Raw genomic sequence first — 72,089 nt, forward strand, 5'->3', positions numbered from 1 at the left:
GTAACTCAGGCTAACAGAATAACTGTCAAGCATGAGAACTACCGTTGCCATTGTAGGTCGGTTGGCTGGGTTTTCTTGAACACACAATAACCCAATATTGATGCATCTAATGACTTCATTTCTTGAATGGGAACCTCTTATAGTTGGATCCAGCAATTCAATGGGTGTCCCATTTTTCCATTGTTTCCAAGTCTGCAAAGATAATATTCAAAATCATTACAATTTTCTATTTACTGGACCCTGGCCAGCCAGAACCACCACAATTATTTTCTCTTGAGCACTTGGAACTGATAATATTGGCATTCATAAAGTTTAACACAAAATTGAGATAATTTGATCCACACTCACATAGCTTAAGAGGTCCTCATCGTGTTCTGACTAATAGAAACAACTGTTCTTCTTGCCACTTATAATCTCTAGAATTAGGACGCCAAAACTAAACACGTCAGACTTTACTAAGAATCATCATTGCATTGCATACTCTGGAAACATGTAACCAATGCCAACAAATACCATCAATACGACAATATCAAAAAGTAAGATTTTGGAAACCAATTATAGTAGCATAATTGTAAAGTCGTTTGTTTTTCAAGCTATCAATCACCTTAAAAAGTACAAATCTTTCCTTTTTCAATAATTCTAACATACTACAAAAGAAAATAAGTGATTTTGTAGATTTAGATTAAGTAAGGTCGAATAAAGCAATTAAAAACTTACCATGTTCCAACGATTCTACTTGTATTTCCTTGAGCTTGATCCACTACAAATATTCTTGCCATGCCAAAATCTAAAATATTTGGATTCATATTGGCATCTAACTAAACATTGCTAGCTTTAAGATCACGATGTATAATTCTAAGCCGCGAATCTTCATGAAGATAGAGAATCCCTCGAGCGATCCCTCCTATAATCTTGTAACAACTTGACCAATCTAGTTGCCCTTGCCTCTCTGAGTCTGTTAATTTTTTTTTTTTTTAAATTAAATATTCAACTTAGAAATGAATGAGACTCAAAATGATGATAAAATTAATTGATTCAATTCAAAAGATCAACTTTATATATTCTCATTATTTTGTAAATTTTCAGCTTGTGGAAAGTTCATGACAAGCAGATCATTGAAACATTTGTGCATCAAGATGTCAAGCGATTTTAAAAATAAATCAAGAACGAGTTCACACTGGCCAAACCGAATAAAAAGTAATCAAGGCTTCTGTTAGGCACGTATTCATAAATATGTATATTTTCTTCTTCTTCAAAGCAAAATCCCAAGAGTCTCACTAGATTCCTGTGTTGAAGCTTGGCGACCAACCCAATCTCATTCTTAAATTCTATTGCACCCTACACAGAGCTTTGGGATAGTCTCTTCACTGCTATTTCTTGTCCATTGGGAAAAGTACCTTGGGAATATATAGGGTTAGGAGTAACTTACACTTTGTGTAACTTTAAGCACTATAATGCCATCTAATTAAAAACTATTTATTGAAATACATATGTATGTATGTATAACTGTATGTATAACTATATTCCTACCTTGTAAACCGTACCAAAACCACCTTTACCAGTCTTATTATCATTCGAGAACTTGTTCGTGGCAGTTTCAATTGTAACTAAGTCATATTGCAAGGACTCTATGGCTGTTATTTCAATTCCAACTACACAACCAAACATTAAATATATTGAATTCTCAAAATGACAAAAATTTTACAGATAGATGTTTAAGGATAATGACATATATATGATGATCAAACAACTATTTTTTACCATTTGGTTCCAGAAATTTATTGTATTTCTTGCTTGTTCTATGCAGGAAGCAAACTCCAATGGCAAAAAGCACCATAGCAACAGAAATTGGGACAGCAATGGCGATAATTGTTGCAGATGACTTACTTTTTCTTGTAAAAACAATTAACCATATAATTGACTTGGCAAAAACTTTGATGGTCCATTATGGGAATTAAAGGTCCACATAATTCTACTTCTTACTCATCCAGGAGACAAGATTATTAACCACATAAAAACAACCCCCCAAAGTACTCTTTCTATCATCAGCATTCCCAGCCCAGTCTGCATCAGAATACCTAGCTGAGACATCATTGGTGTCCCTGCTATACCATACTCCGAAATTGGCAGTGGATTTGACATATTTTATGATTATTTTTAAAGCAATCATATAAGACTCTTTGGGGTTAGCTTGATATTTAGCACACACTCCTATACTGTAACTAATGTCAAGTCTACTAGCAGTAAGGTAAAGGAGACCACCTATCATGTAACAACCCAAGGAAAAACGCTAGCCACATCTGTGCTATACCTCAAAAGGACTAGTCACAATTGAGGCTCCTTGTAATTGTTAATAAAGCCCATATCTACCTAGTAAATACCCGATGTGGGACTCATCACACACCCACACACATCACACAATCAATCAAATTAGGGTATCATAATCTCCCTCACTTAAATCCCTAACATCCTCGTTAGGGCCCACTTTGTGGGATAGTGTCTCTGAGCCCACACGGGGTTACCCAGGCCGGCTCTGATACCATATGTAACGACCCAAGAAAAAGTGCTAGCCACATCTGCGCTATATCTCAAAAGGACTAGTCATAATTGAGGCTAATTTAATTGATTGATTGTGTGATGTGTGTGGCTGTGTGATGAGTCCCACATCGGGTATTTACTAGGTAGATCTGGGTTTTATTAACAATTACAAGGAGCCTTAATTGTGATTAGTCCTTTTAAGGTATAGCACAGATGTAGCTAGCGCTTTTCCTTGGGTCGTTACATTTGGTATCAGAGCCGGCCTGGTAACCCCATGTGGGTTTGGAGACACTACCCCACAAAGTGAGCCCTAACGAGGATGTTAGGGATTTAAGTGGGGGAGATTGTGATGCCCCAATTTGATTGATTGTGTGATGTGTGTGGGTGTGTTATGAGTCCTACATCGGGTATTTACTGGGTAGATCTGGGCTTTATTAACAACTATAAGGAGTTTCAATTATGACTAGTCCTTTTAAGGTATAGCGCAGATGTGGCTAGTGCTTTTCCTTGGGTCGTTACGTATCATGCTTCTATATAAAGAAGAATAAACATTTTTGCCTAACAAATCAACAATGAGTTTAACATTTGGGCTCATGGGGGTTCTAATAAGAGTAGCAGATTCCAATCCAAACTTTTTCATAAGATTTTCAGCACATTTAGATTGAGATATGAATATACATGACTCTTGCTGACAAATCTACAATCCAAGGAATTGATTCAACTCTCTAATCATGCTTATCTCAAACTCGGCCTACATAAGTTTTGAAAAGTTTTGAGCAAGTTCATCCTTTGTAGACCTGAAGATGATATCATCAACATAGACTTGAGCTACTATCAACTCATCATTCTCCTTTTTGATAAAAAGAGTTTGGTCTGTTGTCCTATTGTGAAGCCAAGTGAGACCAGGTATTCTGTAAGCCGGTCATACCAAGCTCTGGGTGCTTGCTTTAATCCATAAAGAGCCTTCTTGAGGTATAACATATGATTCGGAAAGTGTGGATCAATGAATCCTTTTGGTTGAGTAACATAGACATCTTCTTTAAGAAACCCATGCAAGAATGTAGTCTTCACATCCATTTGGTAAAGCTTGAACTTCAAGTGACAAGCCAGGGTTAGGAGAACCCTAATGGATTCCATGCGAGCTACAGGAGCAAATGATTCATCAAAATCCACTACTTCCACTTGAGAGTATCCTTAGGCCACCAGACGAGCCTTGTTATAGGTCACATTTCCCTCCTTATTAGTTTTATTGTGGAATATCCACTTTGTGCCAATGATGTGCTCTCCTTCTGGTCTAGGTACTAGGATCCAGACATCATTCCTTTGAAACTAGAGCAGTTCATCATGCATGGCCTTAACCCAGCTTTCATCCTCAAGAGCATCCTCAACCTTGATGGGTTTAACCTGTGACAAATAGCAAGAATAAGACACAAAGTTAGCAACACATTTATCAACTGTACACTATCTTAGTGTAAGTTCATTCATATTTCCCACAATAACTTCAAGAGTGTGATTCAGCTTGATCCTTGAGGAAGGTCCTTTCTCTTCATGAGATTCAGACTCAGGTGATGTAGGAATATCTACTGAGACTTCTACAACACTTGGAGTACTTGGAGAAACAGGCTCTTGATTAACTTTTTCTTGAACAACCTTAGGCTCTGAAGGAAGAATTTCCATAGGTATGTCCTCACTGCTTTTCTCAGAACCAAAGTCTGAAGCTTCATCAATAACAATATTGACAGTTTCCATCACCTTCTTGGTTCTTTTGTTGTACACCCGATAAGCTTTGCTTGTGGAGGAGTATCTCAAAAATATTCCTTCATTGCTTCGGGAGTCAAACTTTTCCACATTCTCTCTATCCTTGAGAATGAAACAAGTACTTCCAAAGATTCTAAAATACTTCACATTCGGATTTCTTCCCTTCCACAATTCATAGGGAGTCTTCTTTGTACCGAGTCTAAAATATACCCTATTAACCGTATGACATGCGGTGTTGACTACTTCTCCCTATAAATTTCTGGCCACATCTTTATTGTGTAACATGGCTTTAGCCATCTCCTTAATGACTCTGTTCTTTCTTTCTACTACACCATTTTGCTGAGGAGTAATAGGAGCAAATAATTCTTGAGATATACCAGATCTAGTGCAAAAAGATTGCATGTATGAGTTCTCGAATTCTTTACCATGATCACTGTGAATTCGGTCAATCTTTATGTTCTTCTCATTTTGCTGTCTCGTACACAAAGCTTCAATGTGCTCAGGAGCATTTGAGTTGAATCTTAGAAGAATGACTTAAGTATACCTGGTGAAATCATCTACTATAACCATCATGTATCTCTTTCCTCCAAGAGATTCAGTTCTAGTTGGACCCATGAGATCTAGATGTAGTAGCTGATGTCCAAGTGCTTGGATGTTTTGCTTTCGTTTGTTTCCCAAGCTGACACAATCCACACATAATATTGCTAACCCTACTGAGCTTTGGTATTCCCAACACTGATTCATGCTTAGATACAATTGACAGATGTTTGTACACAATATCAACATCAAGTTCCAATCCATAGCAATTATCCAGGGTGCGGACTCCGCTTATGAGTTTCTTCCTAGACTCATTCAACACAAGGTATTTTCCTTTTGAGAATAGGACCATGAAGTCTTGATCACATATCTGACTTATGCTCAACAAGTTCACTCTCAGACCCTCTACATACAACACATTTGTAATGTCTAGCAGTCCAGGTAGAGAGATGGTTCCCTTCCCCTTTATTTGTGATTTGATCCCATCATCGAAAGTGACATTTCCACCTTTCTTAAACTCGAAAACCTTGAAGAGAGAACGGTCTTTAGTCATGTGTCTTGAGCACCCACTGTTAAGGTACCACAAACATGTGTCCATTACCTTTATGTAGACTTCATCATAAAGCACACTTCATGCTTGCTTAACAAATCAGTAGGAATGGTTTTCTCTCTCATTTGGCATTTATGTACAAAATCTCGATTTTTCACCCTTCTCAAACGTACTCCTTTGCACATTTTCATTTTAAGGCAATCTAGTTTCTTCCTTGTCACACTAAGACCTTTTTCAACAATCATCGATATAGCTTTCAAATAACTTTTAGACATACATTTTCTAAAACACTCAATCAAATAGAGATTAGAAAAAGCAAGATGTATTTGAAATAAAAGATCTTTTCATACCACTTGTAGCCATGACAACAGAGATTAAACTTAATCAGAGTGTGCTCGCTTTGATACCACTTGATAGGCTAAGAATGTATTAACCCCTTTGGTAAAATAATTAATTAATTATCCAAGTTAATTGATTAAGTCAATTTAATCATGCAATAGCGTGGTAGCACAAACAAATCACCGACTAAACTAAATGTAGCGGAAAGTAAATTTGACATGGGTGATTTGTTTACGAATGAGGAAAACCACAGAGGCAAAACCCTACTGGGTGAATCTAAGGACACCACTCCTGAGAATCCACTATTATCAAAACAAGCAGTTACAAGTAAAAGGAATCCCAATACCAAATACCAACCTATAGTTGAACCCTTACCCCAATACCCAATTGGACTTGTATTGTAGCGGCAATCTCTCCGTTCAATGCATGAATCCCAGTACATGACTAAACAATGATGCACGGATCCTAGTACGTGACTAACACACCAGCTTGAGGAAGCTGTTGGCTGCAAAGTTCTTTAGTTCATTCAACAATGAAGATCAGGAAGCTCTTTGGTCACAAAATCCTTGGCATAAAGACGCAGTAGCTTCTAGAGAGAATATGATGAACTAGAGAAAATTCTGTCTCTGGTCACAATATGCATGGGTTATTCTTTTGCTACGCCTTGTATCCTTTTTTATGGCTCTTAAAATAATCCTATTAGCCAATTACATCACATATGTCCCTAACAAGAATTACCATAGCCATAGTAGGCCTGTCGGTTGGATTGTCCTATATACAGTGTAATTCTATATGGAGACTTCTGATGACTTCATTTTTCCTGTAAGAGTCTCCTAAAGTTGGATCCAACAATTCCAAGGGTGTTTCATCCCTCCAATGTTTCGAAGCCTGCACCAATTGGTCAAGTAATGTTGCAATGTCACTATCTTTTTGCACCAACACTGATGTGATGATGTTGGCATTCATATAGGAAGACAAAATCTGAATGTTTGGTTTATACTTACATAGCTTAAAAGGTATTCAGAACTATTTGCTTGACAAGAAGAACTGTTAATATCAATAACACTTAAAAACGTTTACAAACTTAGGGGCCTATTTAATAGTTTCGTAAAACTTGACAAAACAAGAAATATATTCTAAAATAACTCCTAATTAATACCTAACCATAACAAGAACCAAATTGACCTAAAAAACATTAAAAGGCACCTAAAAGTAAGGAAATAATAACTGTAAACCTAAAATAATGAAAATTACAAATTAAATACCAAAATTAATAAAGTACAATAATTAATTGTATCCTACATCAACAAAGGTGGGGTCAACTTTGCTGCCCACTCCAGAAGGTGTTAGCTAGGCTGCTATAGTAGAAGTGGGAGTCTTTCCTTTTCTTTCTTCAACGGAGTATATTTTTAAGCGTTTGCAATTTTAACTGAAAGTTCATTTGATTGCTAGGAGAGTCTTGAATTAAGTAATTGTGTGTGTGTGTGTGTTTATTTTATTATTTTTTTTCAATTTTTTGGTACTTTAATTTTGGGATATTTCAACTAGCAACTAGTGGAACTTGGAGTCCGTTTGGATACCGCTTATTTTGCTGAAAACTGAAAATTGAAAACACTGTAGCAAAATAATTTTTAAATGTGTGAATAGTGCTATAGAACCCATTTTTAATGAAATTTTTGTTGAAAAAAGAGATTTGTGGGTCCTGTGAACAATGCACAGGACCCACTGACAAACACAAATTTTGTTGGTCAAAGAGGTAGTGGGTTATGTGCACAGTGCACGGGACCCATTGACAGACAAACTCCCATGTGAAATCGCTTCTCAATTTAAATTATAAAAAAAATAAAAAAATAAAAAAAAAGGAAAACGCAAACACAAACGCACAAACCAAAAATGCGAATCCAAACGCATACTTGGTATCTGATTTTGGGCTTTTTTTTCTTCAATTTGTTGGTGCCATTTGTATTTGATGTTATTTTACAAATTAAAAGGAAAAAAAGAGAAAAGTTCTAGCTTCCCAAATCCCACTTAATCTCATCAAGCCTTACCCCCTTTCATGAACAAAACTTTAAATGAAACTCAAGATTTGATCAAAAATGCCCAAACCAGTCATGGCACTCTTAGCGAAATAGGAGACATATTCTCAGTTCATCATAAAATTTTGTGTATAGTATAACTTGCCCCACCCTCCCTTAAAAGATACCATGGCTTTTGAGTGGAGTTGTGGTGTGCCTTTGTGTTAGAACCATAGTTGTCAATATCGTACGATATGCGATACATATTGTACGATACGCGATACATATTGTACGATACATATCGTATCATGTGTAAAAAGTTTTGTATTGTATCGACGTATTGTAAGTGCTCATGAATCGTACGATACAGTGTGTGTATCATACGAATCATATCGTATCGTAAAATTGTACGTATCGTACGATACAAAGACAAATGCTTGAAAATGAGAAATTTGTACTTTTATTTGAATCTAACAAGTTGTTAGGTTTGTTTTTAACACAAAATTATTAGGTTACTTAATTTGGCCTTATAAAATAACATCTTCATAAGTTTTTTTCCTCTCTCTTTCTCTTATAAAATTTGGACTACACTAGTACACACTTACACTTTACTTTAATATTTGCAAATTTATTTTTTATACTATGAATAAGATATGAATTGACAATATAATTATTTTTAATTTTTGTCATTATTGTTATAAGTCCAAGAAACTAGAATGCCAAGAAGAATTTTTTTTTTAAATTATTAAAATAAAAAGAACAAGAAGAGATAGCAAATGTTAATGACGATGAAGAAACTTTTAATGAAGAAACAAGTTTGCAAAATGATAAACATGATAATAGCATTGAGTTAGATTGGGTTTATTAGGCAATATGATGAAAATAAATTATTATTTTTGGGTTATTTGTAATATATTATCACTTTTGAATTTAAATAATTTGAATGTGTATGTTATAAACACATGCTAGTTTGATTTATTTAGTTAATTTGTTAAATATTATTACATAAGTGATGAATAAATTAGTCATTAGTTGAATATATTTAAAATTTATAATAAATATACCATTTATATATGTATATCTATAATTTTTTATAAATTTTATTAAGTGTTTGTGTATCTTACGATACATGATACGGAAAAATAAAAAATCGATTCACGATACGATTCACGTTTTGACAACTATGATTAGAACCTCTTTCCCTCTCCCTTGTGTGTGTGTGTGTGTTTGTTTCTTAAAAAAAAAAAAAATAAATTAAAAAAAAAAATGAGTACCACTTAAATATATTTTAGAAATTTAGGGATTATACCAATATGAATAATATCTAATCAAATCCCTTGAAACTCTCAACATTAAAGTCAAATTAAAAAAAAAAAAAATACATTAAGAAATAAAATATTAGATGATTCTAATGCTCCCTGCATCATCGTGAAGTCTAAGAGCTTTAAACAATGGTCTTATGTAACTCATCGTTCAAGTTTCCGTTACTGATGAACAGATACTAATTCTAGTGAAGCCCTTTATCGAGGGTATACTTCAGTAATGGATGCCTTATTGACAGACAACGGAATCAATTCGCTTTTTGATTTATCTGACTCCAATTCCACCGAAGGCATGTTTCGCTCTGTTCGGAAATATGCTGGATTTTTAGGTGATGCCAGAGTAATAGAGTAACTGTTTAGCATGAGGACTATTGAAGCCATTGTGGGCCTGTCAACTGGATTTTCTTGTACACATAATAAGCTAATTTGAAGACATCTAGTCACTTCATTTCTCGAGTAAGAATCTCCCAAAGTGGGATCCAAAAATTCCAGTAGTGTTCCGTCCTTCCAATGTTTCCAAGCCTACACCAATTGGTAAGGTCATGTTAGAAAGTTACACTCTTTACTCTCAATTGATGTGATGAAATTTGCAAAAACATAAGATCTATTCATACTCACAAAGCTCAAAAGGTCAGCTGGACCATCTGATTGATAAAAAGAAGTGTTTTTCTTGCCACTTAAAATCTCTAAAATTAATACACCAAAGCTATACACATTAGATTTCACTGAGAATTGTCTATGTGTAACATATTCTGGAGATATATAACCACTGCAAAACAACACATTGATACCACATTAATATTGATAATAAGAAAGTAATAACATATGCTAATGCGATTACATAAACAATGCTATGCATGTACTACATCTTATACCATTACTCCACGCGTACATTCAAGCTGTAGCGATAGAAGATTGGAGTAACTATGCATCTCCAAATTATTTGATTTTCCCCCCCTAACTTCTTTGCCTTAGAAGTAGTTTAATTGTAAGATGACCAAATGAATTTAGAACTTACAATGTACCGACAACCCTACTAGTGTTTCCTTGCATTTGGTCAACTCCAAAAATCTTAGCCATTCCAAAATCTGAAATCTTTGGATTCATGTCCTCATCTAATAAAACGTTACTAGCTTTAAGATCACGATGAATAATTCTAAGCCGTGAATCTTCATGAAGATAAAGTGTTCCTTGAGCAATCCCTCCAATAATCTTATAACGTCTCGACCAATCTAGTTGTCCATGACTTTCTGGTTCTACACAGCCATCAAAATTCCATATCCTAGGCAAAATAATCAACTAAATTTACATATATATATTCAACCAATTCAATTAATTTTGGAAAAACAAATTTTAAATATAATATATATATATATATATATATAGAGAGAGAGAGAGAGACAGAGACAGAGACAGAGAAACAGTCTAATTATGTTAAAACTATGGTTAAATAATTAAATTCACAACTTCTTACCTTAAGCTTATAAAAAAATCAGTAATTTATCAAAAATTCATTCATCTCTTGTAAGTTACAGAGGACCATGATGAATTTCTAAATATTTAAGAAAATTGCAAACTATGCCCTTATTTTCCCTTTGAAGTTAATATTTAATCTCACATTTCTGCAGACACAAGAAAAGCGAACATATGATTGCAAGGAACAGACCAAATAGAGAGTAGTCATGGCTTTTATTGGGAACAAATTCGTAGACAAGTATATTTTCATCTCCTTCCAAACAAAATCCAAAAATCCATACAAGATTTCTGTGTTGAAGCTTGGCTGCCAATACAATTTCACTTTTAAATTCTCTTGCACCTTGTCCACAACTTCGTGATAATCTCTTTACAGCTATTTCTTGTCCATTGGGAAGTATGCCCTGAAAATATTATTCAACTTAGAATAATTTGCCCCTTACTATTTGAATAATATCAACATCCATGGCTTCAGCATTATCAGATTTTTGCTTGCTCTGAATTAGCTATACATAAACAAGTAGATGATCGTACAGCCAAAGAATAAGCAAATAATGAATTTTTATCACGTACCTTGTAAACTTGACCAAATCCACATTCACCTAGTTTGTTATCATCTGAGAACTTATTGGTGGCAGCTTCAATTGTAGCAAAATCAAATTGCAATGACTCTACAGTCGATATTTCATTAGTAGCTGCACAAGAAACAGTAAATGTAAGTCACTACTAGTAAAGCATTAGGAAATATAAGAATTTATAAAGTTAAACAATTTATTCTTTACCATTTTCTTCCTGTACAGCATTGTACTTTTTTCTTGCTTTCCATCTCATAAGGAAGCAGAAGCCCATAAACAATAGGACCACAGAGATAGAAATGGGAACAACAATGGCAACAATAGTCTGCGATGAGATATGACTTTTTCCTGCATAAAAATTACTTTGGTCCACTGCTAAGCTACAAAGAAAGAGTAATGCCATAGGTACAAACTATTTTACAATATTTTTACAAATCATTGATGTGGCAAATTCTTATTAGTTTTAATTTGAGCCATCATTAATATCACATTTTTATTTACCAATAATTATTTGGTAAATGCTAAGCCACATCAGCAGTTTGTAAAAATGTTATAAAATAGTTTGTGTTTGTAGTATTACTCTAAAAGAAAATGCTAAATATACTATAAATTTTTTTACAAATTGACATAATAATAAATGTGATTAGTGTCACTTCAAGAACTAATAAATATGTAAATTAACTTTTTATAATTTGTAACACATTAGTTTGTAAGTTTTATATATAAAAAAAATTGTAATATCAATCATAACATCACGCAATTTATAGTTAGAGGTGCTTTGCAAATAATATATATATATATATATATATATATATATATATATATAAAACTATTGAAAATGTTTAAAAAAAAAACAAATTCATACCTTTGATATGTGTATTAAAAGCGTGAAGAAAATGCAATTTAACGGTTAGATTTTCAAAATATGTAATAATGTTTACTTTTGTAAGGTTGAATTTTATCAACCATCTTGTTGGTTTTATTCCGTTCAAAATTTGCTTGTATTTTAGCAATTAGTAACTCTATATTTATATTTATGTGGGAATCATGTAAGGATAGTGAGTGAAAAAGTGTGAAGAAATGTTCAAGATTGTGCAAGGATGCAGAGACTCGCGGGTGACTCGCGACTGGCAAGCCGCCAAAGTTGGCACACGTGTGAAGCATGCAAGGGAGCTGAAGAATCATGCCAACTGTTGCACTACAGGACAAAAGTCCCAGGTTGGCCAAGCCGTTAGCTCGCGGCTTGAGCTCGCGACTCAGCCCTGTCGCGAGGCCAAGTCGCTAGACCACCCTGTTTAGGAAAAACTGACTTTTCGCATTCCTTTTCACCCTAATATATATAGATCCTTATACCCACAATATTTAGAGAGCTTCTAGAGAGAATTTTGAGAGAGAAACCCTAAAGAAAAACAAGATTGATTCATCCACAATCTTCACATAGAGACTCTTCAAATTCCTCTACTTTCTTCCTCTCCATTGTTACATCCTTGAGAGGTACATTACCAAAACCTTTTCTCACCATACCCATATCTGTGAGAAGGCCATTTAGTGTTTGGGAAGCAGTTAAGAAAGGACCAATTTCATATTAGTTGATGCTATGGTCAAGTAGCAGAATCCGGTAAGCTAAAACAGAAATAGGTTCGGCGTAACCTCGTTGGAGTAGGAGCTTGGAGGGCTTAGGTATATTGGGTAGATTAGGCTTGGAGGGTCTTCTGCTATTCATGTATCCCAACTACATTCTTTAGTGGATTGTTTATCGCTTGGAGGGCGGCGGAGAGGTTTTATGCTGAGGGCTTCGGTTTCCTCTTCGATAACACAACGTGTGTTGTCCTTGTGTTAGCATCTCTCTTCCCTTAATCTTTTCCATTTAATTTCTGCTGTGGATGTGATTTTATTTGGTTTAAATTGTTTATCAATTCTGTATTAAGCTTATGTTCGTATTTCGCACATTAATTGTTTGACATTAAGCTTGAATTGATAATTTGTAAATTGGGGGTCTAAAGGTTCATAGTGTTTTATACACTAATTAAATTTTCAACTTTATTGCGTAAGATTGTAGAGCCTTATGCTACAATCAATTTTGTAGCTAAATTTTTTCATTTTAAAACTTCTAGAAATTTTGCAATTATAGAAGATGTAGGAAGAAAGTGTAATCTAATGGTAGATTTGTCAAAATTTACATCCAATAAAAATATATCAAGTGAAGCTGTAGTCTTAAGTTACAACCAAGTTTATTGGAAAACTTTGTCCATAGATTTATTTTGTTATTAAAATTACATATTATATTTGAAATAGATTAAATTCAAGATTCATATTAAGTATCTGTTTGGCATGATTAATTTTGCTAACTTATTTTACTATTTAGCTTATTTTTGCTACTATTCATGGGTCTATTCAGCCAACTTTTACCTTTATCTACAGTACTTTCAGTAAAAAAAAAAAAAATTCAGTTTTAGCAAAATAAGCAAATCCCAAACAGATTCTAAGCGTCCGTTTGGCAAAAATTAATTTTGCCAACTTATTTTACTATTCAGCTTATTTTTGCTACTATTTATGAGTCTCATTGTATTATTTCAACTAACTTTTACCTTTGTCTATAGTATTTTCAACAAAAAGTTTTCAGTTTCAGCAAAATAAGCAAATCCTAAACAGACCCTAAATATTATAAATTCTTTTCTCAAAAAAATATTTAAATATTATAAATCTAAAATCTATCCATTAATATTATATAAAAAATTCTATTTGGTAGCATTTTATGGTCCACTAACTTATTTATAGGTCACTCGTAACATCCTGTCACACGCGTATTCATTTTATTTATTTACATATAATAATAACTAATTTTCTTTTTAAATAAAATAAAATAAACACATAGCTTATTGCAAGTAAAATGATCTTTTGGTAAAAGTAAAAAAAAGTGAGAAAGTAGCTGTTGTGAAATATTAAGTTTTGACAATGTAAGGTTGAATTTATTCAATCATGTGTTGGATTTATTTCGTGCCAAATTTGCTTGTATTTTAGCAATTAGATACCTTGTATTTAGGTGAAAATGATGTAAAGGTTGTGTGTGTGAGAGTGTGAAGAAAACTCAAGAAGTGTGCAAATCAAAGGAGTCTCGTGACTGGATCTTGCGATTGACTCGCAACTGGCAAGTTGCCAAAGTGGCACACGTGTGAAGCATGCAGGGAACTAAAGGGTCACGACAGTTGGAGCACTATAGGACAAAAATATACAGTCTGACCAGGTAGTTAGCTCGCGACTCAAACTCGCAACTCGTTCCATTCGTGAGGCTGAGTCGCCAGAATGCCCTATTTGGATGAAACCTGACTTTTCACATTCCTCACATACACTACTATAAATACCTTATACCCACGAAATGTAGAGAGTTTCTAGAGATAATTTTTGAGAGAGAAACCCTAGAGAAAAACAAGATTGACTCATCGACAGTCTTCATCATTTGATTTTCCGAATTCCTCTACTCTTACCCTCTCCATTGACATATCCTTAAGATGTACATTTTGTTAAATCCTTATCTCATCATACCCATATCAGTGAGGAGGTATTTTGGTGCTTGGGAAGCAGTTCGGAGATGACCAATTTACTTGGTTAAGGCAATGGGCTTATTGCGGGATCCAGGAAACTAAAGAAGACAAAGTTAGGCGTAACCCTGTTGAAGCAAGAAGCTTGAAGGGCTTAGGTGCACTGGGTATATTAGGCTTGGAGGGTCTTCTACTATTCATGTATTCCAATTTTATTCTCTAGTGGATCATTTGATCGCTTGAAGGGAGGTAGAGAGGTTTTTCGCTGAGTTCTTCAGTTTCTTCTTCGATAACACATGCCGGTGTTATCTTTGTATTTGCATCTCTCTTCCCTTACTTTTTACCTTTTAATTGCTGCTGTGTTTGTGATTAATTTGGTTATAGCTTATATACATCATTCTACACATATATTGTTTGTGTATAAGTTTATGTTGGTATTGTTAAAATTGAGGGTCTAAACATTCATTAGTGTTTTACACACTAATTGAAATTTCAATTTTTATCAGAACAGGTGCACTTGCTATGGTTTCATTACCTAAATGCGATCCTAGACCGTTGTTGAGAAGGATAGATCTCAATCACTTAAGGCTCCATCATATTTTGATGGGAGAAACTATGCATTTTGGAAAGTCCGTATGAGGGCATTTCTATGCTCCATTGATGAATGTTTGGGATGCTGCAGAGATAGGATGGACTAGGTTGGAGGCCACCAAATCCACATGGGATAAGGCAGCCCTTGCAGCAGCTAACACTAATAGCAAGGCTTTAAATTTTATTTTCTGTGGTGTTTCTCCTGATGAGTTTCACAGGATTTCTCGTGTTACAATTGCCAAGGAGACATGGCAAATCTTGGAGACGACCTATGAAGGCACCAAAAAGGTGAAGGACACCAAATTGCAAATGCTAACCACACGCTTCGAGGAGTTGAAGATGAGTGAAGATGAGTCATTCGACTCATTTTATGGGAAACTAAATGAAGTGGTGATTGGGAAATTCAACTTAGGAGAAAAGACGGACGACTCCAAGATTGTGAGGAAGATCCTACGATCATTGTCGGAGAGCTTCCATGCAAAGGTTACTACCATCGAAGAGAGAAAAGACCTTGATGAGATTAAAATTCAAGAACTCATCGGCTCTCTTCAAACGTATAAGTTATCTCTACCATCAAAAAGGAAGAGCAAATCTCTTGCTCTAAAGACAATCAATGAGAGAGTGGAAGCTCAAGACTCCTTGAATGAGGATGAGGTTGAAAAGGAAGTGGTGTACCTTGCTAAGAACTTCCACAAGTTCTTGAAGTTCAAGAGAGATGGGAAGTCCTTTGAGAAGAGAAAATTCTCAAATTTTAAGAAGGACAAGAAAGACTTAAGAAGAAGGATTCAAAAGGCTTCCCCCCATCTTAAATGGTCTCGTGCTTTGAGTGCAAAGGGCATGGACATGTAAAGAAAGAATGCCCCACTTATTTGAAGGCAAAGGGTAAAATATTTGCCACTACCCTTAGTGACTCAGATAGTTCAAATTCAGATTCGGAAGAAAGTTATGATGGAGAAGGAAACTACTCTGCATTTATGACCATTGCACCCGTGGATTCTTCAAAGATTTGAATGCACTAGTGGAAGAGCTCGGTGAGCACACTGAAGTGGAGTCAATAGGAGTTGGGGAGGAATCCGATGATGAAGGTGAAGAATGTGTCTATGAAGGAACAAAGGGATTGCAAGAAATTTATAATTCTCTTCTAGAGAAGACCGGAGGGTATGCAAGAGTGGCTAAGACAGCCATAAGAAAAATGAAGAGAGTAGAGCAAGATTACAAAAGTCTTCTAGTGCCATACAAGGAGACTAAATGTGAAGTTGAGACATTAAACAGAGAACTTACTGAAGCCTATTCCAAGATGAAGTTTCTTGATTTTGAAGTGATTCAAGCTAATGCTATAGTGGAGCAGGTTTCCTCCAAAAAGCTTGATGAAGTACTTGCACATCAAAAGCCCCTTTCTGATAAAAGTGGCTTGGGATACACCGAAGAGAGTAGTTCAAGCGCCAATGTGTCTAAGGGGATGAAGTTTGTTAAAACAAAGGAACCAATGGTAGCAACTCCAACTACAGAGAAAGGGAAGTTAGAGAAGAAACCAAAGGTGGTTGCTCAACGGGTTTTAACAAAGTCTCCAAACCTAGTTGTGGCTAAATTCGAAGTGAAAGGAAAATCTCTTCTAAAGTCACAAAGAGGACCACAAACTCAACACTTTTGCCATCATTGTGGAATCCGAGGACACACTAGACCTAATTGCCACAAGCTTCAGGCATTAAAGAATGGCAGCTCTCAAAGGCCAAGAGGACAAAGAAATGGCAAAGGGAATCTCAAGCAATCGAAAGGGGGAGAAGCTGAGTCTAATATTGGTGATGTGATAAAGATGATAGACACCATCACTTCTTGTTTGGCAAACTTCACCCTAAGGTTTGAGAATCATAACTCAAGTACCCAATTCTCTTAGAATATCACTCCAAATGCACGTGCCGTATGGGTGAAGAAGGGTACACATGCATAAGCATTAGAACATGCCCATGCATCAATTCTTTCTATAAGTTGTGTCTTGGCTTGGCTATTTTCCTAGTAATCATTCTAGCATATTTTGACAAATTTTTGTTTGTTTTTAAGTGCTTTGAATGTTTTCTTTTTTATCAGTATTTACTTTCTTTTGTGTTAAAAATCCAAAAACACATAAAAAGTAGAAAATCCAAAAAGTTTAATCAACATTATTGTGTTTTGTCACACGCATGTTTTGCCTTGTATCTTTGTACAAATGGATTTGTGCATTTACAAGTATAGCTTGTTCTATATGCACTCATATCATTGTGGAAAAAATCTTGACATCTCTGTGATTGTTGTAAATAGATCTTCAAACTTGTCATGAATGATTGGTCAATGGTTTTGTTGATCTTGAGACTTGCATAGACTTGTGTCTATATATCTTCCCACCCTTTTATTTTTTTGCTTAAAGGGCTCAACCAATGTAAATCTCAAAATGAAAAGAGATAATGAGTTGTAAAAGTCGTCACACATACTAGTATTTGACTAGGAAAAAGGGAATGCGACTTTTATGAAAATGTATGGTTTCCAAAAGCCAAAGGCTTACTAATCAAATTGAAATATAAAAAATTTTAGGCATCAATCTCAAAATGAGATGTATTGTTCCAAAATGATCAAATGTTATAAAATGTATGAACCCAAATGAAAAGCTTCAAAATTATGTATTCAAGTTTTGTGGGAGGTCATATATGCATACTTCTATAATTGAGATTGGTCACTCTTCCTCATGCTAATTGTGTATGTCTTGGTTGAATTGATCATTGAAGTTTCACATTAGACTAAGGACTATCTCATCTTTGATACCCACACACATCACACTTGTCTATGTTCAATGAATGCCTTATTCATTCGTGTGATTGTACTTGATTAAATGTGTTGCACTTACTTAATCATATGTTGATCAAACACAAAAAGATTTTTGAGTATTTTAATTATTTTTGGAAAGTGTTTTTGTTTTGAAAATTTTCAAATATTTCAAAAACTGTGTAACTCTGTTTTGGCGACTCACTCTTGCGGGTCAATCAAGTCGCGAGACCCTAGTCGCGAGCTTACTCAGAAGATCTCGTGACTCTCTGGTGAGTCAAGCCCCCAATCGCAAAAAAGACTTAGAAAAATTTCAAATTTTCTGTATTTTTAGCATTTTCGCGACTCACTTTGGTGACTAGTTCGCGAGTGGAAGCTCCAGTCATGAGTTTACTTAGAATGCTTTGCGACTCCCTTCGAGACTTACTCGTGAGTGGACCTTCCAGTCTCAAAAAAAAAATTAGACAAATTTTTCAAAATTTGTCACACGGGATTTTGAAGACTTGACTTGGCGACTTGCTCGTGACTTATTCCAACCACGAAAAACGCGTGTTTTGTACAAATAAGGTTAAATCCAATATAGTTTTCAAAAACTTTTCAGTTTTTTCTCGCATCACGTGTTGCTTCATTGTCTTGTCCGCCTCTCCCTCTTCCAAAACCATCATTTTCACTCACAAAACCTCTATTTTCTTCATCAATCCTTTACCAATCTTCAAGAAAAGGTATGGGTTTTCTCTTTTTCTCAAAGTATTTCATGTTTCTAGCCCTTGATTTCTTGGATTTTGTGTTTTTGTTGAGAATTGAAAATATGATGTTAGAATATGATTTGTTGACAAGGCTTTAATCATCCAAGAGCGATTTGTGGACCTTGTTGATTTGAAGGACTACTTTATCCCAGGCTGTTTTCAAGATAAGGGTTGGGAAAAGCTCCATAGTGATCTCCTCAAGGTGTGTGCACCATTGATTCTATAATTCTATGCCAATGCCATTCTACGGGAGGATGAAATAGATTGTTAGCTTAGAGGGCATGAGTTCACCATTGATGTGGAGGACATTGATGAGGTTCTTGGCTTTGATGACCTAGAACATGATTTCACTCATTTCAAGGACAGAATGCTTTCCATAGAGATGGTTCAATCCCATATCGGTGGTGTTAGAGAAGGAAGATGTCTCAACACAACTACTTTTCCACCGGATTTGAGATGTCTTACATACATCATGATGTTCAATCTAGACCCGGTGAAGAAGATGACCACCATCAACAATGCTAGAGCCATTTTTCTCATGGAGCTTCGGGAAAATACCTATATTGACATTAGTGCTCATGCACTCTCCATCATTGCCGATGAAACAAGGACAACTTCAAGGGCAAAGCTTATTCTCCCTAGTCTACTCATACGACTCTTTCATGCAAAAGGTGTGGAAAGTCCCCAAGACATCAGCCTCATGCCTACTCCTTTAGCTATCAATGCTCTAACAATCGCAAGGATCAAGGTTCATCTTCCGGGTGATGAAGAGGAGGGTGATCAAACACAAGGAGAGCCTATGGACATAGAGACTGAAGCAGAAGGACAACCCTCAATTGCATGAAGTCGTGGTAAAAGGAGTAGAGACTCATCATCTTCAGGAGAGCCTCTAGATGCATCTCAGATCATTCCTGATAGGATTGACGGCCTGCGAGATGTCTGGAATGAGCACTCAGACAGGCTGACTTCTATTCAAGAACAAATCAACTTGCTTTCAGCCAAGTTTGATAGCTTCATTGACCAGCCTTAGTCCTTTGGCCATTTCAGTCAAAAAGGGGAAGATATAGATGGAGTAGCTCTTGAGGGGAGCCCTACCTTGAGGGGGAGAAATGTTTATAAGTTTTTATAGTTTTTATGGTTTATGTTTGGATTTAGTTCTATTATGGGTTTTCATAGCACTTATCTTAGTATCTTGGTTTGGTTTTTAAGTACTCTATAACTTTAGTACTTGGTTTTAAAATATTTGGACATGGTGTGTTATGAATGCTTGAATGTTTTAGTTATTTATACTATGCTTTATTTTGTACCTTTGTTTTGTAGCTTATTAGTACTTTTAGTTAATGTTATGTATTTTCTTTAGTACTCCACACTTGTGCCCTTGTTGGATCTTGTATCGTTGATGCAAATACCTTTGTGTTTTTGTATCGATTACATGTTGGACATGCAAATGACATTTTGGACATGGTGTGTTATGAATGCTTGAATGTTTTCGCTATTTAAACTATGCTTTATTTTGTACCTTTGCTTTGTAGCTTATTAGTACTTTTAGTTAATGTTATGCATTTTCTTTTGTACTCCACACTTGTGCCCTTGTTGAATCTTGTATCCTTGATGCAAATACCTTTGTGTTTTTGTATCGGTTATGTGTTGGACATGCAAATAACATTTTGCATTGAGCTTATTTGCTTGCATGTCCGGATATTCATTCCCTGTGTGAATGATCATTGTGATCACTACTTATAGTGATTGTTCATGTTTGATCAAGCCATGCTTTATTGCTATAGTCATTATTGCTTAATCGCATTGTGCTTGTTCCATAGGTATTTCAAGATTTCTACTTACAATGATCATCTTGTGTTATTGTTTTCAGGAAAACTTGTCCGTTTGGTTCAAGAGCTTCTAAGTTTCTAGAGTTTGGTGTGAGTGAGTTTTGGTTACTGTTCCCAACTCACATTTTAAGTCTAGAATCTGTTTTTGTCACAGAATAGCCAAAGGGGGAGATTGTAAGGTTGAATCTATTCAATTATGTGTTGACTTTATTCCATGCCAAATTTGCTTGTATTTTAGCAATTAGATACCCTATATTTAGGTGGGAATTATGTAAGGGTTATGTGTGAGAGAGTGTGAAAAAAACTCAAGATGTGTGCAAATCAAAGGAGTCTCGCGACTGGATCTCGTAATTGACTTGCGATTGGGAAGTCGCCAAAGTGGCACATGTGTGAAGCATACAGGGAACTGAAGGGTCACGACAGCTGGAGCACTACAGGACAAAAATATACAGCCTGGCCAGACAGTTAGCTCGTGACTCAAACTCGTGATTCGTTTCTGTCGCGAGGCTGAGTCGCCAGAATGCCCTGTTTGGATGAAACCTAACTTTTCACATTCCTCACATATACTACTATAAATACCCTTATACCCTTGAAATGTAGAGAGTTTCTAGAGAGAATTTTTGAGAGGGAAACCCTAGAGAAAAACAAGATTGACTCATCCACAATCTTCATCATTTGATTCTCCAAATTTCTCTACTCTCACCCTTTCTATTGACATATCCTTAAGAGGTACATTTTGCCAAATTCTTATCTCACCATACCCATATCAGTGAGGAGGTATTTTGGTGTTTGGGAAGCAGTTCGGAGATGACCAATTTCTTGGTTGACACAATGGGCTTAGTGCAGGATCCAGGAAGTTAAAGAAGACAAGGTTAGACATAACCCTGTTGGAGTAAGAAGCTTGGAGGGCTTAGGTGCACTGGGTAGATTATGCTTAGAGGGTCTTCTACTATTCATGTATCCTAAATTTATTCTTTAGTAGAACATTTGACCGCTTGGAAGGCGGCGGAGAGGTTTTTTGCCGAGTTCTTCGGTTTCTTCTTTGATAACACGTGCCGGTGTTATCTTTGTGTTTACATCTCTCTTCCTTTACTCTTTACCTTTTAATTACTGCTATGTTTGTGATTAATTATGGTTTAGAGTGTTTAACCTATTTAGTTATAGCTTATATGTATCATTCTACACATATATTGTTTGTGTATAAACTTGTGTTGATATTGTTAAAATTTGGGGGTCTAAACATTCGTTAGTATTTTACACACTAATTGAACTTTCAGACAAAAATATATATTTATCTTTAAAGTTTAAAGTTATTTTTATTTTTTCCTTTTAAGCTTCAAAATTTGTATTTTAGTTGTTCATATTTTATTCTGAATTTATATAGGTTTAGGCGTCTAGCCATATATTTCTATTAGTAATCTGATCATCCATGATTTGTTTTTGTGTTTACAACAATGAACTTCCTACAATATTGCACAATAATTTAGAATTAGTATTTTATAAAATATTTAAACAGTGACATTTTATACTCAAATCACTCAAGAAAATTGACGGCAGAATCAGTGTTTGTTTTTCATATACTTTTACCTTCTAGCTCCAATTTTTTCTAAAATTTTACAAACCTAGTCCATTTATTATAAAAATATATATATTAGTTTGCTTTTAGCTTTTTATGACAAATTTTGCATTAAACTGTCAAAAGCTATATCTTTTTAATAAATATCATGCATAGTTTCTAATAAATAAATGAATATCGTGTAAATAAGTTATGGAAAACTACAAAATACAGAACTTATATCAATTATGAAAACCGAATCAAATTAACAGAAAATATAAAAATACAACCTTAAAACGAAAAATATCAAAAATGAAAACAAACACCAACCTTAAGTGTTAAAAATTAAAGGCATTAAAAATTAAAATTTTAAAAATAAATTAGGAAAAAAATGAGCATTACCTTTCTGTACTGTTTCTAAATCAGAAGGTGGAGGAACAAGCGATGGCGGCGACCCCGACGTGTTTCCACCCTGGTAAAACGGGTAGACTTCAAACCTAGCAAAACAACTAGGATACAGACTCTTCCCCCTAGCTTTCCACCACAACAACCCGGCAGAGTCTGTATTGCTATCTGAATACACCTATTGCAATCGTATCCCGACAGGTCTGGCGTGCACTAAGCAAGGGTGTACAACGTTTGCAACGCCGTGAAATTCGCTGCTCTTGTTCCAAACATTTTAGCCCCAGTCCTAACATTTGAAATCCCACCAGCTAATTCGTTCATTGTTGCTCTTACTAGCTGGTCAAACCGGGCTGGGTCCGAAATATTCTGTGTGTTTACCAAGCGCGCGCCAGGGTCGGTGACCATGCTGTCAAAGATGTACTGGTAAGAATAGCTTAATATTCACTCGTCGTGCCAAGCCACCACCTCTTTCTGTGTTGGGCAGCGCTGGACTATGTCTTTTGTTGCGCTAGTAACGCAGTCTCGGCAGGTGTTTGCATCGAGGTTGCCGCAACAGAGGAAGAGGCCATAGGCCGTGTCGGCAGAGTTCCCACTGGAGGCAGTGGGGTTATAGAATTCAATATTGTTGGCTGTGGCGTTGGAGGAGAGGTAAGTGAGGAGGTGATTGGGATTGGTTTGGTAGGTACTGTTGGTGATGAAAGTGGTTGTGTTTAGGCAGACGATAGAGGTAGGTTGCAACAGCTTCGATTCTGGTTTGGCTATGAATGCTGATCAGAAAGTAGAGGACCAAAAGGGCCGGTCACGCACAGCTTAGGCAAGCCCATTATCATGACAAACCTCTTGCTTTCTGCAACTACATTTTTTGGTGGAAGATACAAACATCAATAAGGGGCTGATTAACAACATGTAACGCTCAGTAGTGAATAAAGTAATTAGTCAAGCCATCTCAATTTGTTTGTTGACTAAAGAAAAGACAAAAAAGTAACGAAGATGAGAATAAGCTGTCTGATTCATCAAAGCGAAAAAAAGTTTGAACTTTTAAAGTTTCAAAATTCCAAATCCTACGTTCTTCTTATAAAAAATTTAATAATAATCCTACGTTGAACATGTATCGTAGATGACATTAATTTCCATATGGTTTTGTTATAGAACAGCCCAATGGATAGGGACAGAAGTGAACCGTTCAACAAGCTCGCTTCTGTGGGCTGAATAATCTTCTTGTAGTTGGTTGGAGAAAGTCCAGTCATGCAAATTATGTGAGTAATATAGTCTTGCATCTAACTACCACTACAAAAAACAAGGTCGATAGCTGCGTTTGAAAAACGCAACTATAGACCTTAAAAGCGCAGCTATAGGTCCATAACCGTGTTTCTATAGCCGCGTTTTCAAATGCGACCTATCCTGCCCTACAATAGCCCCCTGCGGGAACCTATAGCAATGAAGCTATAGGTCCATAGGCGCATTTCTATAGCCAGGTTTGAAAACGCAACCTATTTTTCCCGACAATAAACCCCTGCGGGAACCTATAGCAGCATTTTTATAAACGCGGCTACAGATCACCCTATAGCTAGGTTTTTCCACAACCTATAAGTTGAGACCTATTGCTGCTATAGGTTCCGACGTTTGGTTTTTCTGTAGCCGCGTTTTTAAAAACGCAGCTATATGTAATAATTTTTTTCCTAAATGCAATCCTGCCCAAAACAAGACCTGTAATTCCTGCCAACACTCAACAGATGCAACCAATTGGAATGAACAAAACAAATTGCCAACACTCAACAGTTCCCAACCTTTTGCCAACAAACAAAACAAGTTCATTGCCAAAAGATTAATTACATAAACACAGCAAGTTCATTGCCCAAATAATTACACAAATAAAACAAGTTCCCAACAAAAGATTTTTACATCACAAGATGCATATCCGTCAAGGATTTTTTACATCACAAAAAAATGTTAGCAAGCATCATGGTACTTGATCAGCCAGTTTCCAGCAAGCATCATGGTACTTGATCAGTCAATCCAATGCCCATAGCTATAGCCAATTACCTGTGACAATGAGAACACCAGAAATTGCGTTGAATTGGGCTTGCAAAAGTCCCTAAGCTTGGAACACTTGAAAACAGTGCAAACACTAGAAAACACTTGAAAACACTCATGCATCATGGAACTATCAGCTACATTTAGCAAATGTAAAAAGGCATGTATAAAAATGTTCACTTGAAAGGTTTTTAGAACAAGGACACTTTCCTGTCGACATTCATGGTTGAAATTTTCTAATTTGATTTTATGTCTTATAGTACATCTACTTCCCTACTTCTTGCTTCATATATACTGATGTGGGACCTTCAAAGTGGAATAAAACCAACAAAGGCAGGAATATATCTGATTTGTATTTTTATTTTTTTCCCAATATAGTTGTATATTTTATAACGAATGGTTGCATTTGTTTTACCTAAAGATTCACAATTTCATTCCCATGAAGAGTCCCCATCAAGCATTGCCACCTTGAATATATTAAAGGCATCGTATTAATATCACATAACAATACTTTGCAAAAAGTAGTGTTTTGCTAAATAACATTTGTTTGGTACCTGAGACGGATCCAAATCACGTATATCACTGCTAAGTTGGGCGAACATTGCATTCATGTGCGTCATCACTTCGGCCATTTGCTGTTGTTCTTGGTGCCTTGCTTCTAATTGGGCTAGTTGCTCCCTAAGGATAGAGGAGTTATTCTCCAACTCCGAAATCCTTTAGGTCGTTCTGGTTAACGATAATGGAGTCAAGGTAAACTAGGAAGTGTTTGTGACACTTTTTCTAGATGGGGTGATTCCAAATCCCACCCCACGTACACGTCTAGGGCGCTTTGGACCAAACACCCGAGCATACTTATCATCTTTGGACCAGAGTGTTAGGACATATGTGATTCACTTGTTAGGAACATATGTCACTATTTTATGTAATTGGCTAATCCTTTAACAAAACACACTTTACTTGTATTTAGATAGATTTAGGATGTGTTTAATATTTCAAGAAAATGTGTTTCAAGATCAAGTGTTGAAACTATGTAAGTCTGTCCATCTATCGAGCTTGAAGAGCTGTTCCGACCCTGTGGCTCGACAAATAGGCATCTGTCGAGGTTTATGGAAAATAAAATTTCAATTATGTTTTGACTCTAATCCGTGATTATGTGTTTGGGCTTTATTTTCTCACAACCCTAGACATATAAAAGGATTATTTTAAAGGCCGTCAAAGTAAACACAAGTTGTAGAAGTGTTGAGCAAAGTTTGTTCAAGCAATTTGTGACCGGAGACACAGTTTTTCCCTAGTTCATCATTCTTATGAAGAAGTTTTTGTATTTGTGCACCATAGGGTTTTGTGACCAAGCATCTTCTTAATATTCATCGTTGGGATGAATTGAAGAACTTTGCAGCCAACAACTTTCTCTAGTTGGTGATTGAAGTTGCATACTGGGATCCGCACAATTGGTTAGTCACGTACTGGGAGCCGTGCATCAAAAGGAGAAATTGTCACTACAGAACAAGTCCAATTGGGTATTGGAATAAGAGTTCAACTATAGGTTAGTATAAGGTACTGAGATTCCTTTACTTGTAACCGCTTGTTGTGATAATAGTGGAATTTTGAGAATGGCGACCTTAAAATCATTTGGTGGGGTTTCTGCCGTGTTGGTTTTCCCCATTCATAAACAAATCACTGTGTCAATTTATTTTATGCTGCATACTTAGTTTATTGTTGATTTGTTTGTGCTACCACACGTTTGCATGTTAATTTGATCAATTAATAAACTTTGCTAATTAATCAATTAATTCATCACAAGGAGTCAATACGTTTTTAGCCTATCATAGAGGACTCCACTAGTACTACCAGGCTTTACTTGAAGTTGCATGTCCTCTTGACTCAAAAGTTCTTCCATCCTATTCTATACGTTTTCCCACAAGAACCAAATAACATATTGCACACCATAAACAATACAAACACAAAATATACTAAAATTTTATTAAATTATGCTTACCATGTTCTCTTGCGCATTGGGAGTAATAGAAGCCCCATCTTTCCTACGGTATACTTTTAGATACACATCTACGCGCTTGATCGGAGCCCCGTTAGCTTTCGCCTACATGATGAACAAAATTTCATACAATAAACACAATTGCTCTCAGATTTTTCATGTTGTTTATCATTTGCATTGACTAAGGTGTTCATGAATTCTAAGTTTATATCTACCACCAGCAAGATAGTAAAAGAGTATTTTCAACAATTAGTGTGATTCAAAAGCATAAAATTAGCTCATATGATACACGACTACAGTAGCACTTGTAATGCATTTCTTACCATGTTATCAGAAATTTGTGCAAAACTTTTGGCCCTAGACCTTGCTATCTCCTTTTGTTTACCTTGACTGACCTTGTTCTTGTTATTTAATGTCTGCAACCACATTACCGTCAAAGTAAATGAAAACAAAACATCTCTTGACTAAATTACTACTAAAATGAGATAGACGAATAAAGTAGCAGTACCACAGTTTTTTCCAAAAACCAATAGTTAACCAACTTGGCCCACTGCACCAAATCAACTTTTGACGGTATGTTGGCCAATACTTGTTCCTTTGTCGTATCACGTTTACAACGATCCTTCTTCAACTTGGTCCTCCGATTTCTCCTCAAGACCCCGAGTTGATGCATTGCCTATTCCATTTGATCAGATGATGCGACAATATCGGGGTCAATTAGATACCGCTTCTGAAATGCAAAAGTGGAGTTAGCAAATCCACATTACTAAATATGATATTTAATTAGGATAGCAGTTGTAAATGACTTTTACTTACACTTTATTTTTATATTACCTCAATCTTAATCCAACAATCCTGTTTAAATTTTTTAGGGACGCGTAGCCACACAACAGGCGTAAGTGGGCATAATAAGCCATTCTCACAAAAAGTTCCCAACCACCAAATGAACGTGCCACCGTCCGGACCAATCGGTTGGCCTTCATCATTTAACGGCAATGGGATTTTCCAAGATCCATCCAATGCCCATATGTCAACTAGCCTTGTAGGACCACGTCTTTTAATCCTATTTTCCCCTGCTGGGGTTTGTTCCAAATCATCTGTATATACAAAATCACCAATATTAGGGCTGAATTATCAAATCTCACAAGTAATGAAACATATCTCACCATGAAAAAATTATTCATTTAGTAACCTAATGTGATATTAAGGGTTTATAATTTCATTTAAACAAAACTTCAGTACATTTACGCAGGAGAGATTTCAGGAGGTGATTTTGCATTTAATTATTAATGTAGTGGTTTTATGAAAAAAAAAAAAAAAAAAAAAAAGACTCATTCTATAATCTTACAGCCAACCCATCAAGTTAATGATAATGGAATATTAAAGATTTAAATTAAAGTAGATAATATGTAAAGTCAATAATCTATATATATATATATATATTGTAAAACAAATTAGGAATAAAACTAAATAGGAAAGATAAATATTATGTTGTCAATTCTAACCATATAGCATTTGAAGTAGATATATATCCAAATTGCACTAACTTTGTTGTTTTTACTTGATGTTTAAGATTATGTGATGCAGCATTTGGGTAAGCAATCCTTACTTCATTAAAATATTAACAATAGGATTTCCTTATGTCCCAAGCTCTGCCCTTTAAGCATAAAGGCTAGTTTGTTGATTCATCATCAAAGGTGTATTAAGTTTACTAGAATAGTGCCACTGTTTAGTATAACAACCCAAGATCACTCCATTACCTTTTATGTGACAAATTGTAATTGGTCATGTGACAAGGATGAGTGTGATGAACTTGCTTGTGAATATTTTATTGCTTTCTTTTAGTTAAAGATCTAGAAATGTGATCAACTAAATTCAACCATTGTAAAATATTTTTACACTACATTGAAGTAGTAAAAGCATAGTCTGCCTAGAAAAGTTAAAGTAAAAGAAAAGAAAAATCAATAGGATTTTTATTCAAAGACATGTTAAGTACCAGGGGCGTGTGTCTTATTATCATCAGAGATAATCAGTCTTGCCTGCTGAGAAATATGGGCCTCCTCATCTTGTGCCTCCACTCTTTGTCATCCATCTGACGTTCCTTCACCAATGTAAACAAGTGGCAATTGCTGTTTCCTCTTCCCCATACTTGCGTCCAACACCTTCATAACACAAACATAAAGATAATTATAGCCAACAACCAATCACATGAACAAATAACAACATGAAGAAATAACCATTCTAACAACATGAAGATAATATTATACTAACAACATGAAGAAATAACAGTTTTAAAGTTAATGGTATATGTTAAAACTATTATTTCTTAAGAACATGAAGAAATTACAGTTTTAACATATGTATGCAACAACATGAAGAATAACAGTTTCATATGATAATTACTTATGTTAAAACTATTATTTCTTAAAAACATGAAAAGGAACACAGTTTTCACATATATATGCAAAATTGTCCAACTTTGCACGCAATAGACTTTTACAAATTCTACTTACAGTTTCAATAATAACTATAACATAATTACACATACAACAATAGTACCCTATTACACTACTCATCATTGCTGTATTTGACTTCGTTGTCATCTTCATCGTTGGACTCATTATCAATGAACTCACAATCATCTAAGTTGTCCATTTCATAAAGATCTCTTTTGTCAATGATAGAGGCATCAATTTTCATCCCCTTCACATCATCTAGACCACAATGAAGGTTTTCCCTACTAATATCTTTACTAGTTACACTGTACAGAATGTTCTCATAAAACTCGTACGTGTCATCCTTGTCACAATAGGGGCCAATATTGTCATCAAACACATCTCTGGCTTTAGTTTTGACAACAACATACCAATCTTTGTGCCTTTTATCTTCAACATAAAAAACTTGCGTAGCTTGAGATGGCAAGACATATGGTTCATCCACTATTTCCTCCCCACCATGTATGGAGTGTGTAAAATTCACCATAGGAAACCCAAACTCATCAGTCTTATATCCCCTCCTATTTTAATAGTCAACCCATGCACACTTGAATAACACGTGTTTGACATTGCCAAAATAATTTAGCTCAATAATATTTGTTAACACACCATAGTACATAATGCCACCTTCAGTGGCAACACTAACTCCACTATTTTGCATTTTCCTATTTGTCTCGACATTCGAACTTCTAAATTTTAACCCATTTATGACATAAAGCTTCAGCTGATTTACTAAGGTATATGGCCCTTTAGAAAGTGTGATAATTGTATCAATAAGTGAAGTTCTTTCCCAATTAGCATTAGTCATTGACATCACATTTTACAGCCAAACAAACTTATTATAATTCATACAGTAATTCTACTTATGGGAAAGTTACAAGCTTGAGAAGTTGAAGATGTCAAACGTACGTGAGACTTAAACTAACCACAAAACTTCTCCATGTGGTGCTTATGAATAATTGCCTCGAATATACGACGGTAGCACCTTCAAAGTTCATCCTCCACCATACTTTTGTGCATCCTGCATGCGATGCCAATTGTGTTAGTGTTAATACACCTAGTGTACATTAGATCATCACGCAATGATATTGGTGTTTGTAGTACTTACTCACGAAACTGGTAAATGTTCTCAGAATTGAACAACATCTAGCGATGAGCTTGGGCGAACTCCTTACTGTCTAGTGTCACACTTGAAACCGCCCCTATTGACTCCTCCATCGTCCCTGTGGGTCGATTAAATATAGTTTCAACTTATTCCATATACCGTAAACAAAACGTTAAGCATTCCTCCACTATGTATCCTTTTGAAAAAACAAGCTAACTTTATCAAAGGCCCAGTAACGTACGATGGCAACGATCCTTGTAAAGCTATTAGAAGGAGTTGTTGTATCAAGATGTGATTATCGTGACTCTTACCAGAAATCTTGTGTTATTTCAGATTGACACGATGTGAGATGTTGGAAACATATATATTAGACACTCTTACGTCCCGCAAAACTTGTAAGAAACCATATTTCTCCAATGGAGTCATATGAAAACACACGGGCGGTATGGTATACTTATCATCACCTTTTTGCCGTAGGTGGAATTCACTCCTTATTCCCATGTCTGCCAAGTCAAGGCGTGCCTTGTAATTATCCTTTGTCCAGTCCTTCAAGTTTAGCACCGTGCCAAGTATATCGTCCATCACATTCTTCTCTATATGCATTACATCAAGATTGTGTTGCAACTTGTGATCCTCCCAATAAGGCAAGCTAAAAAACATACTTCTTTTCTTCCAAGCGCACTAGTTTTCCTCACCTCTCTTTCTTTTATTGTAAAGAAGTTGACATTTCTTCCCCAAACAACGTCCAACTAAACTTTCAGTCTCCATAAGTATGTCTGATGTAACTAGTGCCACAAGAGCCACTTACATATCAGTAGATCCATCAAATAACTTATCTTCATCCTGAAATTCGTGGTCATTATCCAACCATCACCTATGTCCCATGTAATAGAATTTGTGGCCATGTTTTAAATATCAAGAGTCGGCCTTCGAGGCATAACAAGGACACGCAAACTTACCCTTTGTACTCCAACCTGACACATCTACATATGTAGGAAAATCAGGAATAGTCCACATCAATGCTGCACACAATTGGAATACATTTTTTGAAGATGCATCATATGCTTCTACTCCAACTTTTCATAATTCCCTTAGTTCTTCCATTAAGGGTTGCAAGTACACATCTATCACAATCCCTGGTGATGTAAGACCAGGAATAACTAGTAATAGAATCAAGGATGATCGTTTCATGCACACTCAAGGTGGGATATTGTAAGGGACTAGCATGACAGGACAAGTGCTATGAGTAGTACTCAGAATTCTGAAAGGGTTGAACCCATCCGTAGCTAATCCAAGTCTGACATTACAAGGCTTAGACGAGAACTATAAATGTGTAGTGTCAAACATTTTCTATGAATCCGAGTCAGCAGGATGCCACATTACCCCGTCATCTGTACGACCATTAACATGCCATTTCATAGAACTAGCCAAGTCGGGTGACAAAAACAATCGCTACAATCTTGGCTTCAAGGTTAACCACCGTAGGATCTTTGTAGCTTTCTTCTTTCCCTTACTAAATGAGGCATTATTACCTGTAACGGATGCCTCATTCGTTTTCCACCTTGAAACTTTGCAACAAGGACACACCTCGAGGTTAACATTCTCCTTCCAAAATAACATACAATCATTGGGACAAGCATGGATCTTCTCATAACCCAAACCCAAATCTCAGACTATCTTCTTAGCCTCATAATGGTCCTTTGGCAACTTAGCGTCTAAAGGAAGCATATCCATCAAGACTTGAAGCAACATAGTAAATGACTTGTGTGGGGTTCTAAGAATTTAGGTTTAAATGTATTAAAATTTCAATTTGTAATGTTGGCAAACCATGATCCAAACATTCTAGTCTTGTTTAGACTTGCTCAAAGTATTTGGTTTTTATGTAAAGTTGGAATTGAGTTACTGCAGAATTTATTATCCAATTTTATTTGGCTCGATTGATCAAGAATTAGACTCGATCGATCAAAAGTTGTGCAAATTTTTTTTTTTTGGCAGAAATTTTCAACTTAGCCCAAGCTCGTTTGACGTGTAGGGTTTTATGTTGTCTTAAGTATAAAAGGGAAAACCCTAGCAACGTTTTGGAGATGCTCCATATGTTATGTGTGTGAATCTTTTGTGAGATTAAGAGGTGGTTGCCTTCACACATACTTGGGTTTCCAAATTTCAAGATTATGTCAAGAACTTGGTGATCGATTCAGTTGCTGCATTAAGAGCTTAAAGATACACACGCAAGGGTGCTTGTACTTGTTGGGAATCCAAGAAAGAAGTAGTCCGTGGACTCGGAGCTATCACATGGTCATGGTAGTAAATTTCCTACTCGAGGTAGCAATAAGATGTTAGTGATCTAAGTCATTATTGCATAAACTTCAATTCTTTCATAGTGGATTCAGTTTTACCTTGAGGATCGCTAGGTTAAATCCTCCCTAGGTTTTTTATCGGTTTGGTTTTCCTAGGTTATCAAATTGTTGTGTTCTTTATTTTCCACACTTTATAATAATATGATATATGTGTGTTAACCTAGACTTGATAATTTTACTGAGTAATCACTTGGCTGATTGCCTAGGTTAATCTAGTTGTGTTTTAAGGGGTCTAAAAACATACAACTTGTTCGTCCAACCACAAAGAGTCTTCAACTGGAACAACACAACGATGGCTGAAAATTACCTAGGTTAATCTAGTTGTGTTTTGAACCAATGGATTTTTGATGATCCAAGCTGTTTTTCTTAAAATTGATTAATGGGTTTTTGTTATAAGATGGTATATAACTGTTCTTGATGGTTTGATTTGATCAATTTGGTGTTTTGTGAGAAATTGAAAATTCTAGGGCTTGAATGAATCCAAATTAGGTTTTTGTTCAATTTGGTTTAATTTGAAGAAATTGGCTTGTTTGGTTGATTGATTTGGTCATTAAAAATTGTTATCTATCATGTATAATGGTCAATTTGTTCAAATTTTTGGTTTTTTTGAAATTGGGTTTTTCAAATTTTGGGGTTTTTACTGTAACCTCTATGCTCAAGCCAATTTTGTGATTTTAAACCTAAATTGAACCTATTCTCACTGCATCAGGGCATGCATCATGTGTTGATAATGTTCATGCATCATATAGAATTGTTATTTCTATATATATTTTTTTTTTCTGTATTAACCTACAGTCTGCCCATGGTTTTTTTTGTTTCCTTTTTGGTTCTTTTCTTTCCTTAGCATCATACCTAGGAAAACTAGAGCTAATAGGACCTTCACTTCTTCTCCTTCCCCCAACTTTGATAGTGAGTGGTTCCTGAGTGAGGAAAACCAGGTAGCGTATGAGAAGCTTAACCTTAGGAGAAACATTTAGGCTAAGAGAAAGATTCTTTTAGATGAGCTAGATCCTGAGATTAGGCGTAACTTTGAGCGTAGGGGCTGGTTACCTTTATTGGATATTTCTCATCCTCCTCTGGCTACCTTGATTAGAGAGTTTTATTTAAATCTCTCTGTCCACTCCTATGATGCCAACACTCTTGTGAGGAGTTGGGTATGGGGTGTAGGGTACACCATTACTTCGGTAGTGGTTGATGCTCTTGGGGTACCAGTGGTCCACCATCCTGTCTACCCTTATGATGAGTCTCCTCCCTTGGACGACATCATGTCTTATACCACTGGGTCTTCTATCCAGTGGGGTTTTGATCCTTAGATCACTACTGCTGAGCTCACTACGATTCACTATCTTTTCTTTAGGATTGCTTGTCATTCTTTTTGGCCTATCTCTCATCTGCACACCATTTCTTTGGAGCGTTATGCATTTTTATATGCCCTTGTTACTGATGCTCCTATTAGCTTTCCTCATCTTTTCATTCGTTCTTTGATTGAGGTTCATAGGAGTAGTTCTACTACTCATGCTTTGTTCTTCCCTATTTTTATTCACAAGATTCTTTTACATCTTGGTTTAGTTAAGTTTCTAGCATTCGAGCCTGTCCATATCAGAGCTCCTATAGGTGTCACCTTTCTTAAGCAGAGGGCTGCTCAGATGAGAGCTACCTCTAAATGCCCTAGGGTAGAGCCTTCTGGTGTCGCACCCCTCCTCCTCCTTCTTCTACAGGTGATGCTACAACTGAGGGGCCCGTTGATCCTGCTGCTACTGTTGATGTTCCTCCACCTTCTACTTTGGATGATTCAGACATTCGACGTATGTTGGAGACTGTCATGACCGTTCAAGTGGCTCATGGTCAGATTTTGGTGGATATGCTTGATGAGCTTCATGCTTTAAGAGCGGATCTGAAGCATTTGAGACAATCACCTCCGCCACCTTTTTTGGATAATGGATTATGATTGCCCTTTGGCATTTCGTTAGAAAAAGGGAGAGTACATTTGTAAAGGGTTTTTGTAGTTAGGGGGAGATTTTTGTATCTACGGAGCTTGTGGAGCTATTAGATTGTATTTAGGTGCTTCATTGTGTATTTACATTTTTGGCTCATGATGTATTCTTTGTTTTGATTGGGTTATTCATGATAAGGGGAGATACATTGATTTGTATATGTTTCTTGTTTCACATTGCTTAATGATTTATATTTATGAGTTATTCATGATATATGTCTTTATTATGTGTTATGTGAAATCAAGAAGTTATTTTTGTTTTGCTTGTATTTTCCACACATGCATTTATGTGTTTATTAAGTGTTTTAGGAAATACAAAGGTTGATTTAGTCATGCTGCTGTCTACACTTACAACTAATAGATAGTAGTTAGGTTGGATTTTTTGTGTTGGGTTATATTTTTGTAATGGGCTATTTTTATGTAAACTTTGAGCAATTTTGTTTAGTTTATGTTTTGTCGCGGATTGCCAAAGGGGGAGTTTGTTGGGTCCTAAGACTTTAGGTTTAAATGTATTAAAACTTCAATTTGTAATGTTGGCAAACCATGATCAAAACGTTTTAGTCTTGTTTAGACTTGCTTAAAGTATTTGCTTTTTATGTAAAGTTGGAATCGAGTTACTACAGAATTTATTGTGCAATTCTGACTGGCTTAATTGATCGAGAATTAGACTCGATCAATCGAAAGTCGTGCAGATTATTTTTTTGCAGAAATTTCCAACTTCGCCTAAGCCCGTTTGATGTGTAAGGTTTTATGTTTTGTCTTAAGTATAAAAGGGAAAACCCTAACCACGTTTTGGAGATGCTCCATATGCTGTGTGTGTGAATCTTTTGTGAGATCAAGAGATGGTTGCCTTCACATTTCTCATAGGGTTTCCAAGTTTCAAGATTATGTCAAGAACTTGGTGATAGATTCAGTTGCTGCATTAAGAGCTTAAAGATACATAAGCGGGGGTGCTTGTACTTGCTGGGAATCCAAGAAAGAAGTAGTCCATGGACTCGGAGCTGTCACATGGTCGTGGTAGTAAGTTTCCCACATGAGGTAGCAATAGAATGTTAGTAGTCTAAGTCGCTATTGTGTAAACTTCAATTCTTTCATAGTGGATTCAGTTTTACCTTGAGGATAGCTAAGTTAAATCCTCCCCAGGTTTTTTACCGGTTTGGTTTTCCTGAGTTATCGTATTGTTGTGTTCTTTTTTTTCCGCACTTTACAATAATATGATATATGTGTGTAAACCTAGACTTGATAATTTGACTAAGTAATTACTTGGCTAATTACTTAGGTTAATCTAGTTGTGTTTTAAGTGGTCTAAAAACGTACAACTTATTCGTCCAACCACAAAGAGTCTTCAACTAGAACAACACAATGATGGATAAGAATATGTTAAATTTCGTACAACCAGCATATAAAGGTTTGTCCACATCATCTATCATTTTCTAAAACTTTTGTGCACCATCATTTGAAACTTCAGTCGGTTTTTGCTCAATTTCACCTTGTCCCATTGGTTCGACTGCCATTTCATTTGTGGGGCATGCAACATCCCTCGGAAGTCACCGTATTGTTCATGGGAGTCTTGCACATGACTACTCCCACATTTGGGGGCTGTTGGCGCAGCTGCCGATTCCCCAAGAAATTTCCAATGTGTGTAACTTCCAAGCATCCCCTTACTCCACAAATGTTCATGTGCCACCCTGGGCGGTACTAAATTCAAGTTCACACATTTGGTACAAGGACATAAGATCTTCCCATCGCGTACATGTAAAGCTAAGTACACCTTGAATATATTCCCTGTCACCCCTCCTCTTCTTCATCTAACTTTTATCCATTGGTACACAAGATTTACAAAATCTGATTTACAACAACATTTAGTAATGCGGAGCCAATAAACCTTAAAAGTAGATTCATTTCAGAAAATTTGTTAAGAATAGGTGATTTGTTACGAACAGACATACCTAACTATGCTTAGATATTCACAGACATATGTATAACACTACTTCAAGAGAAACCTATGCTTTCAATTTTGTAAATAATAACACTAAATCAAGCATAACTTAATGTGAGTTGTTGTCGAATATTTTAAGCATAATTGTTGGAATTTTTTAATTTGATATGTAAACTTTTTAAAGCCTCACTTATTGTAACTATAGTCATATTTTTAAACAAATAAAACAATTAAAATAAGGTCATCCAAACAGTCTCAATGATCATTTGCCACTTCTTTTAGTAAATGTAAAATGTAATATATATATATATATATATATATATATATATCCAAAAATCTTTAACTTTAACTAATATAGCAGTGTTTTTAAAAACTCAACTATAGGTCCCCTCAGTTTGTAATAAGTATAGGTCCCTTCTGTTTGTAATCAGAACTTATTACAGAGGGACCTATAGCTGCATTTTTAAAAATGCAGCTATAGGTATATCGTTTTAGATGCATTTATAAGAAATGCAACTATTAGGCAGCCGTAGCTAGCTAGATTAGGGAATACACTTTTTATTTTTTGTAATCATATATTACACACAAGTGCATTTCCCACAAAGCAAGTAATGAAAAGAAAGCTACCCTATCTTTAGCAAGCAGTGGAAGACATGGTTTTCAGACCTGGACCGTTCATTGAACCATAAAAGGGAGAGGTTCAAGGTTTTTAAGGTCGAACCGGGGTCGAACCGTGATGACGTCATAATTAATTTAATAATTATTTTAAATATATATAAAAACATTAAATTAATAAAAAAATAGAAAAATTAACTAAATTAGTCTAATTTACTTTCAAGACAGCCAACAGACATACACAAATGCATTCACAAGCTGAGAAAAAGGCAAAGCTTAGTAAATTATTAGTTTGAAGTATCTATATATAATATATTCATCTACATAGCCCTCGCTAGATCTCAAGAGAGTGGGCTTGCAATGAAATCTTCATCCAAGTACTTTCATGCACATGCATTACAGGTATATCCAAATTCCAGCTCAGACATGCACGAGCTACAAAGTACTATTACTGCTTCTATTACAAAAGCACAAAAAGACCTTACTCTTACTAATTAACTATACTAACACAAAGGTAAAACATAAATAACTAATAATTAATTAAGCAACCATAGATAAAGTACTGGTACTAGTACTGCTTCTATTACCAAAATTCACACCCCAATGTAGTCCAAACTAGCCAATGTAGTCCATAAAACTTAAAAGTACAAAGTAAAAATACATAAACAAGCCTCCAAGTTATAGTACACAACTACACATTGTTTCTTACAAAAATACATAAAACTTAGTTCTAAAAAACAATAATAAAACTTCAAACTCCAAGTTACACACTGTGTCTTACAAAAAGACAGAAATTATCTCTAAAATACAAAATTGAACTTCAAAGTTCAAACAGAATTATTATGATCATAAATCATCAATGTCATGAAAGTTATCATGCTCGTCATCATTCCTTGGAAATCCAGGAGGAGGGCCAATAGGTTGTCCAAATGTTCCCAAATCAATTCCTTCAACCTCACTGCTATCATCTATAGATTCTACACACAATTTTGAACAAAATAAAAAGAAAAATTATTATAATGTTTATACAAGTTTGAAAAAGATAAAAGAAAAATCACTATAGGTTATCAAATTGTTTACATATAAACTAACCTTCAATATTAGAAGAAGCCTCTACATTTGCTGGATATGCACCCTATTCATAAATTGCATTCTCCAACTCTTCATAATTAAGAAATGGATCTTCCTCTTCCACAAATACCCAAAAATCAATTTTGTCGATACTTGCATAATCAATGGGATCAAAATTAAACTTTTTGTTGTAAAGCCTGCATAAAATGTCATGCTCATTATTGGAATTTGAACATAATTAGTAACTAACAATTACATTATACAAATGACTTCTTAAAAATTAATATAATGACAAAATATAGCATTTAATTACCTATGTCTCAATCGCAAGTTATGATTAACAAATACAAGACCATTGAGCCTTTGATGCTTCAACCTATTTCTCCTCTTAGAATGTATTTGATAAAATAAACTCCAACAACGCTCACATCCAGAAGAGGCGGAAGTTTGGCTAAGGATTCTAATTGCCAATTTTTGCAAGCTTGGAGCATCAGCACCCCACAACTTCCACCATTCATCTGATTTTCATAACACAATGTAATCTAATATTAATCAACATAAACAAACAAACTTTCAATTGAATAATCACTTCAGTTATTCTAATTATAGTAACAAAACTAACTTTCATCATGAACAAAAAAACTAAGATTTGTTTATAGTATTAAAGTAAACTAATTACTTCTCACCTAGATGAGTGGTCTTGCTTGTTGACAATGCAAGATCTCTATCAAAGCTCCCAATACGGTCTCAAAAATATTGGGTTTTCTTAATTACCTTTTCTTGATCACCGTCATATTTTGTCCCAATGTAGTCCAAAATAGCCATATTTACTACTCGTTTCCGACAAAAATTCTCCTCATCATATTGAAAAGCGGGATTTAACCAATATGCAGCAGCATGAAGATCTTTATGCAAATGCTTGTCCCAACGGTTTTTTATAATTGAGGTGTATGGCTTGTACAAGTGCTTCTTCATTCAGAAGATCTTCTTGATTCCCAACCGTGCTCTATGCATGCCACTCATACACATATCCTATTACAGGCCTTTGATCAGAATCAACAATCCGTAACAAACGAATGAGTGGCGATGAAATCTTGACAAGAACATTAATATCATCCCAAAAAGAATTATCCAAAATGATAGAAACTACTTCTTTTGTCTTTGACTCTCTTGCCAATCTGTTGTCCACAAAGAACTTGCTAGTCACTAAGACTTGCAAGTCATGCTTATGCACATGAAGGCTTCCAAATGAAAGGAAAGTAGTAGCAAATCTTGTTGCTCCTGCACGTACAATATCTATCCAACCAGGTCTCTTCCTCAACCAAGCAATCAAAGCTACATGATTATAAATAAAAACTGTAACTTTGGTTACACGATTTTTTAGTCTCTCCACATGAGGCATGTCTCCCATATCCTGCAACACAAGATTCAGACAATGTGCTGCACAAGGAGACCAACTAATAGTTTTATACTTTTCACACAACAATTTACCAGCAGGTACATAATTGGAAGCATTATCAGTAACCCAGTGAACTATGTTTTTTGGACCAACCCATGTAACTACTTCATCAAACAATTTAAACAAGTTTCTGGTATTCTTCACAATATCTGAGGCATCAACTGATTTTACAAATACCATTCCCCTAGGACAATAAACAAGGAAATTAATCAATGACCTATGTCTAGTATCTGTCCAACCATCAGCCATAAGTGTACATCCAACTTTTGCCCAATGCCTACATTGTGACTCAACCAACAACTGAACTTCTTTCTTATTATCCCTCAACAAAGGGACCCGTACAGCATGATAAGATGGACCTTTGTAACCAGGACCAGCAACAGCTATGGCATCAATCATCATTTGGTAGTACATTGAATTCACTACATTAAAAGGAATGCAATTGTCATACAAAAACCTTGCAATAGCCATATCAGCTTGCCTCACCCTTTCTTTGCTTTGGAATATACTTTTAAGACCAGGTTGAGCTCCTGGAGTAGTTCTTGGAGCAAAGTAATTATCCACTGGCTTTGTACCCTTTCTTTTACCTAAGATAGGTTTTTTAGGCAACCCACTACTAAATACTTCTTGAACATCATCATCTTCTTGCAAATCACTATTTATGGAAGGCACATTAAACATTTCTTCTTGACATTGTTTCTCAGCTTTTTTCTTCAACTCAAACTCCTTCACATATTCCAACATTTGGTATCTCACATCATGAGAAACCTTTTTACACGATCCAATATCACCTTTTATCCCCGCAAGGTGTTTTTTCATCCTATTAATACCTCCACCTTTATATGTTTGCCTACAATACACACATGTAAAAATATTCCGTCCCTCCTCATCCAACCCAAGGCTAAAATGTTCCCGAGCCGGATCAACCTTTTCCCTTACTCTTGAGCAAGATTCCACTACATTGGATTCAACTTCATGTGATGGAGTAGACCCGGTCTCTGTTTCCATTTTAATCTAAAAGACAAAACAACCAGTCAAACACGCACAGACCCATCAATTTTTGAAATATAGATATTCAAAAAATACATCAAAACACACATAGTTAGTTTTGCCACAAATTGCAGAATTACAATTAGACTAACAAGTACTCAATAAATAGATCAAAAGACACATAGTTAGTTTTGCCACAATTGCTGAATTACAAACAGACTCACAAGTATCCAATAAATACATTTAAACACACACAGTTAGTTTTGCCACTAATTGTTGAATTACAATCAGACTCACAAGTATACAAAAAAATAAAAATAAAAATACATCAAAACACACATAGTTAGTTTTTCCACAAATAAAAAGCCTCAACTGTGTAAACACAGAAATTAAACTGATTCTAAAAAATAAAAAAAGCAACTTTTTTTTTTATAATAAAATTGGAAATGAAAATTGGGTTTATAATAAATCAGCAATCAGATATTGATAAAATGATGGGTGAAAGAGTCAAATAAAAGAAAAAAGAATTTGAAGCAATGAAATTAGTAAATAGTAAAAAAAAAGAGAGTAGCCAATGGGTCTCACCTAATTGGTGGCGGAGGAGGAGGAAGAGGAAGAGAGTGAGCTGCAACGGCTGAGCTACGATGAGCGACGGCTGAGCTGCGATGAGCGTGAGAGTGACAGCTGAGCTGCGATAAGCTGCGATGAGCGTGCGATCTTGGCTGAGCTGCGATCTGGGCTGAGCTACGACGTCGACGACAGAGAGAGGCAGAGACGAGAGAGTGATTGAGAGAGTGGGCTGAGCTGAGCTTCGACAGCGACGTCGACGATAGAGAGAGGCAGAGACGAGAGAGTGATTGAGAGAATGGGCTGAGCTGAGCTGCGACAGCGACATCGACGATAGAGAGAGGCAGAGATGAGAGAGTGAGGAAGAGGCAGAGAGTGAGGGAATGAGGGTTTCGTTTAAGGGACTGAGGGTTATTCAATCAGAAAGCCAAATGACACCGTATTAGGGGAAAAAAAAAAAAAAAAAAAAAAGGACGAAACGGCGCCGTTTTAAGCTAAAACAAGGCAGCCCGTTTGAACCGTCCGAACCGGTCACGGTTCACAGAATAGGACCGTCGGACCGCGGTCCGGATGGTTCCATGCTTTTTTCGCATGGAACGGTTCTTCACCTTAAATGGACCGTAGATGTGAACGGTTCGAGGGTTTTACGGTCCAACCGTACGGTCCGGTCCGGGTTTAAATTCCATGGTGGAAGATGAAGAAACTGAAACTCCCATTAAGAAGCAAAAATAAAGAAGAAGTACGGTAAGATTTAGAAGATTGGACCACATGTACACAATGTAGTACAATCATGTACACATGTAAGATGTAGAAGAAAGCTAAATATTATATTACACACCAAATATGAGTATTTTATTATTATTTTAGTTTGTAATAAAAATCTGCAACCACATAACTGAAGTCACCGCTGATGCCAACAAGAATCATTAAGTGTTATTTCATTGGAACTCATTTTTAGGGAACTCATTTTTGGTTAATGAGAAATTTGTGTACCAGTTACATGTGCATAAGAAATTCCTAAACTTTTGTAACACCTCAAAACAATCAGTAAAAAAAAAAAAAAAAAAAAAAATCCAAAAACCATGGGTCTAAACTCTAAAAATTCTAACTCCCATCAATAATAGATCATATATATTATGAGGACCATCAATATTATTATTTATTTATTGAAATTGTCACAATCTACTTTTTTTCATTTTCAACTACTATTACAACAAGACAATCATTCAATTAACATAATCATTCAATGCGAAGCAACCTTGGCCAATTAACATACATGTTAGGGTTCTGTGGAGTTGACCTTGGCCACCTCCATACAAGACAATCATTCAATGCAAAGCAACCTTGAATGCATTTCACAAAATTAATATTTCACTTCTGCTTGTCACTTGAAAAGCTTCATAAAATACTCATGCTATTTTTTATAATCCCAAATGTCATGTGCTAATGTTAAATGGATGATTTTTCTATCTTTCATGTTTGGTGCATTGCATTACTGTTGTTCTCTTTATCTCTGGGATAAATTTGTTTCTTTAAATAATGAACAAGGTTTTGCCTGACTCAAGTATATCATAGTGTACTTTGTAGAGTATAACTGTATTATAATTTGTGTTTTCATTTGATTTCTCCAGCATTATTCAGAAATTCTGATCAACCACATAATTTATTTATTTTATTAGCTTCATCAAGATTTATGGTACTTAGTGAAATGATTTGTAGGTAATTATAACAACGGATGTAGCTGAATACATCCATTTGACCTGAAATTTCCCTATAGCGATGATGTTCAAAATACCAAGGTTGTTAAACCCGGACCGGACCGTACGGTCCGACCGGAAAACCCGGAAACCGTTCAGATTCACGGTCCATTTAAGGTAAGGAACCGTTCCATGCGAAAAAAGCATGGAACCGTCCGGACCGCAGTCCGACCGTCCGAGTCTGTGAACCGTGACCGGTTCACACGGTTCGGACGGTTCCCTTGTTTCAGCCTTTTTTTTTTTTTTTTTTTTTTTTTTTTCCCCTATACGGCGTCATTCCACCTTTTTTTTTTTTAACCCTCTCTCAATCCTCACTCGTCTCTGCCTCTCTCAAAAATCACTCTCAATCCTCACTCTCTCAAGTCTCAATCACTCTCTCGTCTCTGCCTCTCCCTTGTCGCTGTCGCACTGTCGCAGCTCAGCCCAGATTTCTTCCTCAATCCTCACTCTCTCAATCACTCTCTCCCTCGTCGCCGTCGCATTGTTGCAGCTCAGCCCAGATCTCTTCCTCACTCTCTTAAAGTCTCAATCACTCTCTCGTCTCTACCTCTCTCCCTCGTTGCCGTCGCAGCTCAACCCAGATCGCAGCTCACTCTCTCACGCTCATCTCTGCCTCTCTCCCTCGTCCCCGTCGCAGCTCACTCTGTGCCTCGTCGCCATCGCCGTCGTTGGTACTTTAATCTGTTTTTTCTTTGTTAATATTTGCAAGTTGATTGTGGATGATGATATAGATTTGAAGTGTTGGTGTGTAAATTGATTTGGGTCAATTGAAAATTGATTGTGGATGATGATATAGATCTGAAGTGTTGGTGTATGTGAAGACAAGGCTTGTGATATTATTGTAATTGTGAAAATTGATTTGGGTCAATTGGTGTTTCTGTCTGCCAAAATTACTTTGTTGTGTCTGCAACTTCTTGCTGCATGTTTTTTTTTTTGTATTTTTTATTGCTGTTGGTTTCAATAATATTTACATTATTCTCAAATCATTTGCCCCATTACTAAAAGCAATCTCAACATAATTGAAATCCCAGAATTAACATAGCATCTGAATATGCTAGATTTCAAATTTACTTAACTACAGCTATCAGACCACATATTAATAAAAAAATAAAAAGAGAAGAAGAAAAATGACCCTCAAGAATAGAACAGGTGGACCATGGACCTGTTTCAAAATGAGTTCAGTGATAGAACAGGCAGACGCCTTATAGTATCTTAACTAGCTTTTTCTTATGATGGTGTCCTGAAAACAATTGGCCCTAATGTCTCACATACTTGACAAGCACAATGAAGAAGAAATGACTTACACTTTAAAGAAACAATCCACAAGGCAACAATTTACTAAGATTGGTTCTTTAGTTATTTGATATTTAGTTTTTTTTTTTTTTTTTTTAAAAAAAAACTGTAGACTCTCCTATTTATACCTACCAATATCCAGAGTCTTAGGGGCTGTTGGGTACTAAATTTTAAACAACAATTTTCCATGTTTATACACTGAAACACGTATTTTTACAACACTTTTTAACCCACACATATTTCCACAGTACTTAAACAACAATACTAGAAATCTCTAACCAAACGGCCCTTCGTCCCTACTAAAACTATAGCTTAAATATAGGTCCAACAACCCACATCACAAGGTTTATGCCCATTTTAGACATGTTTTCTAAGTTCCTGTGACAAAAGGTTTGAGACTAGAATGAAGAGATAAGGTGAGACTCACTTGCCTCAAGTCTCTTTTGGGATTTGGGTTTAAAGGATTTAGTGGTTCAGTGGTTGCCCCATTAATCCACACTATATAAGTGACTCTAGTGAAACACTATGTTAGCAAGTGTATTTTGATGGCAAAACCCTACTAATTTGAGCACAACAGTGATGAAACTTATGATAAGCAAGCTTGCTCAAAACCTGACTCAAATATGGCCCATATTTTAGCTCAAACTTTTGTTTTGTTTTGTTTTGTTGAGAGAGAGATTTCAGCTTCTAGTCACAAAAAGAATTAATCATTTTTGTTTCTATTTTTAAAATATTTCGGATATAATTTATTACTCTTACACTGGGGCCTTCTTTCCTTTATTTTGTTTTTTTTTCTTTGAATCTTTTTCTCCTTTTTTTTTTTTGGCAATAATTTTGGGTTTAATTTATTCATTTTACAAATTTCACTTGTTTAATTTTTTAAAACTAAAGAACTAACTAAATTGGTTAAAATTTGGGAAACTTCCTCCATTTGAGGGCCTTAAGCGGTCGCCTAACTAGACTAAAGCAAGAGCCGCCCTGGATATGGGCTAAGTTGTTGAAAAACCAAAGGTGAGGTGGGTTTTCATGTCATAAACCTCTTTTAGGATGAAGTGATTGCCCCCATTAATTAATTAACATTTCATTAGTGACTGTAGTGAAACACTATGCTCGTAGGTGTATCTTGTGATTGCTAAAACCCGACTAATTTGATCATAATAGTGATTTAATTCGATCTTGTGAAGTTGTTATTTACAACTATTTTTTGTTGGCTCTAATTCTGTGTCAAATTTGATTGTAATTCTATTCAATCATTTTTTCCTGTATTTATGTGGGATTTTTATTGTAAGGGTTATGTGTGAGAGAGAGTGTGCAGACTCAAGTTTGTATTAAACATCAAGTGGATTTCACAAGAAGCTCACAAGAAGCTAACCCCAGAAGTAACCTCATGTTGAGAACATGACTGGAATGCTAAGAGTCATGACAGCCTGGAGTTTTCGCGAGTGTCTCGCGGATAAGGCCTTCTCGCGAAATACTCGTGAAACATTTTGTTTTGCTATTTTGTCATTTGTGCTCCACCAAGTCTTTACTCACACTATATATACCCTCATTACCTACATATTGTAAAGAGTGTTTTCCAGAGAGAAAACCTTAGCATACATACTTGAGAGTTAGAGATTATTACACCCACAATCATCTACACATTTTCTTGTGGTTTTCCTTTACTCCTACCTCTCCATCTCTCTATCCTTGAGAGGTTAATAGCCCAAACACTTACCACACCCAATCCGAGTGTCAAGTGAGGTTTTGGTGCTACTGGGAAACATTGAAAGAAGTCAATCGTTGGCAGATGCAATTGGGTTGAATTGCGGGATTCAGGAAAGCTAGAAAAGACAAGGTTCCAAGAAGTTAGTTGGTAGCGGGAGCTTGGAAGGCTTAAGTACATGGGAGGTAGACTAGGCTTGGAGGGTTTTTTGTTATTTATGTACTCCAACTTATTCTTTAGTGGATTGATTTATCACTTGGAGGGCAACAAAGAGGTTTTTTGCTGAGTTCTTCAGTTTTCTCTTCGATAACATATCTTGATGTTATCTTATGTTTGCATCCTTTTTCCCTACTCTTTAAGCTTTTCTTTTATTATTGATATTAAATGAATATGGTTTAGAGTAGTTTATCGGTTGTTCGCATGCATTTACTCTTATTCCACACTTAGTTTAAGTTAGGGTAAAAGCAACCGATCCGTAACTTTTAATTGGGGGTCTAAACAAGCTCTTGTGTTTATACACAAATTTGAGCTTTCACGTCTCATTTTGTCACATGCTTTTGACATGTCAATCTCTGGGGTTGCAAACCCTTGTTTTCTTTCTTTTCCTTTGAATGTAGCTTTAAATTGATCATTTCAACCATTCGTTATCAGCGATGTCTCTATCGAGGAAAAGTCATTTTAGAAAGCTGTGATTAATTAGAGTTTTCAACCAATGTTTTAGTATCTTGTCTAGCACCAGTGACGGAGCCAAAAATCTTTCCAGGGTGGCTAAGATGACTATAACAAAAATCGTATGTACAAAGAAAAAAAAAATACTTGATTTATAAGTTAACTTTAACCGACTAAAGTTGTGGCATTAGTTCCTTCATGTTACCAAATTTTCTATAAAAAAACACTTTTTTATGTACACATTTAAATAATCACTAAAAAAAAATAAAATAAAAAATAAAAAAAAAATAAAAAAACTCATTTCTAGCTTGTACAAAATTTCATTTTGACAAGTTTCATGGTTGAAAATATATATTCTATAGAAATGGTTGCAACTACAAGAGTAATAATAAACTTTTTAGCCCTTCTAGAGAGTTCTATATCTAAAGATTTAACAATTGAGACAAAGGATTGAACACTAGTTTCTAAATATTGAACATTTTTCATGCTTTGCATCAATTATAGACAAGTTACTTGCAGTTTATGATCAGTAAAGTATAAACTATGTTTACACTACAAGAAATCTGGATTTAGGCGACGTTTTTTTTAGCGACGTTTTTAAATTCGCCACTATAAGTAGTATATTGTGACGTTTTTAAAAAACGCCGCTAAAGAGTGATCCTTTCGCGACGTTTTTCCAAAAACGTCGTTATAACCCAAAAATAGCAACGTTTCTTAAAACGCCGCAAAAAGTACAGTTTTAGTGGCGTATTTTTTGTTTATAGCGACGTTTTTAGAAAACGTCGCTATAGTTTTTAAAGAACTCAGACCATATTTTTCAAAAAATTTCAGGGGAACAAATAGCAACGTTTTGGATAAACATATAGCGACGTTTTCAAAAACGTCGCTATATGTTTCCCCAAAATTTTCATCCTTTTCCAGTTCAAAATTTCACTGAGTAGGAAAGTTCCCACCATTTCTTCTTTTTGTTTTGGATAAATATATAGCGACGTTTTCAAAACGTCGCTATATGTTTCCCATTCAAAATTTTACTAAGTGGGAAAGTTCCCACCATTTTGTCCTCTTTTATTTTTGGTCTCCTTTCCTTACACGTTTTTTCAGTCATTTTTCTTTCTTATCATTCTTTTTCTTTCTCAAACAAACTTCCCTTCCTACTTCCATATTCTCCCCCCCCCCCCCACCCTTATCACTTCTTCACACTTAGCCATTACCAGCCATTGCTGCCACGGCCAACCCATTGATGTACGAGTTCCTCCCTCTCTAGCCACCACCTACTGCCACTACCAGTCTTTTTTCCCTCTTTTTTGGTGTTCAAGTTTCTTTAAAGTGTAAGTCTTTGTGTTTTGGCTTATGGGTTTGCTTTGATTTAGTTTTTCTTTAATGGGTCCTGGAGTCTTTGTATTTTGGCTTATGAATTTGCTTTGATTTAGTTTTTCTTTAATAGGTCATGAAACTTTTGTGCTAATTTTTTTTGTTTGCTTGTTTTGGTTGGAGTTTGGTACAGAAAACTCTTATTCAAATTTGGATTTTTGAGCAAAAAGACTTGAGCATCAAAGGCTAAATCATTGTAAGTTTATCTACAAGTTTGTAAATCTTGGTTTTTCTTTTTCTTTCTTTTTTTTTCCTACAATTTTTCTGTAGTATGTAGATTTTGAATTTTTTTGTTATTAGTTTTGTGGTTTAGCTAGCTTGAAATTAATTTTTTTTAAAAGCTCACTACCCACTAATGTGTAAATAATCTCAACTAAATGCTCTTTATATGTGTATATATATATATATATATATATACTAGTCGCTAACCCGTGCGATGCACGAGAAACTTATAAAAATGAGATCTTAAAAAATATAGTGTTAATTTTTCTATTAAATACGTCCACTTTGTTCTTTTTTTGTTTTTTTAATTTCACATCCACTTTGTTCTAATAATAATTTTTTTTAAAATCTTATTTTTAAGAAGCCAAAAAATAAATTAAACCAAAATGACACATAATTTAATTTTCACCAAACTTTGATGAGTCCGAACTAAAAAGCAGCCAATACACCACAAAGAGAAATGAAGTTTAGAAAAACATGATGTCATCCAAATATATTATATGGTAGTTGCAAAACCGTGCAATCCATGGGAAAGATTTTGAGTATAAAATATTATTTAATCTTATTTTATTTACAATATTCATCATATCATAATTGCACAATATATTTAAAGGTAACTACAAATTTTAGTAATTGAACCTACATAATAAATTATTTTAAAAAAAAACCTAAATAATAAATTAAGTATTATTCGTTCATAAAAAAAATCTATTAAGCCAATATTGTAACTCTTTTGTGATCAACGTTAAGTGAGCACAGTTTTTAGTAATTGTTTTTTCTAAAATGTATATAAATGTTTTGCAAATGTAACTTCCATAAATTTTTAAAAGAAGATCTAAACAATTTTTTTTTTTTCATTTTTCTTTAATTACATATTAGGATTCCAATCTCAAAAATCCCTAATCTCAATATGAAACATTCAATTACTAAATGAAAAAGATCAAGTAAACAAAAAATTAAATTAAATTAGAATATGAAATACAAAAGAAAGAAAAGCTATGAAAAAAAATTCACATACTTTAAGGACAAAGAATTAATAGAAACAAAACAATGAGCAAAGACAATTTTGACGTGGTGTATAATATATATAACATAATTTTACAATATATTCACTTGTAGTTGCGTAGTTTTAGTATCACAAATTATTCTATAATTTTTTTATCATAATTTTGATGCAAAAAATTATGAATATTTAATCATCAATAACATATAAACTCATTATTTTTACTTCATCCATCACATTTTACCAAGATGTAATTGTTGCAAAAAATTGTGAAAACTATGTGGCTCTAAACTTTTTTGCGTGTGTCAACCAGCCGGTCAGTACAAAATGATAAGAGAAATTTATTTTTTTTATTAAAAAAAGTTTGATTTTGAAATGAAGCTCACGTTGGTGGGGTTGTCCGTGGCATTAATGATTACATACCACACAAAAAACCAAAAAGCAAGATTGAATAGAAACAAAGAGACACATTGAAAAAGAAGCAAAAGAAGGAAACGTTTTTTATAATATGTGGGAGCCGAAGAAGAAAGAAGAAGGTGGAGAAGGAACATGGTGTGGCGTGGCGACAACTACAACGAAAACATGTTGATGATGACGACAACGCGAGCAAGAGCTAGTCGGTACTCAGTAAGTTACAAAGAATGGAGAGAGAGATTTTTATATCTGAAAACCTTTTTGTTTTTCTGGTTTATGTCCGGTATGAAATTTCCGGCGAAAATCCAATATGTTTTCTAGTGTAGGTCGATTTTTAAATCAGCACAAAACATAGGTGTTTCTGTACCGGATTAGGTGCCGTTATGAAATATTTCGGCTCTATTAATTTGATCCAACCCCTGCACCATATCCTAATCCAACAACCCATTCGACCAAATCATTTAACATCGACAATTTCATCATCCCCAAATTCTCAAATTCTATAATCAACCCAAAAAAACTACCCACATCTCCTAAGTTGGAAAAAAAAAATCTACATTTGATGATTTAAAATCATAAACTATCAAATGCATACAATAATAACAATTAAATGAAAATATTGTTCAAAAAAAAAAAAAAACTCTAAATTTTGTATTGCCTTTTCCAACACTACCCATTGTAAAGGGTAAAAGCCTCTTTCTACCCTTGCACTCTTTGCAAAAGTCTCTTTCTACATTTGCTGGCTCAGTAACTTGAATCAAAATACTAAAACAGAACATGGCGTTCAAACCCCAAAAGTTTGCTGATAAAGAGAGAGGGTGAAGAATGAATTCTTGTTTTTTTTGGGGGTCTAAAGAAAATATAAAGTGAAAATTTATAAGGAACGGTGTTAAATTAATAACTATCCAACGGAATGATGCAACTGTACACCAACAGTAGGAAAATAGTACTGAAACGGTTTTCCAAACGAAAAATTATACTTTTTGTGTTTTAATTGCATATGTGTCGTTAATTTATATAGCCATGTGGTGCAATGAGACGCGGTCAACAAAAAGTCAAACGTTTCGGGTATTAGTTATTATATAGATATATATATATATATATATATATATATATATTTGTTTTTTTTATTGTCACTAAATTCTCAAGCACCATGACTCATTAACATTGGACATTTGATATTGTGGAATAATGATGAGGTCTATTTGATCTATTACAAGCTTATTGCAAGCATATGTTAGTTATTGTTGAATTTTCAATAGCTTTATATAGCATTTTTAATATTTAAAAAAAAATAATGAGTAGGTTTTGCGACGTTTTAAAAACGTCACTAAAAAGCAAAAGGACAAATGCTTTTGTGACGTTTTTGAAACGTCGCTATTGGTGTGATTATTTGCGACGTTTATAAAATATCGCTAAATGTATTTTCTTACACCATGAACGAAAATGTTATATTATTTAGTTACGTTTTATAAAATGTCACTAAAAGTTTTTGAATGCCACTAAAGAGTACCATATAGTGACGTTTTTCGAAACATCGCAATAGACCTATAGTGACTGCTCTATTGCGACGTTTTCGAATGTCACAAAAAAAAAACGTCGCTGTAGGCCATTTGTGTCTATAGTGATGTTTTTGGGTTTTTAGTGACGTTTTACAAACGTCACCTAAACCCAGATTTCTTGTAGTGTTAAGGGTCCATTTGGAATCAACTTATTTAGTTGAAATTGAAAACTTTTTGTTGAAAGTACTGTAGATAAAGCTGAAAGTTAACTGAAATAGTACAGAGAGATCTATGAAAAATACCAAAAAGTGCATTGGGACACATAAGGAGTAGAAAAATAAGTTAAATAATAAAAGAAACTATCTAATATGAGCTTATCTCAAATGCAACCTAGGTATGGTAATAGAAAACTTTATCATATCACCTTCAACTATTAAGCAAGTTATTAAAAATTATAAAATATGTTATATTTTAACAATCAACACTTTTATATTTTTATAATCAAAATATCATATCAACTGTAGCGAATTCAATCCACTCATTCAATGGTAAATAGAAAGTAAAAGTCACTCATTCATTCATTCCTGCCATACATTATATATTATATAAAAGCTACACAAATACAATCAACATTATTGTAGTGAACGGAGAGAGAAAGGGAGAAGTACTTAGGATAAATTTAAAAACTGCAAGGTTTAGGCAGGGTTCGATCAGTTTCCCAATCCTTGTTCAGTTTCATGTCTTTTTTTTTCTTTTTTTCTTTTTTGTTCGGATAATATATTGTTCAACGGGATAAAGGTATGATCAAGGTTTTCAGACCCGGACCGTTCATTGAACCGTAAAAGGAAGAGGTTCAAGGGTTTTGAGGTCGAACCGAGATCAAACCGGGATCGAACCGTGATGACGTCATAATTAATTTAATAATTATTTAAAATATGAATTAATATATTAAATTAATATAAGTAGAAAAATGAACTAAAATAGTCTAAATAAAAATAAAGATCTAATTTTTAAATGTCTTTTTTATATCACAACTTCCATAAGGCAAATAAAAAATATTAAATCTTAAACAAACATAAATATTGTTTGATAAAACTCAATATTTTACTTTTTTTTTAAAACCTTTTTATAAGAGTTTATGTCTAAATTATCTCAGGTTATGCTCAAGTCCAATAGACCATCCAATCAATTGTTTTATGCCAAAGCCCATTTGAATATTCAACTCTTTATGAAAATTTTTAAAATAAAAAAATAAACAAAAGCTAGAGGAGTGGCCGGATAAATACTTAAAGCTATACAAAATTGATTAAATAAGGAGCCCACCAAAATTTTAAAAAGAGTGGTTGACAGAAAGCAAGCTGTCAATCATCTTCAAAGCCTATTCAAGCCTAGCCTACATACTTTACCTGACTATATTTATGGCATGTGGTTGTAAAGAATAGATGGATGCAATGTATCAAGGGTCCGGTTAACATTCACGTTGGGAAGGGGATGAGTCAGAAACTTTAAAACTCATTTTTGTCATTTCCAAGGCTTTGTTATGTCGCACGTGCTAGGCTCACCAAACTAAAAAGCAAAAATAATGTTGAAAGAAGTCATCTACTTAAACTGAAGGCAGGAGACCAAGAAGAACGAAAGAAGTAGTGAAGAAACAAAGAAGAAGAAGGAGCTGCGCCGTCTGCGCTGGGTTAGGTGTTTTTGTTTTTGTTTTTTTTTTGAAGAGCTTGGCCTGAGCAGTAAGACCTGCTCTCTGTTTTCTTTTTCTCTCTCGCAATTTGTTTTTGTATTTTTTATATTCAAATTCTTTATGGACTGAGATCAGTTTTCCGGCCAAATATAGTAAAAAAATGGAACCGTGCGAACCTCTAAAACCGGCCACGGTTCTCAGAACCGTACGGTTTAACTGCGGTTTGAGCGGTTTCATGCATTTTTCACATAGAACGGTTCTTAGAGTTAAAAGAACCGTAAAGATGAACGATTGGAGGTTTTTCCGGTCGGACCGTACGGTCCGATCCGAGTTTCAAAACCATGGGTATCAAGGTTTTCAGACCCAGACCGTTCATTGAACCGTAAAAGGGAGAGGTTCAAGGTTTTTGAGGTCGAACCGAGGTCGAACCGGAGTCGAACCGTGATGACGTCATAATTAATTTAATAATTAATTAAAGCCTAAATATAGATATTAAATTTATAAAACTAGCAAAATTGACAATATATCTATATATGTGAGGGAAATTTAATGATTTTCAAGCATATATTTAATAATTAAATAAGAAAGTTAATAAAATAAAATAATAACCATGAAAACACTAAAATTTATGATTAATTTTTGAAGTAAATTTGAATATCTTTGAAGGATTTTAATTATAATTTTTTTTATTCCTTGTAAGAGATGGATAATTTAATTAAATAGAATAAAATTGTAAAAAAAAAAAAAAAAAATTGCTAAGGGGTTGGACCACACGGTTCTCACCGGTTCGTGCGGTCCAACCCCGGTTTTAACGGTTCACGGAATTAACAAAAAATCCGGTTCTTTAAGCTTAAAAAATCGATTTTCATCCCGATTCCCGGTTTTCACGGTCCGACCTCTCGGTCCGGTCCGGTTCTGGAAACTATGCTCTACTCTTGGTTTTGTATTAGCCCAGGAAATAGCCCAATTAGCATTCACATATGTGACGACCACAATATGTGCACTTACAAGTTACACGTTTTTCCTTTATAATTGAGTTTTTGGCCGAAAGGGCAGAGAAAACAGGAGATTTCAACATGTATGTACTTATTCTCGAACTAAAGGACTTGTAACTCAGACTTTTTGTCGTAAATTCAACACTATACATTCCTTCAACCAACGAAGCCATGAGTAGCTATGAGTTCTAGTTTCATCACATGGCAAAAAAAAAAAAAAAAAGTAATTAAAGTTGGATAACAACTTGCTTCCTTACACTATCGAGGATACAGTTCAGTGATCGGTTCTCCATCAACTGACCATGGCACCGACTGGCTTGAAAAACCCTCATGTTGCAGCTCCTTTTTTGGCATATTCCTGTTTGCTTTATTCCGAAGCAAAAATGCTGGCTGCTGAGGTAACTGCAGGCTAACAGAATAACTGTCAAGCATGAGAACTACTGTTGCCATTGTAGGTCGGTTGGCTGGGTTTTCTTGAACACACAATAACCCGATATGGATGCATCTAATGACTTCATTTCTTGAATGGGAACCTCTTATAGTTGGATCCAGCAATTCAATGGGTGTCCCATTTTTCCATTGTTTCCAAGTCTGCAAAGATAATATTCAGAATCATTACAATTTTCTATTTACTGGACCCTGGCCAGCCAGAACCACCCCAATTATTTTTCTCTTTGAGCACTTGGAACTGATAATATTGGCATTCATAAGGTTTAACACAAAATTGAGATAATTTGATCCACTCACATAGCTTAAGAGGTCCTCATCATGTTCTGACTGATAGAAACAATTGTTCTTCTTGCCACTTATAATCTCTAGAATTAGGACGCCAAAACTAAACACATCGGACTTTACTGAGAATCGTCCTTGCATTGCATACTCTGGAGACATGTAACCACTACCAACAAGTACCATCAATACGACAATATCAACAAGATTGATTTTGGAAACCAATTATAGTAGCATAATTGTAAAGTCTTTTGTTTTTCAAGCTATCAATCACCTTAAAAGGTATACATCTTTTCTTTCTAGATAATTCTAACATACTACAAAAGACAATAAGCGATTTTGATGATTTAGATTAAGTAAGGTCAAATAAAGCAATTAAAAACTTACTATGTTCCAACGATTCTATTTGTATTTCCTTGAGCTTGATCCGCAACAAATATTCTTGCCATGCCAAAATCTGAAATCTTTGGGTTCATATTGGCATCTAACAAAACATTGCTAGCTTTAAGATCACGATGTATAATTCTAAGCCGAGAATCTTCATGAAGATAGAGAATCCCTCGAGCAATCCCTCCTATAATCTTGTAACGACTTGACCAATCCAGTTGCCCTTGCCTCTCTGAGTCTATTAATTTTTTTTAAAATTAAATATTCAACTCAGAAATGAATGAGACTCAAAAGGATGATAAAATTAATTGATACAATTCAAAAGATCAACTTTATATATTCTCATTATTTTGTAAATTTTCAGCTTGTTAATTAGCAGTATTCAGCTTGTGGAAAGTTCATGACAAGCAGATCTTTGAAACATTTGTGCCTTAAGATTTCAAGCGATTTTAAAGTGATGTATCATGTATGTCATTGTATAAACTTTTAGGCTACCATGCATTTCCTTGGACACAAAATTGAAAATAAATCAAGAGCGAGTTCAGATTGGCCAAACCGAATAAAAAGTAATCAAGGCTTCTGTTAGGCACGTATTCATAAATAAGTATCTTTTCTTCTCCTTCAAAGCAAAATCCCAAGAGTCTCACTAGATTCCTGTGTTGAAGCTTGGCAACCAGCACAATCTCATTCTTAAATTCTATTGCACCTTGCACAGAGCTTTTGGATAGTCTCTTCACTGCTATTTCTTGTCCATTAGGAAAAGTACCCTGGAAATATATAGGGTTAGGAATAATTTACACTTGTATAACTTTAAGTACTATAATGTCATCTAATTAAAAACTATTTATTGAAATATATATATATATATATATATATAACTATATTCCTACCTTGTAAACCGTACCAAAACCACCTTTACCAATCTTATTATCATCCGAGAACTTGTTCGTGGCAGTTTCAATTGTAACCAAGTCAAATTGCAAGGACTCTATGGCTGTTATTTCAATTCCAGCTACACAACCAAACATTAAATATATTGAATTCTCGAAATGACAAAATTTTTACGGACAAATGTTCAAGGATAATGACATATATATGATGATCAGACAACTATTTTTTACCATCTGGTTCCAGAAATTTATTGTATTTCTTGCTTGTTCTACGCAGGAAGCAAACTCCAATGGCAAAAAGCACCATAGCAACAGAAAGTGGGACAGCAATAGCGACAATTGTTGTAGATGACTTACTTTTTCCTGTAAAAACAATTAACCACATCATTGACTTGGCAAAAACTTTGATGGTCCATAATGGAAATTAAAGGTCCATGTAGCTAAGAGAGTAGTACAAGGCCTATTTTCTGTAAGGTTATGTTACATAAGTGGTCACCAATTGGCCAATCAGATCAATAAAGAAAGTGAGCCACAGGAAGCCATATGTATATGGGTATGTACTGAAAACTTAATTGGTAAAAAGTTTATGAGATATCGAAAACTAAAACCCATTTCCGATGTATTCACCATACTATACACTAAAGATTATATGACACGAGACAGGGCAGGAAGAGGAGTCCCTTGATCATCTATTCTTTTCCTACACTACAAATCTTTAAAAATTAGGCCATATACGGTGGAGATACAACAACTAATTAAGTAATCAATATGAATCTTTAGGTATACATTATATTTTTTTATACTCACATTTAAAATAAATAACAACTATCAAAATCATTAAAAAACATATCTTAACAACTATTCCCAACGAGTGTAACAAAGACACATGTCAAACACGAATACATCAGAGAAATTTTCAATGCTTGTGCTTCTTAGATATTAGGGCCGGTTTGAAATTCACTTATTTTGTTGAAACTGAAAACTTTTTGTTGAAAGTATTGTAGATAAAAGTAAAACTTAGCTGAAATAGTATAGTGAGATCTATGAATAGTATTAAAAATTATAGTAAAACTTATAAATAGTAACAAAAATAAGCTGAATGGTAAAATAAATTAGCAAAATTAATCATACCACTAGAGATATCAATATTTAACCCCTGTTAGTACAGAGAACTCAAAGCAATTGCCATTGCTTTTGTGATGTCTTCCACTTTATTACTACAAGCCTACGACAAAGTTGGTATACTAGTTTTTCTAGTAGCTTATTTAATAAAAAGGTGAGATAGAAAGAAAGAAGTTAGTTTACTTTCCAAAAATTTAATTTAATTTTTTATTATTATTATTATTTTATAATTCGATATTTAGAGAGAGAGAGAGATTTGAACTGAAGGTCTCTTTTTTAAAAATTACGAAAGTGATCATTTGATCTAAGATGGGAGACAAAAAGGGGATTTAAGGAAAAGGCAATATTCTTTCTCCAAAAAAAAAAAAAAAAAGCAAAAGGCAATATTTACTGACGATAAATACCTTCAACAAAACGGACAAGAAATATTCATACATAACAACAATTTTGAGTTCTCTGTACTAACACTAGCATACCAAATATTGACTATACATCCATAACTCTCAAGAATTGGACAAGTTAATGGTATTAGCAATTTTAAACAAAGACGAGTCTTTAAGTAAAATAGTTAACAATTGGCGTGGTCCACAGTATAATTTCTCCTCGAATTGAAGCCAGAAACGTTAAAAATCTTATAGAAAATTAATGATGCTATTGATGTGAAAAAAAAAAATTAAATATAGCGTACCTCGAGGCAGAGGAGGAAGTGGAGTAGATGATGCCGTGTAATTAAAAAATGGATAAACTTCATATCTAATATTAGAGCTCGGAAGCACAACTGTTCCACCTTGTTTTCCAGTGCAGCACATGGGAAGAGAACCGATGGCACTTTCCAAAACTGTCAAGCATAAACTGACAGAAAGCTCCGGTGTGCACTGCACCAAACAGTAGAGTGTCACCGAGCTCGTAAACTTTACAGCCGCCGTTGCAAATTTCTTGTCCGATTGGGAATTGGCAGCTTGTTGCTTCAATGAATTCATGGTGCTTGCTAATAACCCGTTGAACCGGTCTGGCTCGATGACATTCTGGGCTGTAGTGTTAAAGTTCTCAAAGGGTACTAAGTTGTTCAGGTCTGATTCATTGGTGTAACGCAACGTGCACACATCGTACCAGATTAGGATGATTTTGTCGAAAGGACAGCGGTTTCGTATGTCTTTTGTTGCAGTAGAGATGCAGTCTTTACAAGCAGCTGGGGTGACATCACCACGGCAGAAAAGAAGACCCGTGGCCACGTCCGGAGGGTTTTGACCCACACTGGTTTTGTAGAACCCATCTAGGCGTGTGGAGTTGGAAGATAGATCAGAGAGGAGGAGGTTGAGATTGGCTTGGTAGGTACTGTTGGGAGTGAAAAAGCTCGAATTGGAGCAGTAATGAGCGGCGTAATTTGGTGCTCCTTCACTTCTGCTGAACAGGTTAAACAAGCTTAATAAGAGCAACAGGGATATAGGAATTTTGAAGTCGGCCATTTTTTCCTGCAATTTGCTAGTACCTGTAGATCCACTTTACCAATATTTTCATCTACTTATTGTAGTCTTGGTTTATGCATTAGGTAAGATATTATAAAGGCGTAAATGCACTTTTAGTCCTTATATTTTGACGTTTTTTCATTTTAGTCCCTACATTTTATTTTTTCCACTTTTAGTTCCTAAAACCAATTTATGCCCTTCATTTAAGTCCTTCAAGCTAACTTCCGTCACTAATCTAACAGGAACATTGACAGATGAATAAAATAATATTAAAAATTTACTGTAGCACCAACACATCAGCCTATAAATTTAAAAAATTAATTTATTAATTTTAACTGAATAAAAAAAATAAAAACAGAATTAAAAAATCATGCTCAAACGCATCTTCATCTTTCTGAAAACCCAGACCCATTCTTCTGGATCTTTGCCTAGAATAAAAGCACATGTTCTTCAACAACCCTCCACCACTACCCATAGTGAAACCCACCCTCACCACCACAACAACCCTCCGCCACTACCATGAACCTGACCCACAACAAAATTCCCTGCCACAATAGCTAACCCATAGTGAAACCCACCCCTAACACCACGGCAACCCCCCATTACCACCACTACATCAGTAAAAAACCGAGCCACAACCACACCCACACTCATCAAAACCACCATCGCCATAGCCACCCAACACCGCCACACAACAAAACCCACAACCCAATCAAATGACCCAAAAACTCAAATCGGTGTTCAAGAAAGGAAAAGGTGGAGTCCAGAAGACTTTGCACGAGTCGTTCAAGAAGAAAGAGACTTTGATTCTAGTCCCAGTTCGGAAAGGCGTGGACGAGTTCACCGAGTTGCAAGCTTGCATTGTGCCTAATGACTCGGCCCTTTCGCACTTCAGGTTCTCCCTCAACCAAAGAAGAGTAGAGCAAGGGGCAGATCTTCAAGGTTTTAATAATGGATGCCATGGATTCTTGATCCAGAGAAAACGATGGGAGATATTTGAGTTTTTGGATTTGATGATTTTGTTTGGGTTTGAGAATTTTGGGGGTTTTGGTTTGTTTTTCCTGTGGGTATCTGACCCGATCTTTATCAACGATTCATTTTCTCTCTCTCACAATTCAACCAATCTAGATTTTTTGTATTTGTTTCCCAAGAAGATTTACTGGTTTGAAGGTTTTGTTGGGATTGGTTTGGTTGTTGGGTTTATGGGTTTGGTTGTTTTATTGGAGATTTGGGTTTGGTTCGTTGTTGGAGATTGATTTTGCAGGAGATCTGTATTTTTGTGATTGTTGGGTTTTGTTCTCATTTGAAGATTGCTATGTGTTTTGCATGTTTGGTTGCTTAGAAAATGCAAGAAGAGAGACAAAAATATTGATTTTTTAAATTTCTGGGCAAGGTTTGCTGGGAAGAAAATGAAGAACATGATTAACGTTGAAGAACACATGTTTTTATTCTGGGCAAGGCTTGAGCATGATTTTTTAATTCTATTTTTATTTTTTTTATTTAGTTAAAATTAATAAATTAATTTTTTAAATTTATAGGCTGATGTGTTAGTGCTACAGTAAATTTTTAATATTATTTTATTCATCTGTCAGTGTTTCCGTTAGATTAGTGACGGAAGTTAGCTTGAAGGACTTAAATGAATGGCGTAAATTGGTTTTAGGGACTAAAAGTGGAAAAAATAAAATGTAGGGACTAAAATGAAAAAACGTCAAAATATATGGACTAAAAGTGCATTTACGCCTATTATAAAATGAGATGGAGAAAAGATGAGGTGGCAATTACCAAACGAAACGAAAAAAGATGAGGTTGGAGGTTCCCCCTTAACGCACGACGGTTTTGACTAGTCAGCACGTGATGAGGAAAAAACAATCCAGAAAAGTTTTTTTTTTTTTTTTTTTCTTCGTCCAAATCTTATCACATGAAATTCTGACTTTGTTCGCGGTCATAAAATGAAGTTACTGATGGTTAGGTTTAAAAAATTAGTTTTCTACTCGATTGAAAAATTAGTCCATATGTTGGGAATAGTATTCATTTCTTTCCAACAACCACATTATTTTGTTATGTGTAATGACTCGAAAGGCCACGTGTGTTGTAGGCCTAACTAGAATTAACCTAATCTCTATACATATATCTTGCTTAAGGTTCTTTATAACTCACCGTTCATTACTGTTTGAGATATATTAGATATATTAGCCTAATGTAATAGGTCTAACCCCAGTCCTACTTATACTAGTAGTCTAGGATTTAATCGTCTATATATTCTTATGTTAAGGTTCATTGTGACACAGGTTTTGTACTACATTATTATACAATAAACAGGGGCGTAGCCAGGAATAAATACTTGGGGGGGCCGGGTTGTAACAGAGATATACTAAATATAATTCTTAAGTCTATTGGATACAAAATTATCAACTTTCATATATCATTATATACTTGAACATGTTGGGAATTCAACCGAAATTCCAAACCTGTGAGAAACAAAAAAATAAAGAAAACAAAACGCCAAACGAAAAACAATCACACGCACAAGACAGTATTTACGTGATTCGGCAATTTGCTTACGTCCATAGAGTTGCAGGGATTTCACTATTATCAAAGAAAATCACAATAAACTATATTGCTTTAATTTATTTGTCATTAATTATACTACTTTAATTTGTTATATTGTTTAGCCCCTTGTACATATTACATTAAAAGAGCCGAACATTATACATTCCATGTGCAGCACAATAATTAAAGCAGTGTAATGTGCTGCACATTACATTGCTTTAATTATTGTTTACCCGGCCCTATAAGCCCATCTACCCCCTCCCCACCCCACTCAACAGACAACAGACAAGCACAACATGCGCCCCAATCACAATAGCCAGCTACAATCAGAAAATTTCGCAATTCCAATCACAAATCACAACACACGTTACACTAAATGACAATCAATATTTCAACAACACCAACACACTGACCAACAAAAAGGGATAAGATAAAGCCAAATTTAAAAAGACAAAAACAGGAAAAAAGCAAAAGCCAGCCAATAAGAGACCCACAGTTCAAAAGAGAGAGAGACTTACTGAGATCAGATAAGCTATTAAAGAATAAAGAGAGAGACTCGTTCATAAATTTCATTTCATTTTTTCATTCAGTGAGATAAAGAGAGAGAGACTGAGAGAGTCAGAGATAAAAACCTTGAGGGAGGGTCAGACTGCCAGAGGGAGCAACGAGCACCGCTGCACCGGAGCAGAGGCAGAGCGATCTGCGATCTCCGATGACCGATCTACGATCTGCGAAAATTTCATTTCATTTTTTCATTTCAGTGAGATAAAGAGAGAGAGACTGAGAAAGCGTCAGAGAGAAATACCTTGAGGGAGGGCCGGATGGAGCACCGAGCACCGGAGCAAAGGCAGAGCGATCTGTGATCTGTGATGAGGGGCGAGCGACGACGACGACGAGGAGGACGAGCGAGCTGCGACGACGTGACCGTGGGTTACTGGGTTTGTTTTGCTGGGGTTTGGTTTTGGTTTGTGTATTGGGGATTTTTTTTTTTTTATATAGATAAACACCTCTGTGTTTGGTTTGCTGGAGTTTGTTTTGCTTTTGCTGGAGTTTGTATAGACAGTATTGGGGTTTGATTTCTCTGCCAGCGACGTGATGGGTTTCATTTCTGATTCTCTGTATTGATTTTTTCTTTTTCTTTTTTTTTTTTTTGGTTGAGAATCCATGGGCTTTCCGTGAGCGAGCTACCTCTGTAATCTATTGGGCTCGCTGTGGGCTTGGCTTGCCATTGGCTTGGCTCTGTTACAAATTTTATTTTATTTTTTATTTTTTTATTTAATTTGAGGGTGTTCCTAATTTTTGATTGAGGGCTGGGAGAATGGGTGAGAAATGGGTAGGGGGGGCCCATTTATTTTTTCTTCATAATCTAATGGGAATTTTTTTTTTTTTTTTTGCAGGGGCCATGGCCCCCCCCCCCCCCCCAAGCCACTATGTGGCTCCGCCCCTGACAATAAAGATGTAACCCTTAAGGGATTCTTCTGTGAATGTAGGCCGACAAGGCTAAACCACGTAACTCTCGTGTTCTCGATATTCCTATTCTATACTTCCTCTTCTACATCTATTTTAACATATATAACATGGTATAACACATCGTGTTGTTAATAATATATTTAACATGGTATCAGAGCCAAACTTCGTTCTTGGCATCAAACAAACATCTCTACACAACAAAGAAGATTATCACGTGCACACCACCATCTAAAGTCACACATGTTTGTCTACTGGATCTAGACTTCACGGCATCTCATAGCCACCATGGCTCTATGTTGTGTCAAAATCCAACAACCAAGCAAGCCGTGACTTAACTTCTCAGATTTGTGCACATCAAGCTTTTGCATAACAAAACTAACCACAGAGACATGCCCCACGATCTCCCTCAAGAAAAACCCAGAAGTCTGGTCTTTACTGAATGCTGCACGTGCCACCACACGCTAAGGCCGTTTCGACCAACTTCTCCATGCACTGTTGCAGATTTCTAAAGTTCAAATCCAACTATGGTTACACATCTATAAAATTTGAAGGTCATCGGGTGTTACACATGCCGCCTGGGTTTCGGCTTTTCCTTCACATGCCTGCCATGTGCCAAAATTTGTGATGCTGTCATCCATGACGTCATCTGATTACGTCAGCAAATGCCATGTTAGCCCTAATCCTAGTCAGCGCCACGTCATATGATGATGTCAACATCTCTGCAGTTGATCCGTGACCCGACCTGGAAACCCGGAACCAACCCGGTTGTATAGCCCGTTGACTTTTGTTGACCATTGACTTTGACCAGATTGTTAACTTTGACTTTGGGTTGAGCTTTGACCAAAAGTCAAAATTTCCGAAAGGGCCTATCTTGCTCAGTTTTTCGCGTAGATTCCAATTTTGGACTCTATTTCTTCATTTGAAACTCTGAAATTGGTCAATTCACATATTCTTCATTTTGGTTTCCTCAAAGGCATTCTTCATGGCATCTCCAAGTGATCTTCTTCTCATACTTATCCAACCGCAAGCCTTCATCGAGCTTCGGCCTTGTGTTTAAGGGAGGGTGTTAGAGATATATTAGACATATTAGCCCAATGTAATAGGCCCAAGCCCAGTCCTACTTGTACTAGTAGTTTAGGGTTTAGTTGCCTATATATACTCATGTTAGGATTCATTGTAACATAGATTTTGTACTACACTCTTATACAATAAAGATGTAACCCTTAAAGGATTCCTTCGTGGATGTAGGCCGACAAGGCTGAACCACGTAACCCTCTTTTTCTCGATCTTCCTATTCTATACTTCCCCTTCCGCATCCACTCTAGCATATACAATATGATATAACACATCGCGTTGTTAATAATATATTTAACAATTACAATAAAGATCTACCCGTTAAATGCTTCCTCTATGGACATAAACACACTAGACTGAACTACATAATCCTTTGTATTTTCTCTTTTTCACTTCTACTTTCCTATATCAATTTTCTATTATCTATAGTTTCTTATAATATAAGGTGGTATCAAAGCCACTTTTCTATGGCCTTCAATTGCTTGTTAGTTTAATGTTTTAAAGACCATTGTTTTCGACAAGAGCCCTTTGTCTCAATCGAACAAACATAAAAAAAAAATAAAAATAAAAATAAATAAATAAATAAATAAATAAATAAATAAATAAATAAAAAATCCAAAAACCCTAGTTGCTACAACCATCAACAAAAACCCAAATCAATTTAAGACAACCTAGTCAAGCTTCCCAATCAATATATATATATATATATATATATATATATATATATATTGCTTTTATGGTCTTGATTTTCACTCAAACTTTTAGAGCCACTACTACAATCATTGTTAGAAATACTGAATGATTGTATTGCATTTCTTTAAAATAGAATATGCATGAGTGGCTTTATATAGGAGGCAGAGTGTGCAGTAAAAGTAAGTTTTGCTTTTATGGTCTTCAATTGCTTGTTAGTTTAATGTTTTAAAGACCATTGTTTTCGACAAGAGCCCTTTGTCTCAATCGAACAAACATAAAAAATAAATAAATAAATAAAAAATCCAAAAACCCTAGTTGCTACAACCATCAACAAAAACCCAAATCAATTTAAGACAACCTAGTTGAGCTTCCCAACCAATATATATATATATATATATATATATATTGCTTTTATGGTCTTGATTTTCACTCAAACTTTTAGAGCCACTACTACAATCATTGTTAGAAATACTGAATGATTGTATTGCATTTCTTTAAAATAGAATATGCATGAGTGGCTTTATATAGGAGGCAGAGTGTGCAGTAAAAGTAAGTTTTGCTTTTATGGTCTTCAATTGCTTGTTAGTTTAATGTTTTAAAGACCATTGTTTTCGACAAGAGCCCTTTGTCTCAATCGAACAAACATAAAAAATAAATAAATAAATAAAAAATCCAAAAACCCTAGTTGCTACAACCATCAACAAAAACCCAAATCAATTTAAGACAACCTAGTTGAGCTTCCCAACCAATATATATATATATATATATATATATATTGCTTTTATGGTCTTGATTTTCACTCAAACTTTTAGAGCCACTACTACAATCATTGTTAGAAATACTGAATGATTGTATTGCATTTCTTTAAAATAGAATATGCATGAGTGGCTTTATATAGGAGGCAGAGTGTGCAGTAAAAGTAAGTGTGATATACAAGTAAGCAAGATTGGCCTAAAGCCCACATACCCTAATACACATTAACAGCCCCCCTCAAACTCAAGGTAGATGTGAGACCAACTTGAGATTGTCAACCAAAGTACGAAGGCGTCCCTTAAGATGTGACTTGGTGAAGATATCTGCAAGTTAATCTTTAGAGGATACTAAGATCAGCTTGAGAGCACCATGAACAAGATGATAACGAATAAAATGACAATCAATCTCGATGTGTTTAGTTCATTTATGGAAGACATCATTGTGAGCAATATGAATGGCACTCTAGTTGTCACAATAAAGAGGAGTAGCAAAGGATGTGGACACACCTAAGTCTTTGAGAAGCCATCATAGCCAGAGGAGCTCAGATGTGGTATCAGCAAGGGCATGATATTCTGCTTCAATACTGGAGCGGGCCACTTGAGTTTGTTTCTTGCTTTGCCAAAAAATCAAAAAAGAACCAAGAAAAAAGCAATAACCAATTGTGGACTTGAGATCAGTAGGATGTCTTGCCCAATCAACATTAGAAAATGCACGAAGAATAAGAGGAGACTGAGCAATAAAGAGGAGTAGCAGAAGATGTGGACACACCTAAATCTTTGAGAAGCCATTATAGCCAGAGGAGCTCAGATGTGGTATCAGCAAGGGCATGACATTCTGCTTCAATACTGGAGCAGGCCACTTGAGTTTGTTTCTTGCTTTGCCAAAAAATCAAAAAAGAACCAAGAAAAAAACAATAACCAATGATGGACCTGAGATCAGTAGGATGTCTTGCCCAATCAACATTAGAAAATGCACGAAGAATAAGAGGAGACTGAGCAGAGTAGAAAAGACCATAGAAGAGAGTGCCCTTTAGGTATCAAAGAATGCACAGAACAGCAGCATAGTGAGTCGATCATGAAGCAAACAAATATTGGCTCACATGGTGAACAGCATAGGAAATGTCTAGACGAGTGACAATGAGATAAACTAGGCTGCCAACAAAATGTCTGTAAAGAGAGGGATTAGACAATGTTTTCCCCCCTGAGGGAGTCAAATGCGCATTAAACTCAATTGGAGTGTCAACAGTCTTGCTATCAGTGAGTCTAGCTCAAGACAAGAGTTCAGAGGCATACTTAGCTTGAGTAATATAAAGTCCATCTGTAAAATGAGTGATTTCAAGACCCAAGAAGTAGATGAGATGTCCAAGATCTTTCATCTCAAACTGCTGACTGAGAAAATCCTTGAGTTTTTGAATGCCACTAAGGTCATTACTAGTTATGATCATATCATCCACATACTAAAGAAGTAAAATAGTGCCTTTGTCAGTGTGATGAAGAAATAAGGCAGAATCATAATGACTAGCCATGTAACATAAGCGAGAGATGGTAGAGCTGAATTTGGCAAACGAAACTCGTGGAGCATGTTTAAGGCCATAAAATGCACGTCGAAGGTGACAAACCTTGTTTGATTCAACAGAGAAACTAGGAGGAGGTTGCATATAAACTTCTTCACTTAAATCCCCATTAAGGAATGCATTTTTGACATCCATCTAAAAAATGTCCTATTTATTGGCAATAGTAATAGCTTAAAGGGTATGAATAGATGGGATATAAGCAACCGAAGCAAATGTCTCTTTATAATCAATCCCATATATAAGAGGCAGAGTGTGCAGTACAAGTAAGTATACTATACAAGTAAACAAGGTGGGCCTAAAACCCAAATACTCTAATACACATTAACAACCATCATAGATCGAAGGTGAAAGGACTCTTGTCACACACCACACTTGGAAATTCCTTGGCCTTTAAAAACCAAAGCAACAACAAAAAAAATCAACCTAAAACAAGGACCCAAGTGCTCTCACAATTGTCCTAAGTCTCCTACCTTGCGTTGATAATTCAACAACGCCATTAGGGTTACTCACACAGCACAGGTGCTTGCTAAAGTTTCTTATGCACATATGTGCCACATTATTAGACACTTGAACACTATGTTAGTGCCACGTCACTCATCATGGTAGCACTACCATGTCATTGCCACACCATCGCCATGTTAGTGACACATAATTACCACATTAGCAGAATCTAGGTCCTACCCAACCATACCATGATTGAAAAAGCTGGCCTAACTTGGTTAAAACATTGAACCCGATCTTTGGTCAAATCACTGATTCAGACTGGACCAAACTGCTAGACTGTATTTGAAACATTGACTTTTGATCAAGTTGACCAAATGTCTTTAACAAAGTTGACCTTTTCAAATTAGGCATATCTTATTTTATATGCTTATGTTTTTTTCATGTATATAGATTCTAATTTTGGGGTCTATTTACCCATATGAGGCACCAAAGTCACTCAAACTGGCACATTTATCAATCGTTTTTAGTTAACATGCACAAAATTCGCCAACTCACTCATCTATTCATAATCAATAATATTCAGTTTCTATTTAGAGAGACAGAGAGAGTCCTGAATTTTACAAGTTGCGTGACATACTAGGTTGATATAGGAAAGACGTTCGGCTATAGCTTCAGTTGACAATGTAGGATCCATTTGGATACAACTTATTTTTGCTGAAACTGAAAACTGAAAACACTGTAGCAAAATAATTTTTTAATGTGTGAAAAATTACTGTTCACTCTATTTTTTACTGTTCATAAGCCTAAAATCACTGTTCATGGACAATGAACAGTGACACAGGCGCTGATCTTAAAAAAAAAAAAAAAAAAAGAAGGAAAAAATGCGGGTTTGCTAAAAACGTAGACGCAAGACATGGATCCAAACCGTCTCGTAGGCTAGAAAGAGTAGCACTTTTTGGTAAAGTAATGAAGTTTAATTTTTTCCTGTAATCTGTGATTCCTGTACATGCTTTGATTATGTTGTATATGCTAGATTCACTCAAAGTAATTAGTTATTGACTTATTTTCTTCGAGTAATGTTACAGTTACAAATTATTTTACAATATTTTTACAAGCTATTAATGTGACAAATTTTTATTAGTTCTAATATGGGTCTACCACTAATATCACATTTATGTTTATTAATGATTATTTGAAAATTACTAAAACCACATCAGCAATTTGTAAAAATGTGATAAAATAGTTTGTGTCTATAGCTTTACTCATTTCCTTTGTTAGTGGGTTTTGTTATTAATTTTGAGTAATCCCTTGCATTAGCAAGGGTACAATTAACAGAGTGTGCAAATTACTTATTCTTGATTGTCCTATCTATATATATCTAAAAGCTGAAGCGTAGCATTTATTGTTATTAAGCTCCAGTTGAGCCACATCATCGCCCATGTCACCTTTTTTCCCCCCTTCATTTTTTAAACAATATTAATATATAAATAAATAGTGCAACTTTACACATTCTATAACTCATTAAATCCAACTCACCATGAACAACCTTACACATTCTTTAATTCATTAAATCCAACTCACCATTAATTTTGCCTTCTTCCAATTCTCAATTCTTCATTTTCCCCTTCAAAACCGTTTTGCTCTTTTGAAGTTCAAACCCTTCAATTGCCACTCCTATAATTAAGTATGTTATTTTTAACACTATAAAATTTCCAGTTGCTTTCTTTACCTCCACCTCTGCAAAAATTGCTAAAGTGGCATTAGATTTGAAAAGTCCCTTTGAGGAGTGTTCTTTCCCTTCTTTATTTTTTCTTTTCCCCGAACTTCATTTTTTCCATTGGATTTCTAAAGTTTGTGGATGATATGTTTTTTTGTGGGTTGCCAACAATGTGATCACTTTAGGGCTATGAGTGGCTAGGATTGTTTTGTCGGTTATTAGAAGGGATTTCAACAATTAGAAATCTCTACAACAACTTCTTACTTTATATTCATGTTGTACAATTTTTATTTTATATTTTTATTTTTTACCCGATCAAATTGTTTATCTTTGACATTTTAGTTTTCTTACATTTGAAATTTGTTTAACTCTATTATAAAAATAAAATAAAATAAAAAACCCAAAGTTTAATGTATTTACTTCTATTAGTTTTGAAACAATAATACAATATACTCTGTAATTACACTCAAATTATTGCTTTCATATTTTTTAACTCAGTGGTTCTTTTTTGTTGTGAGACCTTTCTCAATTTCTGTTTGGTTTCGACAAATATTATATTTAGCACACTTTTTCTTATTATGTGTAACACATAATAATTTGATTTTGCAATTCAATAGATAAAAAAATTTACCTCAAAAGTTTGGTCACAAGGAAATAGAAAATCTCAAAACATGATTGGGGGTTTAATTTTTATATGAATTTGATAATGCTAAATGTGGAATTTGGTTCTTGCAAGGTTTAGGATCATTGACCTAGATACATGAGAGTTTGACAATGAAAGTTTCTTAAGTGGTCAGAGACATTTCTAAGGAACTTTAAGGGAAGAATTGTTTTTTTTTTTTTTTTTTTTTTTTTTTTTTTTTTTCAATACTTCCATTTTATATATAGTATAGATATGTGTAGACATTGTTTTTGATTTTTGATTCTTCATTGATTTCATGATTTAATTTTAAAAAAAAAAAAAAAAAAAAAACCCAAAATAATAGAACGAAAATGGATAATACTTTTAAAAATAGTTCAATTTTCAATAATTTTTAGAGAATAATATATATTCATGCACACTGCTTGGATCTGTGACTAGTTTTAATAAAGTGGAAAACATAGGTAGTCTATTGAACTATTTACATAGTTTTTGAAGTAATTTTTTTTATTGAAATACAATAAATTTTGTTAATTTGCTTGAGGGTCTAAGGGGGAAAAGATTCGAACTGCGGGGTTAGCAACATGTTTAATTTATTTCTAAAAAAAAAAAAAAAAACTTCTACTTTAATTTATTACTATAGATAGATGAAAACCCAAAAAAAGAATCTTAAATCATGGAGGCCCACCGCCAACCCCATTTATTCATGTTCAGAGCTTAAATATAATAATATACGCAAAACATAGAAAGGGCCAGGACTAATCTTCAAACTGCACGACTGGGAACTCTTTTAACATATTTGAGTTTCGATTTCGAAAGCAAATGTAACATGCAATTGTAATTTATAGTTTTCTCACTTTGTAAAACAGAGACTAATAAAGCAGGAACTATAATTATCGAGGATGTAGTTCAGTAATGGATGCTTCATTAACAGACAATGGTATTGACTGTCTTGTAGATTGATCTGACTCCAGGCCCTTTCTTGGCATGTATGTGTCTGTTTTAAGAAAAAATGCTGGCTGTTGAGGTGATGGCAACGTAACAGAGCCGCTATTAAGTGTGAGAACTATTGTCTCCACGGTGGGTCTTTCGGCTGGATCTTCCTGAACACATAATAAACCCATGTGGATGCATCTCATGACTTCATCTCTCGGAAAGGAATCTCCCAAAATTGGATCCAACAATTCCAAGGGCCTACCATCCCTCCAATGTATCCAAGCCTGCATCAATTATTAACATCTAGTGTTCAGAATGTCACAAAGTTCTCTTCTATGCACTTGGAGTAGAAGATGTAGACATTAAACCAGGAAAAAATACAATATCTATTTCACACTTACATAGCTTAAGAGGTCCTCAGCACCTTCTGATTCATAGAAATTACTGTTCTTCTTGCCACTGATAATCTCTAGAACCAAGACACCAAAGCTATAAACATCTGACTTCACAGAGAAGTCTCCATGCATTGCGTACTCTGGAGACATATAGCCACTTCAAACCATCACCAAGAACATAACAATGTTAATAAGGAGTCTCTAACCAAATTCTCATAATTCTAATTATTTAAGTAGAGTTCATAGGCCATAGCAGACTCTTGACTGGTTTCAAAAATGATGTCGTATAACTAGCATTTCTAATCAAATTGCTAAAAGCATATATTTGCTACCTATGTGTTTGATTTCAGTGATATATAAGATGGGATGAGCTTGAATTTATTCATCAATTTTGGTAAAGTAAAGCAGAAAAAAATTCAGAACTTACTATGTTCCCACAATTCTACTTGTGTTTCCTTTAGTTTGATCAACTCCAAATATCCTTGCCATGCCAAAATCTGAAATTTTTGGGTTCATATCTGCATCTAATAATATATTGCTAGCTTTGAGCTCACGATGTATAATTCAAAGTCGAGAATCTTGGTGAAGATATTGAATTCCTCGAGCAATACCGTCAATTATCTTGTAACGTCTTGACCAATCAAGTAGTCCTTTTTTTTTTAGGGTCTACAAGTTCAACAATTACTTCATGTTACCAACAAAAGATTATAAGAATGAATCTTGATTAGAAATGACTATTTAGTTATCATACTGACATATCACTACTAGAAAAATGTTCAAGTGGGCATACCATATAGAAAATAGTCAAGACTCTTGTTGGGCACAAATTCATAAATGAGTATCTTTTCTTCTCCTTCCAAGCAAAATCCCAATAGCCTTGCTAAATTTCTGTGTTGAAGTTGGGCTACCACTACAACCTCATTCTTAAATTGTTCTGCACCCTGTCCTGAGCTTTTTGATAGCCTCTTCACAGCTATCTCTTGTCTATTAGGAAATGTTCCCTAAAAATATATATTAACCAATACTTAAAACAATTTTACTTTGTATAATTTATATATTCCAACGTCAAGAGCTTTCGATCTTAAAATTACTCATATTTCTATGTGTTTAATTTGTTATTATACCTAATTAGTGTTGTCCTGAAGTAAAATAAAATAAATTGGCTATTCTAATTTTATACCTTGTAAACTTGACCAAATCCACCTTCACCAAGCTTGTTATCCTCTGAGAATTTGTTTGTGGCACTTTCGATTGTAACAAAATCAAATTGCAAGGACTCTACAGTTGTAATATCATTTGCAGCTACAAATCAAACAATTAAAGTAAGATATTGCACTACAAAGAGCATTGTGTTCAGACATGAGGACATACAAGACTCTTGTTTATATCCAAATTACTTATTATTTACCATCTGCTTCTTCTGCAACATTGTTGTTCTTTCCTCTCCTT

General features: G+C 35.1%; 3 protein-coding genes and 2 pseudogenes across 3 annotated transcripts; all 5 read right to left on the reverse strand.

Moving 5' to 3' along the window:
• Nucleotides 1–3,867: 3,867 nt before the first annotated feature.
• Nucleotides 3,868–5,386, reverse strand: LOC115970515. Its single transcript, XM_031090143.1, has 3 exons — nt 5,006–5,386; nt 4,033–4,398; nt 3,868–3,942 (listed from the first exon to the last, which is right to left on the reverse strand). The coding sequence occupies exons 1-3, from the start codon at nt 5,384–5,386 to the stop codon at nt 3,868–3,870; spliced, it is 822 nt and encodes a 273-aa protein (XP_030946003.1).
• A 3,871-nt stretch (nt 5,387–9,257) lies between these two features.
• Nucleotides 9,258–27,265, reverse strand: LOC115970516 (annotated as a pseudogene).
• Nucleotides 27,266–37,674: 10,409 nt separating this feature from the next.
• On the reverse strand, nt 37,675–41,585 carry LOC115969969. Its single transcript, XM_031089612.1, has 5 exons — nt 41,202–41,585; nt 38,854–40,640; nt 38,481–38,685; nt 38,189–38,364; nt 37,675–38,073 (listed from the first exon to the last, which is right to left on the reverse strand). The coding sequence occupies exon 2, from the start codon at nt 40,632–40,634 to the stop codon at nt 39,174–39,176; it is 1,461 nt and encodes a 486-aa protein (XP_030945472.1). The 5' UTR covers nt 40,635–40,640; nt 41,202–41,585; the 3' UTR covers nt 37,675–38,073; nt 38,189–38,364; nt 38,481–38,685; nt 38,854–39,173.
• Nucleotides 41,586–53,805: 12,220 nt separating this feature from the next.
• Nucleotides 53,806–58,448, reverse strand: LOC115969967 (cysteine-rich receptor-like protein kinase 10). The gene is made up of 7 exons (XM_031089611.1): nt 57,618–58,448; nt 56,039–56,170; nt 55,808–55,929; nt 55,474–55,684; nt 54,918–55,155; nt 54,549–54,699; nt 53,806–54,392 (listed from the first exon to the last, which is right to left on the reverse strand). The coding sequence occupies exons 1-7, from the start codon at nt 58,393–58,395 to the stop codon at nt 54,060–54,062; spliced, it is 1,965 nt and encodes a 654-aa protein (XP_030945471.1). The 5' UTR covers nt 58,396–58,448; the 3' UTR covers nt 53,806–54,059.
• Nucleotides 58,449–69,973: 11,525 nt separating this feature from the next.
• Nucleotides 69,974–72,089, reverse strand: part of LOC115969968 — a 7,496-nt pseudogene continuing 5,380 nt past the window's right edge.

Source organism: Quercus lobata, chromosome 12, assembly GCF_001633185.2.
Source record: "Quercus lobata isolate SW786 chromosome 12, ValleyOak3.0 Primary Assembly, whole genome shotgun sequence".
Taxonomy (NCBI): Eukaryota; Viridiplantae; Streptophyta; class Magnoliopsida; order Fagales; family Fagaceae; genus Quercus; species Quercus lobata.

Bases quoted from the DNA above. Each gene is read 5' to 3' on its own strand.
- LOC115970515 (XM_031090143.1), bottom strand. From the start codon at position 5,386: ATGACTAAAGACCGTTCTCTCTTCAAGGTTTTCGAGTTTAAGAAAGGT. The intron at 4,399-5,005 runs GTTAGCAATATT...TTCATTCTCAAG, and splicing joins GAATACCAAAGCTCAGTAGG to GATAGAGAGAATGTGGAAAA. The intron at 3,943-4,032 runs GTGGGAAATATG...TATTTGTCACAG, and splicing joins ATCACACTCTTGAAGTTATT to GTTAAACCCATCAAGGTTGA.
- LOC115969969 (XM_031089612.1), bottom strand. From the start codon at position 40,634: ATGGAAACAGAGACCGGGTCTACTCCATCACATGAAGTTGAATCCAAT.
- LOC115969967 (XM_031089611.1), bottom strand. From the start codon at position 58,395: ATGGCCGACTTCAAAATTCCTATATCCCTGTTGCTCTTATTAAGCTTG. The intron at 56,171-57,617 runs GTACGCTATATT...TTGTTTTTACAG, and splicing joins ACTTCCTCCTCTGCCTCGAG to GAAAAAGTAAGTCATCTACA. The intron at 55,685-55,807 runs GTAGGAATATAG...ATATATTTCCAG, and splicing joins GTTTTGGTACGGTTTACAAG to GGTACTTTTCCTAATGGACA.